At 38.5% G+C, this 64,969-nt stretch overlaps 1 protein-coding gene across 1 annotated transcript; it reads right to left on the bottom strand.

Annotated features, from left to right (window-relative positions):
• Positions 1-22,651: 22,651 nt before the first annotated feature.
• LOC110161214 (desmoglein-2.1-like) lies at positions 22,652-45,100 on the bottom strand. The gene is made up of 14 exons (XM_055164519.1): positions 45,012-45,100; positions 35,475-35,588; positions 34,247-34,402; positions 32,776-32,920; positions 30,806-30,963; positions 30,585-30,719; positions 30,329-30,514; positions 29,388-29,854; positions 28,836-28,978; positions 27,428-27,649; positions 25,446-25,688; positions 24,449-24,579; positions 24,064-24,339; positions 22,652-23,987 (listed from the first exon to the last, which is right to left on the bottom strand). Exons 1-14 carry the CDS (start codon positions 45,057-45,059, stop codon positions 22,929-22,931), a joined length of 3,483 nt encoding a protein of 1,160 aa, XP_055020494.1. The 5' UTR covers positions 45,060-45,100; the 3' UTR covers positions 22,652-22,928.
• Between the last annotated feature and the right edge of the window lie 19,869 nt (positions 45,101-64,969).

Here is a 64,969-nt window from a genome sequence, read left to right as displayed (position 1 = left end):
GCAACTTTATAGCAGAGGGTCCCCCACCAGCTTTTGTCTCTCTGAAGTGTACACAGTATGGCCTGAAACTTATCTCGCATTTATACAACTACAGATATTTTTATTGATTTTTACTTGTCAGTGACATCACGTAGGAAGAGGTCTGCATGTATGTCTATGTCAGTTACCAAGGTGACACAATGCAAACATTATGATATTTTTTTAGATTATCTGAAAACTAAAACAAAACAAAAAAAACAAAAAAAAAACCATACAAAATAGATTTTTCAGGAGCCTATGATCAAACTGAGTGAGCTTAGGTGTTGTGACTAACCAAAAAGGAGTGACTAAGTGTTGGCTAGTTTGTACTTGTAATGTTATTCGAGAGGGACTTGTTTAACAGCACTAAATCAGCTCACATGTGTCCCAACAAAGCCAGCTCTTTATTGTCTTTATTACCTGTATTTATTAAAGTCTGCAACGTATCAGTTTAATTAATGGCAAGTCAAATGAGAAACGTACGTTGTATTCATTGAACTCCTCCCGGTCCAGTGTGCGTGTCACCCGGATGTCTCCCGTTTGAGGGTTGACCACAAAGACGTTGAAGGGATACTGGGACGCCCCCTTGCCTTCCAGGGAGTAGTTGATGTTCCCCGTGCCATCTTCATAATCTGAAAAAATCTGCAGCATCACAGAATGTCACTGTCACATCCGTCTTGATCATGTTATGCTTGTGTGTCAGAAATGTGAGGGGCTCAGGGAGAGTCAGCACTGGACTCCTGCACGGTCCTTGCTAAGGCCATTCTCCTCTGATGGATCTCTTTGGCTGGAGAACTCTTGGTTGTTTCAGGTTTGTTCAAATGGAAATGTTTTCATGACGAGGCTGTATACATCTCTAAATCCTGTCTGTATTAGTCTCACTGTGAAATTATGGGATTTATATTTTGTGTGGAATTTTTGGAAAACAAATGTATTTAATTAATAAAATGTCATCTGTGGCTACACCATAAACTACAGCCTGCTTGAATCAAATCAGATACCTTCGTGCTGTTCAGCTAACAACTGAAAAATGTCCTTGGTGTGGTTACTACACAGGGTGTGAGACCTGTTCTTGTTGTGCATCCGTGCAGTGTGTGGTTCCACATCACTTACCTTAGCCACAATCTTCATCATTGTAATCTACGTTTTCTTCGAGTAATTTGGGAGGAGGGATCCACTCTCGCTTTTGTCGAACCCGAGCAGCAGTAGCAGCAGTAGCAGCAGTCTGAAGGCAAGAAACATAAAAACAGCTATAACCACATTCTGTAAGAGGGAAAGTTCTTCAGTCTGATGCTAAGATATCAGATCTTGAGCTAGGCTTGGCCAGCACCACCTTATCTGGAGGATTTAACCTGTTGTGCATGTTTTTAATTGATGGATTAAACCAGAGTGCCTGGAGGAATCTCAGCAACGAAATGTAAACTCAGCACAAAAAACTCGGGTGACCCAGGAAACAAACCACAGTCCTGTTGCTGTGTGCTAGACACTGAGCCACTAGGCCTCAGAACACAAGAAACATGAAGAGTGTTAACTGAACGTAATTAAAAATAGCACCTCAGTCTGGCAAGCATTTCATAAAAGCCAAAGATAATTTAATAAAGTGGGTGTTGTGACGTTAAGCATACACTGAGGAACTATGATCATGAAATCAATGGCTACTGAAAACTAATGTTTGAACATAAATGATCAAACATTTTATTCTATGCCACTTTAGAACACAAATCAAAATGTTTGTTGCAAAGTGCTTCACAGAATAAAAATCATACAAATCACAAAAAACAATAGAAACACTTGTTTGATGTTGTTTCGTGGTGTCACAGAAAATACTTTAGATTTAAAAGTGACCACAAAACTAGCTGACCAGATCTACAGGAAGAGAGTACCACAGTCTAGGAGCCCCCCCTTTAAAGAATAAAAAGTGTACTGCAATTAATCCGTAATGAAACAAAGGATTCATTATTTAAAATATTCTATAACTTTACCTGCTAAATCTGTGACTCTACATAGAAGGCCTACTTTCTGATCCTTTAGATCAGATTGGTAAGGCCAAAGACTTCAGTCAGTTTATCTTTTATGTTAACTTTCTACCTCAGAAAGACATTAAAAGCCAAATTCAAGACCTAAGGGTTGTTCGCTTCAACTTTACAGCTGTGCATTATCAGCGCAGCAACGGAAGTGAACTTTAAGTCTAATGATGTGACCAAGTGACTGCGTATAAATCGAGAACTAAAGTGGACCAAGAGTTGATCCCTGGGGAACACCACAAGCCCAAGCCTTCCCATGCTGAATTTACCCATTTCTCCCTGTTATTAGGTGGGTTTTCCCGCGGTTTCCAAATACATACACAACCTGTCAAATCCTCCCGCTACAGCAGTGATTGTTTGGCAATACCATTATTATGATATTGCTGTCAGAGGGAACATAGGGCCCAGATGCATATATTTAAGTTTTTATTATTTGATCCTTTCTTAACCCAGGGTAATCCTACTGAGATTTGGAATGCCCCAAGTTTTGTGATTACGGTTGGTGCATCCCTTACCTAAAGGAAAGATATGCAGCATTTTATTATACTGGTAGAAAAGATGAATTAGGGACAACAAAAAATGTCAGAAGTTTCTGTTGATTATTCAGTCAGAAACCTGAATGAGCTCCCCACTTTGCTGCCAGATAAAGATGACAGCGATGGTATCTCTTAATTATTATTGTGACTAATTCCTATTTTAAACCCGCAGGACTGCATATTACGTCTATGAGCTGCACTCCATTACACATTATTTGACAATGTGAATATATTTGGTTCATTTTGCTCGGGTTCCCCATGACGAACTCCCCTGAGGACACGCCACACCCTGCCCCTCCCTCCTGTCTCTGCCCGTCCCTCCTCTCCCTGGATTAGTTTTATACTCTGCGTCACTGTTCAGGCATGTCTCCAACCTGACATTCAACAGAAACAAGCGGCTTATGACTCATCCGGTGCAAACGGTAAACTGCTAAACACACAAAAAACACTGCCCCAGACGAGACTCAAATGATACTTTAGCTCACTAATATGAAATCATTTAGCAGTAGTAATCCAGCCTGTTAGAGCACAGAAAAGCCTCTAAACATCGTAATAAGTACAATTCTGTAATGTGTACATCTTTCAGTTTCACAATTCAACATTGCATATATCTTTTCATAGTGCAATTCAAAGTAGTTTTATGACAACTAACCGAAGCTAGAAAGCACAAAAGGCTTACCGTGCAGAGCAGTAAGGTGAGTATCTGTATGGAAACTGGAGCCATGTCTGTTTAGGTTATCCGGTGTGGTAGTCCAGGTGCTCTGCGGACTGGGTGTGAGTGAGTGAGTGAGTGAATGGCTTTTTAAATGGGAGGGCTTCGTCAACACACACCCATTCTGTATTATGATGGAGCCTTTGATTAGTTCCAATGTAATGATACGTTCTTTGACATCACAGAACTGGGAAAGTGACTGTAATTTATTAAGGCGTCAAAACAACAAAAGAATGGAACTACCGTGGAATTTGATGGGATAAGCTGTTTTCATTGGTAGAGGTTGTTAATTAAAAAATATTTAACCAGAATTTAATCAAATATAGAAGCAGCTTCACACGCAACAAATGGTATGTTTTTAGTGATAGCTAGTGATGGTGGTAATAGAAATGAGTAATATTGTTTTTTTGTTTCGTTTTTTTTTTATTTCATTTGTCACGGATGTTTTACACGTATGTCTTTGAACATTTCATTGTAACTCAGTAGTCACAAGTGAGTTACAATGAAAATGAGACCAGATAAATAAAATTGGTATTTTTAGTCATCATTGTTTTAGTTTTTCTGTCAAGAAAAATATTATGGCTCCATTTACACATACATGGGTATTCTTAAAAACTGAGACCAATTTTTTTACAGGAAAAGGGGAAATCGCCTCTGTAAACTAATCTTTCTGAAAACTCCGGCTAGAGTGGAGATTCTGGAAAACTACAGTTTGGCATTTTTGTGTAGAATGAATGAGATAAATAGAGTTTTAGGAGCTGACGTGCCAAAAGTGTAACTAATATTTCCCTTTTGCTCTGATGATGATGATGATGATGAAGCATTCAGAGCAGCAGTCGCGTTTCTTCCGGTGCAAACACTTTTCATGAGTTTGCATTTGCACACACAGCTGATATTTCATCTCCATGACCAGAGACAAATGAGGCTCAGAGTTCAGTGATTTTGCCACTTCTTTCACAGATCTGTGGAGAGGCGAGCCCGCTCAGAAATGTAAGATTTCCTAAGTCTTTCTGAGTAATACTTAAAACTGTCATGAAATAAATGCTACATGTTTGAGTCTAATCCAGGTGCCGCCCATAGACTTGGCGTAGTCATGACGGCGCTCGATGGCGTATTTATGCGGGTTGATGTAAACGATGCCGTGTGCACAATGTTACTTTGGAAAACAGAAGGAAGAAAATATCCGTTTCTCAATATACCCGGCTATGTGTAAACGCAGCCTGTCTCACAACTGATTCTTCCCATTCTATTGTGATATCGTTTACCAAAACACCACAACTTCCACTCAGAATTATCTATAAGAGTCTGTGCAGGTTTATTCTCCACTGTCCCTTCAGGACTCTTCACTGTTTGATGCACCACCAACTTCACTGTTTTTGTTTTATCTTTAAATGCATTCATCTCAGTTATAACAGTATTAAATCCATTCAGATCCTCCTACAGTTTACTCCACGCCAAAGATATTTATTGTTGTCCCAAGCGTCAAAAAACTAAACGGAAACAACAAATTTAAATATAAGGATCCTTTTGGTTGGCTGGAATCTTCCCTCAGCGATTCGCGTGTCAACTTCTCTTCCTGTTTAAAAAATGGTCGGTGCAATACTTACATAACCTGTGTCACTGTTTTTGATCATCTTGTTCATTACTTTTGTGGCTATACTGGAACTCTGTCTAAGTTTTTGTTCAAATTTTACTTATTGTGTATGACTGAGTGTGTGTATAGTTGTTTTTTTTCTTCTGAATTCATGTATCCTACCGTCTGTCTTCTGTTGTTGTGATTCTGAGGATTATGAAATTTGACTTTGACTCATTATTCAGTCATCTCAAGTAGTTTTTAAAGGTCCTATATTACGCAAAATGAAGTCTTCTGAGCTTTAAGCCATGTTAATAACAGCAAAAACATCCCCAGAGTTGTGTTTTGTTTCATTCACACGCTTGTCTCAAACGCTCAGAATAGTTACCTCAAACGTAATGACACTATTTGGCTTTTATGGAACTGGGAAAGTGACTATAATTTATGAAGGTGTCAGTCCCATAACAAAAGAAAATAAAATGGAAATACCTTTGAATGTATTTAACAGATAACGTTGTTTTCTTAGGTAGAGGTTGGGAATAAAAAAATATTTAACCAGAATTGAATCGCATGTAGAATCTGCTTCACACGCAACCTGTTATACAAGTTTTTAGTGATAGGAGACATTGGAGACTCCTGAGCAAGCAATGGTAACATCAATTATATAACAATATAATAAGAATATCAGTCTTTAATATATGAGGATTTTTAATTTGTCGCACAAAAATATATACTGCACATACATATATTTTTTGTTATGTGTCTTTTTAAAGGTCGGATATTACACAAAATTGTCTCTTGTGAGGTTTAAGTCATGTAAGAATGCTGTTACCTCCTCAAAAACAGACCTAGAGTGTTTTGTTTCACACATACTTGAGTAATCCTGCATTATTAGTCTGTCTACATCGTCAGAGCCCAAAATGCTCTGTTCCACCTCGTGATGTCATGTCACGAAGCTGTAGTTTTCAAGTTAAAGGGACAGGTAGGAATTTTGGATATACGGCCTCATTTCCTAGTGAGCCAGAGTTTTGGAGACACTTAAAAAAACAAAACACTCCATCCATTCCTTGTATTTGCAGAGGTCGCTGGTGCACAGTTATCCTGCCACTAAAAACAGTCTTACCCACTCCACAAAACACCCGAAACAAATCTGTTATTACACCAGACTGTCGATGTGAATGTCTGTGTTGATAGAATAATGTTTGAAATAAAACTAACCTTGCGTCACATGAATTATCGCATGTTGAAGTACTATTTTCTCATATATCAGTCCGTCGCTGCCAAGCTTTCTGTCAGGAAGTACAACTCGCTGCTGCTCAGACATAAATCCTTTTTATCCTAAATAATTTTTATCGACACAGACATTCACATCGACAGTCTGGTGTAATAATAGATTTGCTTCAGGTGTTTTGTGGAGTGGGTAAGACTGTTTTTAGTGGCAGGATAACTATGGCCATTGACATGCACTAGTCTAGCACCAGCGACCTCTGCAAATACAAGGACTGGATGGAATATTTTAAAAAGTGTCTCCACATGTGTCCAACACTCTGGATCACTAGGAAATGAGGTCCTATGTCCAAAATTCTGAACTGTCCCTTTAACAGCTCCTTTTACCCTTTGTTCAGTAGAGAGTGGCAATTACAAAGTGTTTTTTTGTTTGAGAGAAAAACTGAGCCGTGTGTGAATGAAATCAAACACAACTCCAGGTATGTTTGTGATGAGGAAATCAAAAAAATTGTGTAATATGAGCCTTTTAAATAATGTTACTAATGTGGAGAATGTTTCAACTCTGGTTATCCAGACTGGTTCTTTTGCAATCAAGAAATCATTTGACAATGAGTTGATGTTTGATGTAGCCTCAAGCAGTTATCACATTCACTGATAAGGATATTTACAACCCACTAATTGCTCACTGTTAGCTGACTGGAGCCAAACATTATACAATATTTCCTCATCATATGCAAAGCGTTCATCGGTACTTCACCGATTAGTTCATTCTTTATTCAGGTTTACACAAGTCTTATTCGAAAGTCATTCACTACAACTTTTTAATGATTTGCACCCTTACCTTTTTGAAATTTTTTACATCTACATTGGTAAACATGTTTTATTGGTCAAAACAGCAAATATTAGATTCTGGTATTGGTGAAAAAAAAGGAGTTTTTAAAGGTCCGATACTATGCAAAATTGACTCTTTTGAGCTTTAAGCCATGTTATAATGTTGTTACCTCATTAAAAACATACCTGAAGTTGTGTTTTGTTTTATTCACACGCTTATGTAATGTTGCATTATTAGTCTGTCTAAATCTCCAAAGCTCAAAATGCTCTGTTCCAACTTGTGATGTCATGAAGCAGTTGTTTTTTAAAGTTAACACTTACCCTTTTTCTTTTGTTCAGTAGAAATTTCAGGGTTGAAATTATCCAAATGAACGAGAGAGCCTAGTAATACAGAAATGTATTTTGTTTGAAAAAGGAACCAGAATGAAAAAAATTATATCTTTAACATATAGAAACCTGTCTGAAAACAGACAATATGCTTCATATTAAACATCAGCAGGTACTTGAGATGAATGTGACTATAACAAATAAGCAATGGGAACAAATGTTTATATTGTCACAAAGGGATTGGAAACCAAAACTGGAGAGAGTTTGATTGGAAAACAAAAATCTGATTTTTCAGAACCCTGTTAAAGACATTTATGATCGAGACTATCACCACCGACAAGTGCTGAAGAGAATGTGGTATGGTTGGAGACCACACCCAAGACGCAAAACTCTGGTCAGATCTGCTTACGTTGCCTATGCGTTCACGTCACATACACACAGTACACAGAAACTAACATGTTGGATCATTTCCATGTGTCGTTCAAGCTGCTCCTGCAGCTCTAATAAACTTACAGGACGCATTCCAACAAATGTACAGAATATGCAGATACTATTAGTAAACAGAGAAGGATCTGCAATCACCTCTGTCAAATTCTGGATGCACCAGTTAGTTGCAGTCGAGCCAGACGGATATGGACGAGACCTGGAAGAACTTTGTGGAAGGAGTAGCTTATGAAAATGTGCGCCATGAAAACTTCTGTATGTCCAAAGATGCCCTTGTTGCTTTAACGTACACTTATACCCAATCAAATTGCACACACTTTTGCGTCACCGTATGCACGCAGATTTCCTCCTGAAAACGCTCATCTAAACGTGAAATAAAAAGTGAAGACGTGATGCCACTTTTGTGTCTTCTGTTCAGACCGTCATCATATAAACATATCCTAAGAACATTTTGGGAAAGTAAAAAGGAGAAGATCGAAGACACAGAGCAGATATCCCAATGGACCATCTTTTACTTTTGCTTGACTTGTGTCCTAGAAACTCACACACTGAGGACCAACAGTACATATTACATGTACTTCTATTAGTGACAAGGAGAATAGTGACCCTGAATTGGCTTAAGCCAGTTCCACCTACCACTGTAGTAGAAGTATGAGCACATAAGTCCAGTGCTCAGGTCTCTGCACTGGCTCCTGTGCCTCAGAGAATAGAGTTTAAAGCAGCTCTGCTTGTGTATAAGTCTCTCCATGGCCGAGCACCAAAGTACATCTGTGACATGTTAGTGCCATATGAACCATCTCGCACTCTGAGGACCTCAGGGACCGGCCTCCTGCTGGTGCCCAGAGTCAGAACTAAACAAGGGAGTCAGCGTTTCAGGTTCATGCAGCTAAAACCTGGAACAGTCTGAACATGTGAGACAGACTCTTCTGTGACGCTGTTTAAATCCAGGCTCAAAACATTTCTGTTTAACTGTGCATATAACTGAAAGGTTTTCATTCCGCACTCTTCTCTCCAATTTATGTCTCTCTTTTTTTAATTTTAATCTTCATGATTATTTATGTTTTTTGATTTGTTTTTATTATGATTTTAATGTATTTCTTATTCTGTAAAGCACTTTGAATTACTTTGTGTACGAATTGTGCTATACAAATAAACTTGCCTTGCCTTGCCATTGTTCAAGGGACACAAAAATTAAAATATGTCTATCAGATGGAGTGTTTGACTGCCCAATTTTTTTATTTGTATGCCTCACTGTCACTGTATTTATTTACATAATAGGTATAGATACTGTATAGGTAAAAAATGTAGTGTAGTGTAATATGGGCCCTTTAAAAACATATTTCTTTAACATTGTCGTCTCAAAGCAAGGTCAGGGTTCTCCTTACAGACACAATGGGATCATGTAGGATTCATGGGTCAAACAGCCACTACTACTACTGAAATTCTCTGTAAGTTGGGCCAGACTATTGTCATGTGTCTCCTTCCTTCTTCCGGGCTCTCCCTTTTTCTCAGTCGCTTTCTTCAGAAATCATTGAGGCATTAAAGCACCACACCTGGTTATGGTTGAAGGTTTCGGTTTTCAGATAATGAGTCATACCTGATCACTTGCACCGTGTATTGACAACTATAACAAACAGCCCATTTGTTAGTGTCGCCGTCTTCTGTTTCACTTACATCCCGCCGCCTGCATTACAACAACGATGTACACAATATTAATCTGGAGCCAGACCTGTACTCAAATGACATTATTGTTTGCATTGTATTGTAAAATGTAAATGTAGGTTAAGTTTACAACTACCTCATGTACTTCTCTACTCAACTACTTCTCTATTTACTTTTTGAAATAATGTCTGTCTGTGCATTCTTTAGTACAGTGGCATGAATGACTAGATTTTATTTAGGTGGTTTTGAGTTCTGTTACTGACTCTTGGTCTGTTAAAACATTGTTTCTGGGTCACAAACCTGAGTTGGTTCGCAAGAGATTTTTTTGGGGGGGTTGCATTGTCACGATCTGCATGTAGGTCTACAATATACAGTTCTGACAAACGCTGAACTGTTAAGACATGTTTTGTATAATATCTAATCTTTTTGTAATTATTTTATTGACTATTTTGTTCCAATATTGCTGGTTCAATTGAATGTTGAAAAGGTAAAGAAATGGACGACGTTTAATGTCCAAATAGGCGACTTATGGATCGTTTTATTGTTGGTTCAATTACTGTTTTTCATTGTTTAAAACTTGAGTAATACTAATTGTTCAGAGACACGATCACTCCGTCAACAATAAAACATCCTCATTAATGTTCAACCACCTTTATTTTGTGATTTACGAATAATGTCTGTTGACTTGGGGTGCAAAGGTTTGTGACTTTTAAAAAATGAGTCCCCAGAAAAAAAAAAAAAAATTGGGAAACACCGTGTTAAAAGACATGTGAATCTCAGTAGGATTCTCCTGGTATAGGAAATTTAAAATAGTAAATTTGAAAATTGCAAGTAAAGTTTTTTTTTTTTTTTCTGTTTCCCTAAAGACTGATGTGAAATTTTTATTTCACAATATTAACTGACAATATATGGAATAAATACAATTCTCAAAAAAAGGTGTAGTTTTTAAAATCCCATTTAAAAATTTTTTTTTTTTACTTTTAGGGATTTTTATAGTCAGACCTGTATTTTTGTATCATAGCTTACTGCCTTCTATATCACCTTTCTAACCAGACTATGCCATCACTTTACATAGGCTCATGTACACCAGGGTACACAGCCACTACTTGCTTGCCAAGGACACAGCAACAACATTCATCAATCCTCTGAATCCGAATTGAAATGTCAAAAGCGTGAATCAAACCGCCAACCTTTGGATCAGAGGGTGAATACATTACCAACTGAATCACCCACTTATAATTATTACCTATTATTAACACCATGGAATAAAAATGGAAATAAACACTAAATGATATGACTTATTTCTCGATAATGTCTCGAGGCTCTGTGCGCTCTACATGAACACATTGTTCCGTCTGGTTTTGACCAAGAGCCAGAGCTGCACCTTTTAGAAGAATTTAATATCAACATGTTTTACAGTGTGAAGTGCAGATCCCAGCACTGGTGGGAAATTACCTGTATTTACAAGTTTATTTGTATTTCTCAGGAATTGTTTGTATGGTTAAAGATTTGGAGCTTTGGTTTATTTTGGCATGGTGTGAAACTGTGTCGAAGAGAAAAATGGCTAATTCAGAAACTAAATTCGTGACACTGAAGCTAGTGGTGCCAACTCTCGAACAAATCCACCAAGCACCAAGATGATTTGTACTCAGGGCCCCGAATTTTTTTCTGCGCTTCTGCAATCAGAGATGGGTAAAGATTTGATTAGTTTTCATTATTTGATCCCCGAAGGGCAATTCTAGTACAGTCAACACCTTGAAACATTCATGTAAGAACAGATCACGCAAGCAGAATCAGAAATATATTCAAATTCAACAGTAATATACAATTAAACAGAACAGTGAGTGTAAAGGCGAGGTTACTAAGAAGGCCGATGACTGTAGTAATAAAAAGTGTCTTTAATTAAATCTGTTGGTTTTACATGTGGGCACAACAAAAGCGTCTGCCGGAGGGACGGGCTGGAACTCTGAATGCAAATCTGCCATTATTTTCCAGGCTTTAGTCACAGACCGTCTTTTAAAAAGGTCCAAAATGTAATTGCACTGAATCACACTGATTTTTTCACACTCTTTGACAATATTATGTAATTGGTCATGATTTTTGAGGTTCAACAAATTAAAACCAACGAAGAAAAGAAAACGTTAAAACAGATTTGTCAGAGCAACTGTAGAACATGATGACATGATGGACATTAAAAAGTGCATTCAGGTTGATCTGCTTTGCTGTCCACACTGTCAACCTGAATGATTTAAAGGCAAACTTATTATCAGTCTGGATGCCCAAATACTTACAGTTCTGCACAATGTCTACAAGATCAGGGTCAGGGCAGGGGAAGCTTTCCTGAAAACAATGTACATTTAGTTTGTTTTTTAAGTATTTATATGCAAGACTCAATGAAACCTGATAGCACCTGACTGTGGTCTGTAGAGTCATCTTCAAATGTTATTATGTGATGATTCTTATGCTGGCTTTGGCAAAGATCGGTGTAAAAGGACAAACAAGAGGGGAGACAGGATACAGCCCCGAGGAACTCCAGTGGCCAGACTAGCCAGGCTGGCGTCACCTAGTGCCTCCGCTCAATTAAATTTCTCTCCAGGGACTAGGTCAGGAATCAAAATACACTAGATGTTCGCAAAAACAAGGAAGTGTGAGTTTGGACACCAACCAATCAGCGAAGAGCCATATATTCAGTGTTGTCAACGATTCCCGAGACTGAGAATTTAAACCCGGAACAAAGAGAATGTTTAGTGAATTTTATCAAGGGAAAAGACGTTATTGCCCTTCTTCCTGCGAGAATTGGCGCATTACATACGTCACGACCAAATAGCAGCGATTGGTTAAATGAAAAAAAAGTACCCACCTACCGTCGAGCGAACAAATCCTAATGCTGAGAGGTTAAATGGTTTCTACAAAGTGAAACCGGCTGATGAATCAGGCTAACATCAGAGAACATCTCATTTACTCTTTGGGATCTTTTTAAAAAAAAAATCTATGATCCGCAAGATCAAACCTGCATTAATAATACAAAAAAATCCCAAAGACATTACTCAAGAAGAATTACAAAGTAGTGGTCCAAGAAATTACTCAAGCTAGAGTAAAAAAGTATTTGGGAAAACTACAATTCAAGTAAAAGTAACTTTAAGAGTAACTGCCAGAACGTAACATCTGATATATAATTTACGGTTTATGTCATTTGAAGGACTAAACTAGAAGGAAAGACACAAAAATGAGAAAAACAAATTAATAACTGAAGGAGCGGTGCAAGAAACACAAATGCTCAAATCATTTCATATTGTCAACCATTAATCTTTTGTCACTGTAAACTTAGTCACAGTGGGACGAGTCATCAAATCGATTAATCAAGCTTAAGAGTACTGCCAATTCAATAAAAATATTACTCAGATGGGAGTCACAGTATGCTGTTAGAAAAATACTCTGAAAAGTACAGCTTCTTTACTCAGTTGCAATAAATGTAACTGAGTATTGCCCACCTGTTTACAAAAAAAAAAAAAAAAAAAAACGGTCATTGATTTAGCACACAATTAGGTTACACCCATCCTTTTAAAATGTTCTTTCCAAAGACATCTACTACTACTACTACTACTACTACTACTACTACTACTACTACAACTACTACTACCTGTTGGTTCAGTGTAATAAAAAAGTGTCTCTTAACTGTAAACACTTAAATTCAGTAATGACTAAATAAAAACAATGAAACCTAAACATATTTTATGACAATTTGAAGAGTATAGCAGACCAAGGGAACAAAGGAGTCTCTTGTTCTGAGCTACAGGAGTTTAGGAGCTCAGAATTGGACCTTTTTAGTATTAATTTATATTTAATGGGGAGGCCCATGTGAAGCTTCTTGCCCCAGGCCCCCAAATTTCTGTCGCCGGGCCTACGAATTTGTATTCATGTTTCAGAAACCCAGTCAAAGTTCAGTGAATCGCATGAATACAAGGAAAGAAACAATCACTCTATCTGCGCTAAATATTTCTAGTGTCTGATATGTAGTGTCATGGCTAATGGCGGAAAGGGCGTGTGCTTTTTGGCAGAACTGTGGTGTTAAAAAGTCAGAAGAGGACAGAGTTTTTTTTAAGACAAAGGGCTGTTATTCCCTATATCTATAAACGTGTATCATCATCAACAAGTCAAGAAGAAATCTGTTTTTTCATTACCTTTATAATGGATACAGCAAAATAAATAAATAAATAAAATACTTGGGAATACATTTGTAAATTGCACAAACCAGCTTCCAGTTTTGTCATTAGAGCTCGGGTTTAGCAGCAAGTAGCCTACGTGTCGCATTGAAGAGCCCATATTACCGCAATTTTCTGACCTATGTTATAATGTTTCCTCATCACAAACAGACCTGGAGTTTAGTTTTATTCACACGTTTAACGCACAACCCTTCATATTTCGTTCTTCGCTCAAACAGAAAACACTCTTTTCCACCCTGCGATGTCGTGTGGTAATACATGACATTTTTTAAACTCTGTACAGTGTTCTCTGGTTTATCGCGGGGGTTATGTTCTAAAAATAACCCGCGATAGGTGAAATCCGTGAAGTAGTCAACTTTATATTTTACAATTATTATTTGTTTTAAGGCTGTAAAACCCCTCACCACACACGTTATACACTTTTCTCAGACAGGACAGTGACAACCATTTTTGCATCCTTCTTAAAACTTATTGCTGCTGTCGTCCTTTTGTTATTTTTCTCCTTCTTTATGTAATGAACCGAAGATTAATTTATTCCGTAATGGAGCCCTACAGTGCAGAGTCTTGCATGGGTCAGTTTTTTGGAGACGCGCAGTACAGCACCACACCCGCCCGTTAACCCGAGATTATATCAAACTTTTGCACTGCCAACACCAAGGACTGAACCAAGACTAAACCAGAACTAACCCAGGACTAACCTAGGACTGATTCCAGGACTGAAGAGGAGGACTAAACCAGGACTAAACCAGAACTAAAACAGGACTCACTGTCAGAACGGGCTTGGAGGTGACTGCAGGAGAAAGGACCTCGCAAAGGGAAGAGCTGCAATTGCCCAGTCGTGCTTTGCGGGTTCTCTCTCTTAAGTCCAAGATTAGTCCTGGTTTAGTCCTGACCCACCCGTGTGTAATTACTACCGGCCCGTAATACACAATACACTTTCATACGCTGTTAAAAAAAGCATGTACTAAAAAAAATCCGCAAAACAGCGAGACCGCGAATGGTGAACCACGATGTAGCGAGGGACGACAGTACAGCTTTTGACCATGTAAGAATACTGTTCCCTCATTAAAACAGACCTGGAGTTGTATTTTGCCTCGTCCATGTTTGTTTCAATAATCATTTGTAAAAAAATAATCTGCCTTTGAGCCTCACAATTGCCAGGATTGTCATGTCACACAAATCATGCTCATCACCTTCAATAGAATCATTTGGTTAATCTCAGTCCTGGAGTCAACGCTGTTCACTTGAAAACAACCACTTTATGACATCACTAGGTGGAACAGAGCATTTTGAGCTTTGGAGACTAGACAGAATAATGACAAAGGATTACCCAGACATGTGTGAATGAAACAAAACACAACCCCAGGTATGTTTTTGAGGAGGCAGCAGCATTCTAACATGGCTTAAAGCTCACAAGAGTCAGTTTTGTGTAATATACTGAACACTTTGACATTTAATAGGCTACAAAGACACACACACAGACGCACACAGACGCACACACCTTAACCCCGTCTTCCTGTTAAAAATCATACACATAAACAAGGTCATTTCTCATATGTAATGGGAAATGAACGGTCATGTATTCATCTTGTTATTATGAAATTATTGTTAATCATGACATTACATTTAGTTTGTTTTCTAAGTATTTATATGCAAGACTCCATGAAATCTGATAGCACCTGACTGTGATCTGTAGAGTCATCTTCAAATATTATTATGTGATAATTCTTATGCTGACTTTGGCAAAGATCGGTGTAAAGGACAAACAAGAGAGGAAACAGGATACAGCCCTGAGGAACTCCGGTGAATGCAACATCAGACTAGCCAGGCCGGCGCCACCTAGTGCCTCCGCTCAATTTCATTTCTCTGCAGCGACAAGGTCAGGAATCAAAATACACTAGACCGTTTGCAAAATTACCGGAAGTGCGAGTTTGGGCACCAGCCAATCAGCAAAGAGACATACATTCTGTGTTGGCAACGATTCCCGAGTTCGAGGATTTAAAGCTGGAACAAAGAGAATGTTTGGTGAATTTCATCAAGGGGAAAGACGTTATCGCTCTTCTTCCTACGGGATTTGGGAAAAACTTAATATACCAGTTAGCCCCGTTTGAGGCTCATTACATACGTCACGACCAAATATCAGCGATTGGTTAAATGAAAAAAAGTACCCGCGTACCGTTGAACGAACAAATCCTAATGCTGCGAAGTCAGATGGTTTCTACAAATTGAAACCGGCTGATGAATCAGGCTAACATCAGAGAACATCTCATTTACTCTTTGGGATCTGTTTGTTAAAAAATCTGTCCTGCAGTAATAATACAAAAACATTCCCAAAATATTACTATGTATGCATGTGAGTTATGTCTGGCCATTTAACATTTTCAAGTGAGTAACATACAAATTTATGAAAAAAATTATTAAAGTTTGTGTCATGTGGGGCCCCCTCACTGGTTGTGAATGACTGGTGCCCCCTCGGACACCGTACTACTGGCCCACAAGGATGATCCGGCCTTGTACAAACTCATAAATCAGAAACTGGAGTGTCTTACTATGTTGAATCCTGAATCCAATAGAATAGGTTAATCCATAAAAAACAGCCACAGGAAAGGAGCTATTTAAAAAGCAATAAAGAATGCATTATTATTATTTAAAAAAAAAAACTCTCCTATTGATGCAGCATTTTTGTCCTGCCCGGGCTAGCATTACAAAAACAACAGATTAGTTTTTTTCTCTCTGAATTCATCTTTAAAGTGAGTTTTGCGATAAAATTTGTACAATCCACAATGACCCGTCTATATTCTCTTACGACTTGACATTAAAAACACTACTAGATATTGTAACCAGTGTTGGGAAGGTTACTTTTAAAATGTATTCCCCTACAGATTACAGATTACATACCCCAAAATGTAGTTTGTAACGTAATCCATTAAATTACTTAAAGTGAGGAAAGTAATCTGAATACTTTGGATTACTTGATTTGCTGTAGAGAAGCAAAGACGAGGAAATCTTCACATAAGATGTTTTATCTGCTAAAAGACAATAAAAAGGCCGAGTCTTTACTTAACCGTATTAAAAATATTATTGATAAGAGAGGAGGAGACACGTCCACACAGCATGGTTTAGTCCTGTTAAATCTGGTTTTAGACCTGGTTTAGTTTTGGTTTAGTCCTGGTTTAGACCTGGTTTAGACCTGGTTTAGTCTTGGTTTAGTCCAGGTTTAGTCCTGGTTTAGTCCTGGTTTAGACCTGGTTTAGTCCAGGTTTAGTCCTGGTTTAGTCTTGGTTTAGTCCTGGTTTAGACCTGGTTTAGACCTGGTTTAGTCCTGGTTTAGTCTTGGTTTAGTCCTGGTTTAGACCTGGTTTAGACCTGGTTTAGACCTGGTTTAGTCCAGGTTTAGTCCTGGTTTAGTCTTGGTTTAGTCCTCGTTTAGACCTGGTTTAGACCTAGTTTAGTCCTGGTTTAGACCTGGTTTAGTCTTGGTTTAGACCTGGTTTAGACCTGGTTTAGTCCTGGTTTAGTCTTGGTTTAGTCCTGGTTTAGACCTGGTTTAGTCCAGGTTTAGTCCTGGTTTAGTCCTGGTTTAGACCTGGTTTAGACCAAGTTTAGACCTGATTTTAGACCTGGTTTAGTCCAGGTTTAGACCTGGTTTAGTCCTGGTTTAGTCCTGGTTTTAGACCTGGTTTAGTATCCGGCAATGAGTGGAATTACTGAAAAAAAAAAAAAAAGGGAATAGCCCAAAATGTGAAAAAAGGAAAATCCTGTCATGTAATCTATTTATTTCAACAAAGTAACTGTAATCCAATTACCACTCACTGAAACAGTAACTGTAACCGAATACAGATACTCATAATTTGTACTCTGATTACGTAACTCCAGTACATGTAATCTGTTACTCCCCAACACTGCGAGAAACACATTCAGTTCTACTACCCAAAAATACCAACTATTTTCTTCAGGTGAGCTATTTTTACAAAACGAAAATGCCTGGGAGCTACTTTTTTTTAGTGATCGCAAGAAAATGAGTAAATGTAAGAGTCACGACACTGGATAGGAACAGACTGAGGCGTATTAAACATGAATCATTATCCATTCATTAGTGCAGAAAGTAAAGTTAAGCATGAAAATTACATGTTTACAGTTTTAATGGTCATTCTATTCATCAAATTTTAGTTATTCAGCACAAAACGTATAATTCATAAATTGAATGAAGGAGGTGGAAGTGCTTCTGTCAAGGCCTGAACGCCATTATGACACACGGACGCTTCCCCTCGACGTCATTTGAGCAGCACGCCGTCTATCAGATACCGAGCGAACACATGCGAAGCTCCAGGGACAGGTCTCTGAAACAAAACAGAGCGCAGTGGAAACCGGCGCAGCTCAGGGCGTGGCGTTCTCAGGAAGATTAAGACAACAACGCACATAGGCATGTTCCAACGCAGCAGCCTGTCCAACCAGTCCTGCCCCGGCCCTGCCTGCAGCCGACGCGACACGCCTGTGGCTCTGAACAGGAGTGAGTGGGTTGGTAAAGACATCATTTATAGTGACTGAATAAACTTGCCATTTTAGGATTTGTGAGTCAAGAGTCAAATGTCTATGAGCAACAGTTGTGCGGTAACAGATGTATGTTCCTGTTTTCACATTTTGGGCTATATCCCCCTTTTGTTGTTGTTGTTGTTGTTGTTTTTTTTTCTGGGTAATTCCACTCATTGTCAGAAACTAAACCGGGTCTAAACTAGATCTTTACCAGGCTTAAACCAGGACTAAAACCAGGTCTAAACTAGATCTAAAACAGGTCTAATTCCAGGTCTAAACTAGATCTAAACTAGATCTAAACCAGGACTAAACCAGAACTAAAACCAGGTCTAAATTAGATCTAAACTAGATCTAAACCAGGTCTAAAACAGGTCTAAACCAGGACTAAACTAGATCTAAACTAGATGTAAACCAGGTCAAAAACCAGGTCTAAACCAGGACTAAACCAGGACTAAAACCAGGTCTAAACTAGATCTAAACCAGGTCTAAACGAGGACTAAAACCAGGTCTAAACTAGATCTAAACCAGGACTAAGACAGAACTAAAACCAGGTCTAAACTAGATCTAAACCAGGTCTAAACCAGGTCTAAAACCAGGTCTAAACTAGATCTAAACCAGGTCTAAACTAGATCTAAACCAGGTCTAAACCAGGTCTAAAACCAGGTCTAAACTAGATCTAAACCAGGACTAAACCAGAACTAAAACCAGGTCTAAACTAGATCTAAACCAGGTCTAAACCAGGTCTAAACCAGATCTAAACCAGGTCTAAAACCAGGACTAAACCAGGACTAAATAATACTGCGTGGACGTGTCTTGTCTTATAATATTTTTTAATAGGGTTAAGTAAAGTCTGGGTTTTTTATTTTCTTTTATCAGACAAAACTTCTTAAGTTACGATATCCTGGTCTTTGCTTCTCTACAGCAAATCAAGTAATCCAAAGTATTCAGATTACGTTACTCACCTTAAATAACTTAATGGATTACGTTACAAACTACATTTTGGGGTATGTAATCTGTAATCTGTAGGGGAATACATTTTAAAAGTCACCTTCCCGACACTGCCAGTGTAAACATATTTACTGTTATAATTGTCTGGCACCGGTTTCACTCAGCACTTTTCCATTGTAGCTGACATTCCTCTCTCAGGTGCATCCTCTCATTGTTCGTTCCTCCCCTCAAACCCCAGCGGGACTGCCTCACGCTCTCTCTCTCTTTCTCTCTTTCTCTGTCTCTTCTACCTGACCTGCTCTCTTCTTTAATTTTCCCATTCTCTTGCAGGAGAATAAACCACACAAGACAACTGTTTGACCCAAGACCTCTTATTTCCTTCTCACCCAAATATTTCCACACTGATCTTGATGTCAGAAGTGGAAGTTTGATCGTCCAGGACCAGCGGTGCATGGACTTGATTGTTTTCTTTATGAAAATGACATTGGAAAAGGAGGAGCGGCTCCGTGCTGCTGGGCTACAGCTGCAGGAGCCAACAAACTCAAATTTACAATGTGACACGGTGCTGCAAACCCAAAAGAAACTACAAGTCAGTGCCATGTTTGCTAAGGGTTTATGTTAAGTCGTTTGTCTTTTTGAACCTGATGATCGATCGTCCCATTTTGCGGTGACTGTGAGTGTTTGTGTGTCTGCTCGTCCTGAGGGGAACTTAGGCGGGTTTAGGTTAATTGAATAACCTAGTAGCTACTGTGGGATTTTTTTATGTTTTATTCATGTTAGTTCACCATGCAATATAGAAGTCACTGAGTTCCTTGATGTGTATGTTTCTGAGACTGTGGAGTGTCAGTGGGGTTGGCATATGGTGTCATATGTACTGTTGCTGTACATGGGACAGATAAGGGATGTGTCTAAACCTTGAGCATATGCCAATCTATGATAAACACGTGTTGGGTCAAAATTGCTGTGTATGTTTCTGCTGAAAATGCTAACTCAACAAGTTATAAATGCACCTGCTTTCTGTGAATGGTCAGAACGGGGGACGTCGTCTAAGCGGCGTTGTCGAGGGACGACGACGCAAAGAGACGCCGTGTGGCTGAATCATGTAAAATCGACTTGAATCGGAGACCTGTACCTGCCTGAACCAATAAAGAGACATGTCTGAGAACTGTTTTAACTCTCCAAGACTCTTTTTTAAGATTCTCTGTTGAGGTTGCCTCCAGGAGAAGCTGACAGTGTGCACAAAGGTGATTATGGAGACATTTTGGTACTTGACTACAGTAATAACCCTGTATGTGTGAATGTGAATGGCTGAATGTACCAGTGTCTTGTTCATGGAACTAACAATTGCAACTAAATTTCATTATTTTCTAGACCAATGTAAATTAGAAAACAATGTACTGCATTTTAAATGTTTATGGATTTTGGTGTGTTAAATGTGAACGGGTATTCAACAGGTCAATTTAAGGATCATGTGGCTCCAGGACAATAGATTTGTATGGAAATTGAGCCTGGAAGTGACAAAAGGCAATTTGAGATTTCAGAAACCACGACGATGCAGAAGCAACTAACTGACTAAATGAGAACCAAATATACTGCAACTTTAGCACTGTCAGACAGGCATGTTTCACCTTTTACTGAGCTAAACTTTAGTCCTGTCTAATTCCTCTGCCTGACTATTGCATTCTAAGTAGATTCTACATAATAGGAACTTGAAATATTTTAACCCCTTTTTAACAATGTGTTCCCATTTTCCAAGTAATTATTCTTTTTACACATGAAAGCGAACAAAAATATCTGTAAAAAGCACTAATTCATGACCTCCTCCTGCACAGTCTTCTGTTGTTTCAATAAAAACTATGTGATATTCAATTTCTATATTTTTGACTCTTGTTTATTGATTGTATCTATTCACCACAAATTTCACACAGTTTTTATTTTTTATTCAGCTTGTGCAAATTAAAATATTCATTCTTCATTTTTATTTAAAGGTGCTGTACCTGACTATCTAACTTTTTTTGTTGTTGCTCAAATGCATGGGAAAATTGGGTACAGCTACTTTAAGTACAATTTTTAAGTATACTTTACATTTACATTTATCTGCACTTTCTACTCCACCACATTTTAGATCTGGACTGAAAAGTAAAAAGTATTTGTGAGACCTGCTGAAATGGCAAAGACTTTATTTTTTATGCATTTAATTTGAGTTAACGTCACAACTTTGAGCAACACAATACACAAAGTGGCTAGAAAAGTTAAGAAATCAACTCGATCTGTTTCATCCTTTAATTGTTTGAAAAATCTCTGCAAAATAAATTTTTAAACATGTACTTCAATACTTTTACTTAAGTCGATTTTTTCACTACTTTTGCTACTTTTACTTTTACTTAAACTCTTTTGTTTTACTTATGTAACAAAACTAAGTACTTCATCCGTACTCAGGTATTCAGACATACTAAAAATAAATTGTGATTGTGTAACCAGTTCTGAGAATCAAAAACACCAACACCAATCAAAAACACCATATAACAGAAAGATTTCTAATACAATCTGAAATCATACGTACAATAAGATCTCAGTGCCGCTTTTTACTGCACCTTTTACTCAAAATATCTATAAATATCACAAGATGTACTCCGCGGTGGAATGTAACAAAGTAAAAGTAGTAAAGTACAGTACTTAAGTAACAATATTAGGTATCTGTACTTTTCACTCTTACTTCAGTTCATTTAAGCACAGGTATATGTACTTTCTACTGCATTACATTTTTAACAGGACTGAAAAGTGAAAGAGTTTTTATTATATTTGGAGACCTGAGAGTTTACTTTGAACACATTCATAATTTGAACAAACAAAAATATACAAATGAAAACTGCAAAGGAAAAAAGAAACTGATTCAGTTGTTTCTGCTGAACAAAATTCAGCACAAATCTTTATCATTGTGAAATACTTTTACTTTCTACTCTTTAAGTATATTTCTAAATGGGTACTTTGATCATTTTACTTGAGAAGATTTTTTTTAAAGTAGATAATTTCATGTGATACGTTTATGGTTTGAAAAATCTACATTTACTACAGCACTAGTGTAGAAGAATATCTCTACAGGATGTGCAGCAGGTAATTTTCAATGCATAGAACGCTCTAACAACAGGCCACTAACTAAAACTAAACATGGATTAAAACTCATCAGCAATGGCGAGGCGATGACAAAAACATATGACATCAACCCTTGTCTCATCTAGTGGTGCTGCTGATGAGAGAAACCACCACTGAAACCTCCAGATCAAAAGGGGTCCGGCTCAGAGACTGAACTGTTGAACTGTTGCAGCCCATGAGGCGCCTGACAGGAGAAAATAAAAGCCCATCCAGTTTCAGTCAGCACTTTTCCGTTGATGACCTGTGACTGCACTGCACTGCACTGTCTGTATAAAACCCAGTGTGGGACAGACCCTCGCTCTCTCTCTCTCTCTTCTACCTGACCCACTCTCTTCTCTAATTTGCTCCTTCTCTTGCAAGAGAATAAACCACACAAAGGAAATTGTTTGACTCAAGACCTTATTTTGTTCTCACCCAAATATTTTCACAACACCAGTTACTTACAATGCATATTTTTATTAGTAAAAAAAAACTATTTACAATGACATCATGAATGAAACAACAATTAAAAACATATATTACATTAAACAAACAAACATTCTTTTCCTGTGCAGTGTAAAGGTAAAAAGTCAGTGCAAAACTTATAAGCAGTAAAGTCCATTGATAGTTAAGGCCCGCGCTTCCATCAGTGCTGTTAGCAAAGGGGAACATAAAGCTGCTGACATTCACAAGTGAACACGTTTGATCAGCGTACATCCACAGTCTTTACTTTAATCCTCACAGGTTTGTCTGAACGACCTTTCTGGTCTCCTGAATCACCACCCTCCTGGAGGTAGAGGGCGTGGTGTTTCCTGTGAGGTTTCCAGTGCTACTAGAGCTGCTCTTGTTGAGGGTCCTTAGGGACCCTGAGAGTCCAGTTGAAAGGCTGCTCTTGGCCCCAGGCTGCTGGCCCTGAGCTGAATTAGAGCCCACCACCAGGAGGGTCTGAGAGCCGGAGAGTCCTGTCTTCACCAGGTTCTGGTTGGTCTTCAGCACCTGTTTGGCACCTGACAGGCCCTTCCCATCCACCAGCACCATGGTCTGAGAGCCGGAGAGAGAGGCCCCTGGCCCGTGTGCATTCTCCACCAGCACCATACCAGGGACCTGAGTCTGCCCCACAGCCTGGCCCTGCATCACAGTCTGCCCCTGCATCACCAGGCCTTGGGCGGGGACGCTCTGGGGGCCGTTCACCAGCATCACATTCTGCACGTTGGTCCCAGGGGCCTCCCTGAGTAGCACCGTGTTCTGGACCGGATTCTGGACCATGTAGAGATTCGGCTGTAGAACTGGAGCCGTGGTGTAATAGAGCTGAGGCTGAGGCTGCTGCTGCAGGAGCAGCACCTGGCCCTGAGGAGCTTGAGGGGCCTGAGGGGCCGGGCCCCTGGACACCTCCTGGCTGACATCTTTGATTGTGACGGTCTGAGTGCTCTCAGAGCTCTCTTGCACCTTACTGCTGCTGCTGCTGCTGACCTCTGCTTTGGGAATGGAACGTGGTTTGGGCACAGGTTGTGGTAGGGGCCCCGGAGCCAACACACTGGAAACTGCTGTGTGAGAGTTGATGGAGGTGCTGATGGAGGTGGTAGGAGGAGCAGGGGCCCTCACTTCAGCCAGGGTCTTGCCTTCACAGATTTCAGCCAGAGTCTTAAACTTGAAGTCCAGGTCATTGAGGAAGTGCAGGTCGTTGTCCACAGCCAGATTGTCACAGGAGCCCAAGGAGCCAGCACAGGAGCCCTGGCCCTCATAGTCATACACCAGGAGATTTTCCTTCCCAGCCAGAGCATCAGAGGTCTGCGCCTTCTGTGGGACACAGAGACTCAGGTTAAAACACTTTCATGTCATAAATGTGTTCATAAACAGTGTTAGTGACACTCACCTGGTTGTAGTACTGTCCCAGGTAGTGGTAAGGTAGAGCCATGCCGTCAAAGATCCCACCCTCTCTCTCTCTGCTCATGTACTCAGACTGAAATCCACTGCCTCCCATCTGGTTCATGCTCCACGTGCCATCCATATGACTCATCTCCTTCCAGGTACCGTCCATCTGACTGGCTCCTTGGCCCTGGTAGAACTCATTAGTTGTCTGGGTCCAGCCCTTATACCCAGTGTGCGTATTTCCACCCACTTCTGATTGCATGTTGATCAGTGGAACCTCCTAAGACAACGGACAGACACTTGTTCATCTTGTGCATTGTTTAAGTATATTTATTTGATTCATTAAATAAATATGGTGATATGATGTAATCCATTAATTCTGCTCTTACCGTGTTCTCTCCTTGGCCCTCCGTGTGGTAGTTGATGAGATGAGATTTAGTATCAAATGGCATCTCTGCAAAAGCTCCTGACGATCCCATAATTCCTCCACAGAAGCAGAAAAGGGCCAAAAGAGGGATCACTGCAAAACAAAACAAACAAAAAAGATTTATAACATTTATTTGACACAGCAACCACTACTAAGCAATTATCTTAGCACTGATGTCAACTATCAACACTTGTCTACAGTTCTGTTATGATGTTATGATACTACAGACCGTCTCATTTCATACTGTATAGACTCATGGCACATAGAGTGAAGCTTTCAAACTGCTTCATGATATTCTTTTTTTTTTAGATATTTGAATGAATAATGCATAAAATTGTGTGACTTTGAGAATCTGCAAAAGCAAAAGACTAATGCAAAATACAAATTAAGTCTAAGACTTCTAATGGGATAATAAAACAGCAAAACATTGTCAGAAGAGTTTAAACAAAAAAAAATCTAAACAGAAAATGTTATGAACTAGGGATGTAAAAATAACCGAAATATCGTGATATCGTATCGTCAAAGTTCTCACAATAATATCGTGGACCATCACAATATATTGAATTACAAGTCTCTTTGCTTAAATTAAGAGTTCTGGTGCAGCAATAGCTAAAAAAAAAGAAAGACTACATAGGAACAACATAGACCATGCTCCATTTCAGTGCAGACTACAAGAAGAAATAACAGTTCTAAGCACTTTTAAGTCTTAGTTCTTTGGATTAAGTCTTGTCAAGACATTTTAAGAGGAAAAAGTAGCATATTAACAGTTTTGTTCAATAAATATCGTACAGTGAAATGTGTATTGTGAAAACCGAGAGATTTGGATATTGTTACATCCCTAATCGTGATCCTCCCCATGATATCGTACCGTGACAATATTGTATCGTAAGACTTGGATATCGTTACATCCCTAATTATGAACTAATAAAATGGAAAATTATATATCAAACTGTACTCACACAGAAGTAAAAGCAGTCCCAGGAACAGCAGTCCGATTCCAGCCGGACCAAACTCCACTTCTTTCTCTGGCTGACCTCTCCCTCCTCGTTTACCGCACTTGAAGCCGTCCTCACACGTGCACACTTGGACCTGGACTCTCTGTGGCTCGGGACAGGACTTCCCCTGCTGGTCAGTCACGATAAACTCCACCTGATACACGCCAGGCCAAAGGGACTCCTCTCTCCTCAGTATCCGGCCTGTGTCTGTTAAGAGCAGAAACATAAATCCAGGTTAATAATCAGATAACGTGCGACTCTAGCTTATTAACCATCTTACTCATTTTTTAGAACTGATTATTCACATTTCTCTTTGTTATTATAATATATTGTGATGTGTGAGCTACTGTGTTTAAGTCATTTCCCTTGTGGATCAATAAAGCTGGTCTAAATTTAAGAGTAATATGTGTATAGTACTAGAAATGCAATGAAAAAAATGTGGATGAGGATGCTTTGTCACTTTAAAAAAAAATAATGACATTGTAAATTTTCTGACTGTACCCATTTGTGATAATTCATACTTGAGCTTTACCAGTAGGGCTGGGTATCATTCAGAAGTTGCCGAAACGATACATATCTCGATACACAGACGACGATATGGTGCACGTTTGATTCGATATGATCTATTTCAAATCGATTTGATGCGGTTCAATAGAAAATAAAGTCTAAATCATGGCTGTGATACTAAAAGTCTTTGTTAAACCACTTCTTGTGCAAAGTTAGTATGAAACACAAAATTTTAAACTTCAAAACAGTGAAAATGTCAAATATGTCAAATAATAAGTTTCCTTCGTTTGAACAAACAACAAAACTGTAGCTGTAACAAAATAACTTAGTAAAATAAACCAAAAAATACTCTTGACGATATATCTATACAGCAGCCCACGATATCGATACTGCAACATCACATTAAATGCTTATTTTTGCACACCTTTAGTTTTAGTCAAGCCTTTTCATTTTGAGTGTGCATAATTGTACACATAACTCAACAATAGGGCTGAAGGATTTTGAAAATATCAAATTGTGATTTTTCAGACAAACACTGCAATTTGATTTGTGATTTTGTTTAATAATAGGATTCTGTTCAAAGTTCAGATTTGAAACACATCCAAAAGTAGTGACAAAAAGACTGAAATATGGACTGACAAAACTAATACTGATAATATTTGTAGATCTAAACTACAGGGTTAACCGTTTTATGGAGTATAAGACAGGGGGTTTTGTTGCTTGTCGAGGAAACGTCTCAAGTTCAAAAATTGCAGCCTTTGCGATTTGTCAGGTGCCTCCATTCGAATTGCGATTTTGTTTTGATTGATTCAGTCCAGCTTGACAACGCGATGTGTAAATTTTCTGGTGGATCTTATTGTTTTGTCTGAAATGTCCCAGTATCTCATTAAATCTTGCTTTTACTCAATAACATGGGTTTTTAATTACCTAAAAAATTCATTTTAAAAAATCTTAGTGTGAGTGGGCTCTTCTTTCCACAGATCTAATAAAAAAAAAGTAAAAAAGTAATGCCATACAACATTCCAGGCAATATTTCCATGGACCCTCCACCAGAAAAGTTACACAGTGCACACCTTTAAATATGAATAACTTAATTTTTTTCTTGTAGTGTAATACATTGTCCGAGTGTTAGCAGGCCTGTCGGCAAAAATATGGGAACCCGGCGCAAAAAGCCTCACACGGGCCCCCTTTTAATATACAGTAATAGGAAGAGGGTCCAATTCTGGGCTCCTACAACCCAGATCCTGAATCAACTTTGCCCTTTGTCCTATCTTCTCTACTGCTCTGAGTGTACGAATGTAAAAGGATTTTCTCCAAACCCTCCTTTTATTTTTAAGTTTACTGGAAATGAATGTGTAACAAATGCTCCCTTGCTCAAAATGTAAAAAATGATGCTAATTTTTTTTATTTTTTTTGTCTGTGTGTGATGTGTTCCTTACCGTTCAGATGCTGCACCTGCCACTTTCCCTGCGTGTTCTCCGGGACGATGGTGAAGTGGAATGGCGGTCCGTTGGGAAAGGCGTCCCGGTCTTGAGCGTTGATCAGGATGGCGTCATCGGTCAGGCACAGGGTCTGCGCGGTGCTGGTCAGAGTGGGACAGTGGTCGTTGAAGTCCTCCACCTGGATGGCGATGGTTCCAGTGGCTGTTTTAGCCGGCATGTCTGTTTGGAAGAAGAAAATGGGTTATGTATGTAAACAATGAAATTAAAACCTACTTTAATTACACTTTTTACAGTCTTAAAAACATGAAAAGCAGAAGTGGTTCATTTTAAACATAGACTGAATAAAGAGGTTGACGAAAGGAGTGTCCTTGTATTCAGCTCCAGTCAAATGAAGCTCACGAGGCTAGCAGTTATAGGAACAAATTTCCCAAAGCAGGATTAGGAATTTACAGACAAAATAGCGAAATAAAACACAACGATTTTACATTTCATGACCAAAATGACGACGTTCACTGCAGCAGTTACAAAGACAGGGGTGACAATTTTTCTAGCCTGCTACCGTGATTCATCATCCGGTTTCACTTTGTGGAAACCGTCTGACCTCGCAGCATTATGATTCGTTCACTCGACGGTAGGTGGGTACTTTTTTATTTAACCAATCACTGCTATTTGACGTATGTAATGAGCCGCTAATGGAGTTAACTGGTATATTCAGCTTTTCCCAAATCCCGTAGGAAGAAGGGCAATAACGTTTTTCCCCTTGATAAAATTCACCAAACATTCCCTTTGTTCCAACTTTAAATCCTCGATCTCGGGAATTGTTACCAACACAGAATATATGGCTCTTTGCCGACTGGCTGGTGCCCGAACTCGCACTTTCAGGGTTCTTGCAAATCGTCTAGTGTATTCCAATTCCTGACCTAGTCATTGGAGAGAAATTAAATTGAGCGGAGGCACTCGGTGGCACCAGCCTGGCTGAATTAGTTTGCCCTCACGGTTACTTCGTATTCAGAACGTGGCGGCTTGTGCGTTAACTAGCTCCAAAGTTTTTTCTAGCACTGCAACAAGTTCATAAGCGCTTTTCACAACAAAAGCCGGAGTGGAGTTTTGCTGCCGCGATAATGTTAACAACAACTAGCATGCTAACAGCGCACTAGTTTGTGGACAATAAAAACGCTTTATAATAAGATTCAGACAGTCACAGCCGTCTTGTTTTGACACGAAGCGCTTCTTTTGTTGTGTACTGCAGCAAAAGAAAGGTTACTTCAGCACATGAAAAGATTGATAGAGCCCCTTTAAGAGATTTAGACTGAGTATTTTCCATATCGTCAATGAAAATGCACAAACTTAACGTATATAACTATAAGAATATATGAAGGCATATCCGTGAATATATAGTAAGTACCATCAGAAATGCACAGGATTTCAGCGTAGTATGTTCCATTGACCAGCAGGGTTGACTCTCTATCAGGAAGTTTGTTGAGTTTGATCTCAGCCGTCTCTGAATCGATGACGAGCCAGTTCCCGGTGTCTGTGCCTTTGACGTACCTAAAGATCACATGTGTTATTACAAAAGCAAATTTCCTGTTACCTCCTATTATATTATATTATATTATAATGACTTTAGGCCTGCCATGATAATTACTATATTAAGTTATCATTCACTAGATGAAAACAGGAACAATATATTTTGGTGCAAAATTTTCATCGTGTGTACAGTTTCTCAGCTCATGCCTTTTTAACGACACTACCTATTAAAGTAAGTAAGAAGTAAGTAAGTAAGTAAATACTGGGATTATGCTGAGATTATTGAGATTATCGCTTCACTGTTATTGTGTCAAAAGGCATAAAGTAGTTTCAGTATCATTATCGCAGTATATCTATGTATTAATATTAGAACATCGGGCTTCAAAATGTCTTACTGTGACAGGCCTAAATTACTTGTACTAGTGCATACCTGACATTCTTGGCTGGTTTGCCCGTATCCTGGTCTATGGCCGGGTAGTGACCGATGGTGTCCATTACTTTGATGGTGGTGTCTCCCTCTGAAATGGGGATGGCTTTGACTTTGGGTTCGAAGCGTGGTCCCTCTGGCTCGTTCTCCACGGCTACTTTCACTGTGTACATGTTATAAATCTGCTCCAACCCACTAAAACTGCTGGCTCCAGTGGCTCCATTGTCTACAGTGCCTCCAGTGCCTCCAGTGCCCTCAGTGCCTCCAGTGCCTCCAATGCCCCCAGTGCCTCCAGTGCCTCCAATGCCCCCAGTGCCTCCAGTGCCTCCATCAATGCCAGCTGTCCCAGTAGACGTTAATTCTCCACCTACATCAATGTTTGTGAATCCCACTGAGTCGTCGAACAAAGGAGCTTTGTTTTTTAAAATTACACCAAGATCAAGGTTTTTTATGTCTTCATAGTCAACAGCCTGCAGGGTAAAAAAAAACAAACAAAAACATTAAATAAAGTTTGTTCTTCTGCTCAAAAACAACAAAAAAATCATGCAAATTCTTCCAGTTTTAAATTATGGTATGCAATTGCTGCTGCGCTTGCGACACGGCCCCAGAGAAGTGCAAGAAAATGGATGGATGGGTATGCATTTTCATAAATAATAGTATGGCATTTCAGCAATTAAGTAGACAACAGGTCTCAGAAAAGTAAAAAAGACAAGATATACCACAAAAAATGTAAATATATGTTGTCTCTTCTGTTGAAATAGTACACGCAAATAGAACTTTATAATTCTAAGATGACAATTATTTTAGTTTTAACCAATTCAAAAGTACCAAACCATCATTTTGTTTAAAATGTTTTCTATTTAGGCCATATGTTTGTAACTTTACCACAGCATCTATACAACACTGTTTCATCAGGCTCCATATTTTTGCTGCATTAGCCGTACCTTTTCGAGAAACAGAATTCCTTCATTGGTCTTTGGGTCGGTCTTGATGCTGAAGTACCCAGCCTCGTTTCCTCTGGCTATTATATACTCTGTCTCCCAGTTTGCCGTTTTCACCAAATCCCGATCCTCTGCTTTGAATCTCATCACCTCCACTCCATATGTGTTCTCCTTAATTTTGGCCGAAAACTGTCAAGACAAAATAAATATGTTAAATCATATTAAACGCATTAGAAAAATAGAATGAAAAATAAAATACCTCAGATTGCGACAGAGTAGGTAGGTTGTCATTGACGTCTTTGATATTAATTGTAATCGTGCCAGTTCCGGTATTGCCTCTTGGGTCGCCATTTCGATCTACAGCTTTCACTGTCAGGACGTAACGATCCGTGGTCTAAAAGAAACATACGCGTTTGTGAAATGCTGTCACTAAGAAAGCAGAGGATGCAGATGGAGCAGAGGATGCGTGTAATATTTTACCTCTCTGTCAAGGTCGTTCTTCACATAGATTGTCCCGTCTGACTTCATGTAGAACGTATCGTCTGCTGGCTCCTGTCTCACGAGGCTGTAGCTCATCTGAGAGTTTGGGTTTCCTGGTTCGTCCAGATCTGTGGCTTTCACGGTTATCACACTAGTGCCTGCAAACAAGACAATGAAGGCACATGTAGTTAGAGTTGTTCTCTTTAACTTCTACATATTAGCGCTTTTCATCAACTCTCTTTGCGTCTATGTTATTAGGTTCTTCTTTCAGACCAAGAGTTTGTTTTCATACCTGACAGTTTGCAGTCTGACTTCCTCACGACAGTATCCCAGGTGTGTGTTTTTTACTCTCACACACCTGGGATACTGTCCTGAGGAAGTCAGACTACAGATGGCGCTGTCGTCCTGCCTCCACTGGTAGGAAGACAGCGCCAAAACCTGTATAAATCAGCTGACCGGAAATGTCACAGTAACATCACATGACCACTCTGAAGAAGACCTCTAGTGAGCAGTCGAAACTGTCAGGTATGAAAACAAACTCTTGGTCTGAAAAAAGAACCTAATAACATAAATTATCAGAAGACCAAATAAATCTCATTGGTCTCTTTGTGTCTCTTCACCATCACCCGCCCCTCGCCCTTTCATTTCTTGGTTTACCTAGTGATAATCCAGAACTGTACTGATAACCAACTTTAAAGGTCCTACATTACGCAAAATTCACTCTTGTGAGCTTTAAGCCAGGTTAGGTTTTTATTTATTTGATCTCCATTAGACTCCAGAATACTTTTATCACCTCAAAATGTATTATTATTATCCCCGTAGGGAAACACGTCCTCTGCTTTTGACCCACCCTTCAGTGTGTCACTGGAGCTACTCTGATTAAAACTGTTTAAACAATCTTACGCCATCTGCTGGTGTTTCTACCAGGGTGCACAAAAAACATGCCTTAAAATCACAACTCTAGACACTAAAATTTCATATAGTTTCTTTAAAACTTCCATGTGGTCATATAATAGTTTTGATATAGATCTAGACCATCCTAAATTATTCAGGAAAGGTCTAATGCTGTCCTCTTTTTGTACTTATTTTTACTATTTCAAAAGGATAGTTTTGATATAAGGCATTGATTAGTATAGGACTTTTTTTTACAATTCTACTCTGCACATTAATATAAAATACATAAATAAAGTCTTAAAACGTGCTTAAAAATGCACAGTATAAAGGTAAACAGTGGCAGTAGGAGACCATCACCTGTCGGACAGCGCCATCTGCTGGTGCTTCTTACAGGCTACACAAACAACAGGCCTTAAAATCACAACTCGAGTGTTACTTAGACACTAAAATTTCATATGGTTTCTTTAAAACTCCCATGTGGTCATATACTAGTTTTGATATAGACCCAAACCATCCTAAACTATTCAGGAAAAGGTCTAATGCTGTCCTCTTTTTGCACTTTTTTACTATATCAAAAGGATAGTTTTGATATAGGGTATCGATTAGTACCACTTTTTTTTTTTTTTTTCAGTTCTACCATGCACATAAGTTTAAATACATAAATAAAGTCTTAAAACGTCCTTAATAATGCACAATATAAAGGTAAACAGTTGCAGTAAAAGACCATCACCTGTTGGACTGCGCCATCTGCTGGTGATTCTTAGAGGCTACACAAACAATAGGTCTTAAAATTACAGCACTAGTTACTTTGACACTAAAATGTCATATAGTTCCTTTAATAATACTAGTTTTAATATAGATCCAGCCCATCCTACACTATTCAGGAAAGGTTTAATGCTGTCCTATTTCTGTAATTTTTTACTTGTTCAAATGATAGCTCTTGTTGATTTTGATTTTTACTGTTTTTTTTTTACATTTCCACCATGCATATTAATTTAAATGACACGCACAAAGTCTTAATGCTTCCTTAATAATGCACAATATAAATGTAAACAGTAGCAGTAGGAGACCCTCACCTGCCGGACTGCGCTCGTACACCGCTCCAGGTTTCATGTCTCTTGGGAAAACGGGAGAGTTGTCGTTCTCGTCCACTACTTTGACCCGGATGTCAATTTTGTTTTCCGCTTTGCTCCCATTAATAAAAGTAGCAATCCCAGAGAGCTGGAAACACAAACCACAAACATATAATGAACACGATGAGCATCATTAAGAAGTTACATAGAATACTTTTTTTTACTACTTCTTATACTTTAACTTTAAGTATAAATATCAGTGTAGGGACTGAAAATTACATTTATTTCCTTAAAACACAGTGAATTTATTACACAAGAGTTCCAACTGTGTTATGTAACTGTTGTTTATCTTTCAAACCACTAGTGAACAGTTTTGTATGAATAAAAGTTCATTATGAGGCCAAAATCAGCCAGTAAATAGTCTTATTACTACCAAGATATTTTTATGACTTATTTTATATTTTCTTTTAACTTGTACATATACATTTATAGAATTATGCCTTACTGACTGCTGTCTCTTGCTATATTTTTTGCAACTTATTTATAATTTATTAGTACTATTCATATTTTTTACCCTTTTTATATTATAATATATTGTGATGTGTGAGCTGCTGGGTCCAAATAATTTCCCTTGCGGACAATAAAGTTTATCTAACATAAATTATCTAGCAATAAAGTTTATCTAAGGCTATGTTCAGACTGTAGGGCTTAATGCACAATTCGGATTTTTTTTGTGAAATCCGTTTTTTGTTTTTTTTGCGAGATCGTTTTCATTTCCAGTTAAATGCGACTTGTATGTGATCTCCAGTGTGAACTTTAAATGCCCCAAAATTGTCTCGCATGCATATTGGAGGACACGACAACGTCACACACAGCGAGCGTGCTCAGTGTTTACGGAAGTCGCCTAAACACTGGGCTTGTCTTCCAAAATACGGTCCAGTTCTTGGTAAAATGGACAGGTTACACGTTCACAGCCATGTCGTTTGTTGAGTCTTTAGTCTCTTTGTATTTGTCTCGTAGGCTCTTTATTTTTTGTTGATATTGGAGCCAGAACCATCTGTAGCCGTGCTTGGACATTTCTTTGGCAATCATTTCAAAAAACGCCCGGTTCCGATAAGACCCCTCCAATTTGACCTGAATACAGTGATCCCCCCAAATATTAATTAACTCGCTAATCTCGCTTTCCCTCCATTGACGAGACTCCGAGCCTGACATGTAGATGGGATGAATGTCGCATGTCAAAAGACCGGATATGTATCGGTTTTAGGAGCACATATCCAAGTGGCCTGAGTTGCATTTGAAAATATTGGATCTGTGTTGTTCAGACTATCATTAAAAGATCAAATCCAGGTCGCATAGGGGCGAAAACAATCAGATTTGGCTCACTTCAGGCTGCAGTCTGAACGTAGCCTTAGTCTAAGTCTAAATAAAGGCTCATCAGTGCATCCCTATACTTATTTTTAATATTCCTTACATTGTAGGTGTCTATGTACTCTCTGTCCAGGATTCTTGTTACTCTGATGAACCCGGTTCTGGAATCGACGACGAAAACATTGTACGGGTCCTGGTCTGCTCCTCTTCCCTTCAGAGTGTAAATGATGTCCTTGTGTTCTTCAAAATCTGAGCGGATCTGAAACATCATGAAGAGGGTTATGAGTAAAATAAATACCTTTACATTTAGAATATTGGGGTTAACACAATAATGGCGTACCTGTAATCAAGTTTTATATTATGCTATTTCCTACTCTTCTCATCAAAAATGTGTGTAGAGTTTTGTTTTGTTTCATTCACACATGTGTAACGTACAAATCCTGCAAATTTTAACTCCTTACACCTTCAGTAGAGTCATCTGGATTATTTCTGCCCTAAAATTACCCCTCACTACAGAAGAAAATGCAAAAAAAAGTAGCTGTGAACTTGAAAAGTGAAGCTTCATGACATCATAAGGTGGAACAGAGCAATTTGAGCTTTGAAGATGTAGACAGACTAATAATAGAGGATTACTCAGACATGTGTGAATGAAACAAAACTCCAGGTCTGTTTTTGATGAGGTAACTACATTCCAACATGGATTATCACTCACAAGAGCAACCTTTACAAAATACAGGACCATTAAACAGGAGTGGTTTAGTCCGGGTTTAGTCCTAGATTAGACCTGGTTTAATCCTAGATCAGTACTAGTTTAGTCCTGTTTTAGTCCTGCTTTAGTCCTGGTTTAATCCTGTTTTAGTCCTGGTTAAGTTTTGTTTTAATCCTGTTTTAGTCCTGATTTAGTCCTGATTTAGTCTAGGTTTAGTCCTGGTTCAGTCCTGGTTTAGACCTGGTTTAGTTCTGCTTTAGTCCTGGTTTAGTCCTGGTTTAGTCCTGTTTTAGTCCTGGTTTAGTTCTGGTTTAGTCCTGGCTTAATCCTGTTTTAGTCCTGGTTAAGACCTGGTTTAGTCCTGTTTTGGCCTGGTTTAGTCCTGTTTTAGTCCTGGTTTAGTCCTGGCTTAATCCTGTTTTAGTCCTGGATCAGTCCTGGTTCAGTCCTGGTTTACGTCACGAATTGTGTACCCTCACCCTCAAAAATCCCCGTTACACCACTGCCTTTAAAGATGCACTACGTAACTTTTCTGGTCTAGAGTATATTCTGATCGTGATTATATTAGTTGCATTTTTGCACTATTTAAGAATGAATTCAGAAAAATGCCATGTCTTCTCACTTTTGCGATGAACTCCTTTTTTGTGTAGTCCTCGTTTTCTTTCAAAGGTCTTGGAGGAAGGATCCACTCTCTTCTTTTTCTCACCAGGGATTTACAAAAAGCAACAGAACCAACCTGAAAACACACATCAAAAAGAAATTAGTAGAGCATCTGTAAGTCTAGTAAGTATGTGAATCCTATGTTTATGATTCTCTAATTTTGACTCAATTTTGTCAAGATACATTATAGTTTTACACCAATCAAGAAGCAATTTGTGAAGAAAAGTTGGAAAATAAGTTGAAAATAACAGGAAATTGAGTTCAAAATACTGATCACATCACACTAGCGAGACTTCTATCCCAAAGGTCAGCAAATTTTACAAGTAAGAAATACAATTTTTCTGATACTTTAAACATGAATTCAACAAATTAAAGGTGTTTTCTTATATTTATATTTGTCAGATAATCATTTCTGTGTACATTAGAGGAGTTTTACTAGGAAACAGTTGGAATTCTCTGTGTGTAAGTAAAATTTTAAACCTCAAAAATGGTAAAATTGGGAAAACAAGTGTGAATATTCTTGCAAAAATCTGAAATATATTGATCTTAACTGTGTTTTAGTAAAATAAGTAGTCCAACCTGACATATTAACAGGCACAATAATAAACACAACAGCATAAAGTGAGTGAGGAATAACTTTGGACCACTGCAAACATTTTTTTAAGAGTAAAAATCAGGTACAATGCCTTTCTTTATCAAATCATAATAATTAATAGTTAACAAATTATCTTTTAAATTCACTTTATAGCTTTCTGGACATCGCATACATTCTAAAACGTGTATTTGCTCGTTTATTTGGCCACGTATCTCGAGTTGCCGACTGAAAACTCCATATCATTCGTCGCACGCACATGAACAAACTTGAGTTAATTTTATGGCGTCGTTTTATTGAGAATTGGCAGGAGATTTGATAAATAATGGCACTGCCTTCGGGCCCCCCTTCAAGGTTGAGCATGACGCCTTTTATTGTTCTATATTGTCTAGTTTGCAGGGTTTTTTTGTAGTCTAACTAATATTACTGATGAGATTCAAGTTGGTTATTAATTTATTGTAATTAATCATAGTCATAATCATAACTATAGCATGTGGTATTCAATAAAACGCTTGAATTTGTTGCTTATCGTCTTTAAAATATGTGATTCCCGGTTGAGACTTGACTTTTATCCGAGCTATCCATACTTTAAAACAAAGGTGGAAGACAGGTCAGATTTCTGTGGTGTAATTTGCTGTTTAAAGGTGCACTGTGTAACTTTTCTGATGGAGATGTAATTGCTTTGTCTGGAATGTTTAGCAGTACAGCATTAAACCTTTCTATCTTCACGGAGACCAAAACTGACCAAGTTACAGGTCAGAAAGGCTGGGTAAAAATTAAAGCTTAATAAAGACAAACCCAAGACCAACCTGAGTTTCATGTTGGCCTTTTTGTCCATTTTATTTCCAAAAATAGAACATGTCTCTAAAATAAAATCTTTGTTATTTTCTTGCGATACAGATTATTGCGTCAGTCAATGTTGCGATATCGATATTTTTTGTCCAGTTTTGTCTTAATATCAAGTATTAATTAACTTTTCATTTGCATTTGTTGTAAATTATAGATTTGTTGGTTTATTATTTTACTGTATTTTGGCAAAACTGGGCTGTTTTACCTCTGAACAGGCCCGTCGACAGAATTTTGGGGGCCCTGGGCACGAAGTCTCACATGGGCCCCCCTCGAATATTAATTAAAAAGAAGAGGGTCCAATTCTGGGGCCCGGTGTGAGATAGTATTTTGACCCCCATAGTATAGTGACATACCGCTATAGTAAAGTGACCCCCCCCTCATAGGATTTTGACTCCCCTTACTTTTGTCTTTAGTAGTTACTTATATGATCATTATTTCTCATGTAATTTACTTTTATTATATACTGCTACATGTTCACTTTCTTTTAAGGTATTTTAAGGAATGTTTTGATGGATAATGACTTTGTATTTAGTGTAAATTTTGTGTAACGTTATTGTTAAAACTTTGCATATACATAGCAATCTTGTCACTTTTTATATTGTATTTTACATTGTTACGGTTTTTAGTTTACTATGTTCAGATAATCCTTAATCATAATGTCAATTTAGGCAATGGTTTGTAAGAATAACGACCTTGAATTTAGTAATATAGAATTTTGACCTCCTTTATATATAATAGATCATTGTCAATATTTACCTAACATTACTTCTTACTTTACATTATAATAACTATAATAAACATATTGGGGGGTTAAATATGTCAGTATGTTTTAATTTGCAGATATAGTATTAATATTCAAAGTTTTTCTATAGAATTCAAGTTCTTTATTAATAAAATATAGACTTTCATAATGGGGTCAATATTCTATGGGGGGTCAACACACTATAATAGGATTCTCACCTCACCACGGGGTCAAAATGTTGTACCACACCGGGAGAACACACCCCTTTGCCCTCTGAACTTGGCTAAAAGTTGCAACGTAAATTTCCCAAGAATGTTTAAGACGAAGTTTAATTACTGCATAATCGACTGATCCTGTACGTGACTTGAAATGTTCTCAGGTCGTCGGTAATGATAGTCTTTGTGTGAGCAGGCTCTGTCTCTGCACAAGGTGAAGTATGCATCCAAGTATGTGCACAATGTTTACGTAAGATGTTTTGATTGAATAATAAAAGCCCAATAAGGGTGTGTGCATTAACTGATTTTACTATTAAATAATAGCGCATTGTCAATTTGTGGATTAGGCTTTTAATTGAAAAACTTTTGAGGAACAATATCTGATTTCAATATGGCAACATTAAGAGACCAAATTCTGTAAATCTTGAATTATTATTATTTTCTATCGATTTATTCCCTCAGATTACGACAAACCACAAACAAAATGCAAATATATTAGAAGAACAGTCTAAGATGTCTTATTTTTTCCATTATTACTCCACAATTCCTAGAAAACAAAACTTCCCAGCTATATTGTAACACATAATCACAATTTTTTTACTCAAAAACAACAAAATATTAAAAAAGCCTGTTCAAAATTTTTTGCTGCGGAAGTTAAAAACAAGATTTAGACTTTTTTTTTCTAAGTATTTGAGCATAATGTGTCTTTCCCCGGCACAGATACATAGTACAAGCAGCTCTTGAGGTCAAAATAAGTCTGCTGTGTACTGTCTTCATCCAATTATAAAGTGTGTTATTGTCCGAGTATCAGGAAGTGCTCTGTTAGCATTCTAGCAGTTGCTTAGTGTGACAACAAAACTTCATTCTGGTCTCTGAAAGCTGCGAAAAGTGCTTATAAACTCATCACGGCGAATAATTACAAGGCTCTGAATGCATACGGTAAGCGAGTTCTCTTTTTCATGTTTTTAAGACGGTAAAAATCAGGTACATCGCCTTGAAACAAAATTAAAAATTACCCCGTTTTCTCTTCCAAACCCTAATAATTAACAGTTAACAAATTATCTTTTTAATTCACTTTTTAGCTTTCTCATTGCATACATTCGAAAACGTGTATTTGCTCGCTTCTGTGGCCGCGTATCTCGAGGTGCCGACGGAAAACTCTATATCATTCGCCGCACGCACATGAACAAACTTGAGTTAATTTTATGGTGTCGTTTTATAGAGAACTGGCAGGAGATTTGATAAATAATGGCACTACCTTCGGGGCTTCCTTTCAAGGTTGGACATTTTAGCGAAGTCTTTTATTGCTCTATATTGCCTGGTTTGTTTTTTCTGTCATCTAACCAATATTACAGATAAGATTCATGTCAATTATTCATTTATTTTAATTAATCATAGTCATAATCATAACCATAGTATGTGGTATTTGAATTTGTTGCTTTATCGTCTTTAAAATATGTGATTCCCAGTTGAGACTCGACTTCTATCCGGACTCTATCCATAGTTTAAAACAGAGGTGGAAGAACAGGTCAGCATTCTGTGGTGGATTTACTGTTTAAAGGTGCATTGTGTAACTTTTCTGATGGGGGGTCTGTCAAATGCTTTTCTCCATGGAGATGTTATTTCATTAGAACTCAGCTCACAGTCAGAATGTTGTTTTCCTTGGTATTTTTGAGCTCTAAAACCACCTGTAATTAAATAAATGTAAGGTAGAGCTGTTTAATGCCATACTGTGGAACATTCCAGGCAGAGCACCGACATATCCATAGAAACAAACAGGTGACGGACCCACAACCTAAAAGTTACATAGCGCACCTTTATCTGTCAGACTGCAGATTTCTTAGATTAGTTTGCGGTTAGTATCTCTGTAATTACTAGGTAATTTCCGAAACAAAAACTGGTATAACGTTTTTGTTAGGCCGAGCCCGACTGGGCGTAGGGCCTATTGCTTCCGCTCAGCGGAGCGAATGGGAAGGGACGTGCGCATGTCCGAATGTGACAAGACGACATGCAACTATGTCCACGGTCGCCCCCGGCACGAACAGCTGTATCCCAGTAACCCACGCCCAAGGCCTGGCTCATATTTACTACTGCTAAAATGAATGGAAGTCAATGGAAGGCGATGGGTGACCTCGACGAGATGGCGAATGACGAGCGCGTCAGTGCCCGTCACTCACCAATGACCCCACGGTGACGTGGGGAAGGTCGAGAGCTTTCAAAAAACGTATAATATGTTGTTCTAAAGTTTTCGGATATATTGTTTTTGCTCGAATTATTATTAGGCCCGAGCCCCGACTGGGCGTAGGGCCTATTGCTTCCGCTCAGCGGAGCGAATGGGGAGCGACGTGCGCATGTCCGAATGTGACAAGACGACATGCAACTATGTCCACGGTCGCCCCCGGCACGAACAGCAGTATCCCAGTAACCCACACCCAAGGCCTGGCTCATATTTACTACTGCTAAAATGAATGGAAGTCAATGGGAGGTCAGGGGGTGACCCCAGCGAGATGGTCCAGACGCGCCCGTCACTCACCAATGACCCCACGGTGACGTGGGGAAGGTCGAGAGCTTTCAAAAAACGTATAATATGTTGTTCTAATGTTTTCGGATATATTGTTTTTGCTCGAATTATTATTATTTTTTTTTTTATTTTTATTTCTTCTGCTCTTTGAGCTCTAATTTGACCCCCTAAACACGTTCAAAAACTCACCAAACTTGGCAACATATTCAGAAGTGGCGAAAAATTCGATAAAATATAGGTTTCGTGCACGGGCATAAAAAAATGGCGACACAGCGCCACCTGGAAAATGCAAAAATTTCGCGCCTATGGGAGATGTCCCGGTCAACTTTGTCGTAGAGCCACGAAATTCGGTACACACATTCGTCATGTCAAGACAAACAAAAAATATTATTATGGCCACGCCCCCTGACACACCAGAAGGCGGCCATCTTGGATTGAAATTTGAGTCCACGTTTTCGCTGACGTTGCATTTGAACGAACTCCTCTGAAGGTGCTTCACCCACAGGCCTGAAAATCACCGTACATCATCTAGACAAGTGGAACATCTAAAGTTAGCTGATTTTTTTTGATAACTGTCACGGTTTACGTGCGGCGAGGCCGCAAAATTTGGTCAAAATTTCACCTAATTTCAAGGTGACATTATTTGCTCCTGTTCGCACAGACTTAGTCCGATTGTGCTGAAATTTGAATCACTAATGTGTGATCTCAGTCTGAATATAATACACTATAAAACATATGAAAAAACACTATAGCGCCCCCTACCATAGACATGAAACATCAACATTGTTGGATCTGCACCAAATTTGGGAATTAAATTCTATTAATGACTAGAAGAAAAAACATATATTGCTGACATGGGAATTTGTTCAAGGTTGGCCAGTAGGGGGTGCAAAGAACATCTAAAGGCGTACTGTGTCATTTTGCCATTTGCAGGCACAGAGTTTGCGGACACAGCGTTTACGGTATGGTGTTGGCGCGGGCACAGTATTTGCGGGCACGGCGTTCGCGGGCGCGGCGTCCGTGGGCACGGCGTTCGCGGGCGCGGCGGGCGAGGGCCGTTCGACGCCGCTTGCGGCTTTAATTATTATTATTATTTTTTTTTTTTTTATTTCTTCTGCTCTTTGAGCTCTAATTTGACCCCCTAAACACGTTCAAAAACTCACCAAACTTGGCAACATATTCAGAAGTGGCGAAAAATTCGATAAAATATAGGTTTCGTGCACGGGCATAAAAAAATGGCGACAGAGCGCCACCTGGAAAACGCAAAAATTTCGCGCCTATGGGAGATGTCCCGGTCAACTTTGTCGTAGAGCCACGAAATTCGGTACACACATTCATCATGTCAAGACAAACAAAAAATATTATTATGGCCACGCCCCCTGACACACCAGAAGGCGGCCATTTTGGATTGAAATTTGAGTCCGCGTTTTCGCTGACGTTGCGTTTGAACGAACTCCTCTGAAGGCGCTTCACCCACAGGGCTGAAAATCACCGTACATCATCTAGACAAGTGGAACATCTAAAGTTAGCTGATTTTTTTTGATAACTGTCACGGTTTACGTGCGGCGAAGCTGCAAAATTTGGTCAAAATTTCACCTAATTTCAAGGTGACATTATTTGCTCCTGTTCGCACAGACTTAGTCCGATTGTGCTGAAATTTGAATCACTAATGTGTGATCTCAGTCTGAATATAATACACTATAAAACATATGAAAAGTGAACACTATAGCGCCCCCTACCATAGACATGAAATGTCAACATTGTCGGATCTGCACCAAATTTGGCAATTAAATTCTATATATGATTACGAGTAAAAAAGTATATTATGGCCATGTTAAAATTTTCACTGTTGGCCAGCAGGGGCGCAAAGACTCAACAATTTTGCGCCTATGGGAGACGTCCCGGTCAACTTTGTCGTAGAGCCATGAAATTCGGTACACACATTCATCATGTGAAGACAAACAAAAAATTTTATTATGGCCACGCCCCCTGACAAACCAGAAGGCGGCCATCTTGGATTGAAATTTCAGTCCGCATTTTCTCTGACATTGCATTTGAACGAACTCCTCTGAAGGCACTTCACCCACAGGGCTGAAAATCACCGTACATCATCTAGAGAAGTGGAACATCTAAAGTTAGCTGATTTTTTTTGATAACTGTCACGGTTTACGCGCGGCGAAGCCACAAATTTCGATCAAAATTTTGCCTAATTTCAAGGTGACATTATTTGCTCCTGTTCGCACAGACTTAGTCCGATTGTGCTGAAATTTGAATCACTAATGTGTGATCTCAGTCTGAATATAATACACTATAAAACATATGAAAAGTGAACACTATAGCGCCCCCTACCATAGACATGAAAAGTCAACATTGTCGGATCTGCACCAAATTTGGGAATTACATTTTATGCATGATTACGAGTAAAAAAGTATATTATGGACATGGGGAATTTTTCACTGTTGGCCAGCAGGGGCGCAAACACTCTAAAATTTGGCGTCTATGGGAGACGTCCCAGGTCAACTTTGTCGTAGAGCCACGAAATTCGGTACACACATTCGTCATGTCAAGACAAACAAAAAAATGTATTATGGCCACGCAACCTGATAAACCAGAAGGCGGCCATCTTGGATTGAAGTTTCAGTCCACATTTTCTTTCACATTGCGTTTGAACGAACTCCTCTGAAGGCGCTTCACCCACAGGGCTGAAAATCACCGTACATCATCTAGACAAGTGGAACATCTAAAGTTAGCTGATTTTTTTGATAACTGTCACGGTTTACGTGCGGCGAAGCTGCAAAATTTGGTCAAAGTTTTGGCGAATTTCAAGGTGACATTATTTGCTCCTGTTCGCACATACTTAGTCCGATCGTGTTGAAATTTGAATCACTAATGTCTGATCTCAGTCTTAATATAATACACTATAAAACATATGAAAAAACACTATAGCGCCCCCTACCATAGACATGAAACTTCAACAATGTCGGATCTGCACCAAATTTGGGAATTAAATTCTATTAATGACTAGAAGAAAAAACATATATTGCTGACATGGGAATTTGTTCAAGGTTGGCCAGTAGGAAGTGCAAGGAACATCTAAAGGCGCACTATGTCATTTTGCCATTTGCAGGCACAGAGTTTGCGGACACGGCGTTTACGGTATGGTGTTGGCGGGGCACACTATTTGCGGGCACGGCGTTCGCGGGCGCGGCGTTCGCGGGCGCGGCAGGCGAGGGCCGTTCGACGCCGCTTGCGGCTTTAATTTTGTTTTGTTTTTCTATCAGGACAAAAGAACTAAGATGAAATCAAATCACAAAGGCAGTATGACGTATTTTAAAGGACTTAAACTTTCAGGCTCAATGTTAATACTAGAAACTGATATATTGGACCCATATTTGCACTTTGTTCTAAAAAAACCCCAAACTTATTTTAACACTTAAAAGGTGCACTATGTAACTTTCTGGTTAGGGATCTGTCACCTGCTTGTTTCTCCGGATATGCCACTGCCCTGCCTTACATTTATTAAATTACAGGTGTTTTTATAGCTCAAAAAAACAAGCATTCTGTCTGTGAGCGGGGTCGTCTCTCCACAGATTTGACCTGTAACTTGGGCTGGTTTGATTTCCTTGAAGACACAAAGGTTTTATACCATACTGTGAAAGATTCCAGACAAATCAATAACATTTGACCAGACCCCCCACCAGAAAAGTTGCGCAATACACCTTTAAGTAAGATGATGGCACAAAATGTAGCCTAGTCTTTTTACAAGTGGGTTAAGAGGTTCATCTCATCTACTACAGTAACAGACTGTAATTTAGGCCAAAAGTATAGAAATACTATCAGTAGAAGTAGCCTACCTACACAGTATCAATAAATAACAATTAATAGCCCAACAGTGTTCCATTTCATACAGCCAACTCGGAACACAAAAATATACCCAAATATTTCCATGTTTACTTTTGATATACTATTTTTGCATTCGACTACTATTACACTGTACTACTACTACTACTACTACTACTACTACTACTACTTCTACTCAATTTGTTGACATTCTAGTTTAGCGTGTGTGAAATATAGGGCATTGGAAATTACGGAAAACTATACAGTAAAGCTTGTTTATAATGTTAAAATTAGTAGTGGAAAATGATCACGTAGTCTGGTTACTCTTACTTTCCCTTATGGCTCTGTTTACATCTAATTAATTAAAATAAATGAATAATTGATATGATATTGCTATAGAAAAAAAAAAAAGGTATTAGCCAAACATACTAAAGGCTACTAAAATACACGTAGCCTATTTTCGTTACAGTTTGTTTTTTGTTTTTTTACACAAAACCTGTATTAAATGTGGCTAGAGTAAAAAAAAAAAAAAAATCTATATATATATATATATTATCTAGCAAATCTTCCTTTCACTTTAGCTTTGTTTACGACAAATTGATCGCAATCGGTGAATAATTTAATTGTCCGTAACTGAAGATCCTACCAATATGTAACCAAACAATATAGGAATAAAGCGCATGGCACATATTAGCTAAACGTAAGCAGTTGATTCAAATAAATAAAAAAATGACACTTACGATCGTTATCAGTAGCAGGACAAAGTGAGGTGAAAAAATGCGAACCATCGTTGAAAAATAAAAAAAAAAATTAAAAAAATCTTATAGTCCGTGTAAAGTGATACGGTCCTTTTGTGTTTCCGGACTGAACTAAGCTCTGGACACACACGGGCCCCTTTTATAAAGAGGAGAGAAAGGCTCGCGCGCGTCACGTATCTCTACGTACACCTGCACAGCGCGCCCCTCCCTTCTTTCCCTCGCGACGTAACTTACGCAGCCTGAGGGCACGAGACAGAAAATACGAGAAAGGAGGAAGTACAGCTCGCGATCAAAGGTCTTTTTGTCAGTGTGATAGTGACAGTATTTTTATTTATTTTATTTTATTTATTTATTTATTTTTTTATGTTATATGCTCAAAAATGTTAATTATTTCCACAAAAACATACCTAAAGTTGAGTGTGTTTTTTTTTTGTGTGGGTTTTTTTGTATTCATACATGTTCAACACACAAAACCAGCATATTTAAGATGAGTTAAAACATTTCTACTAGCTACAAAACTAAATGTAAAAGGTGACTACTTGAAAACTATCACTACGTGACATCAGAAGATGGGACAGAGCCTTTTGAGATTTGGAGAGGTAAACAGTATAATGCAGAATTATTCAAACATGTGTGAATGAAACAAAACACAACTCCAGGTATGTTTTTGAGGAGATAACAACATTATCACGACCACCATGTTCCTGTTGTTATTACAGTTGTTAATACAGTTTTAGTGCGTATGAGGTTTTGCTGATTCTCAATGTTTTACTTAATTTGGTGGGATAATATCTGCTGTGAATATAAATTATGGTTTTACAACAATATAGAGCAATTTGTGAAGAAAAGTTGAAAAAGAGAGTCCCATATTGATGCCATCATACTAAGGAGAATTGTATGCAAAAGTTTAACATAATTTACACACAGGAAACCCCCTTTTTCAACACAAAAAAGGTGTTTTTTTTATATTATTATGGTTAAATTCAAAGACTGTATAAAGAAATGGACTAAGCAAGTGTGTCGTCACCCATAGGGTTCGGCTCCAGGTTTCATATTAGGAACAGTTTTTTTTAACAGACAAAATAGTGAAAAAGATAAAACAAAGAACAAACAACAAAACACCAGAATCATGTAGAGCGAGTTAATACAAACATTTTAAGACCAAAAGGACAAGGTTCGTTTCAGCAGTCAGAGAGAGAGGGGCGACAGTATTCCAGTATAAGTCAATGGGAACCAGAGTCATAAATAGGGAGTGCGTATGGGGGCACTTCTAGCTCCTTCTGACCCTGCCTCCCATTGACTTACATTAGAATATTGAAGCGCCTCTCTCTCTGATTACTGTAGTGAGTCTCTTAAAATGTTTGTATTAACCTGTCTTGGTGTTTTATTTCGCTGTTTTGTCCGTTAAAAAATTCCAGTACTATGGAACTCCAAATTGCTTCTGCCTCATAAGCGTCTTTGGACCGGAGCCGAAAGCTATGGGTGGTGTCACACTCCCTCAGGCGACTTCTTTATTAATTCTTTGCAGATGTCATGATTTCCAAACACATATTAAATCTTGAAACCTATAACATGGGCAAACTGGAAAAAAATCTTAAACATTATTATGTTAAGTGGGTTTAGGGTTAGAGTTAGGGTGCACGGTTTGTCCTAATAAATCTCACAAATTTGCAAGTAAGACAGTGTGCGGGATTTTTCTCTATGTTTTTGTGCTGCTCCCTCTCCTCCAACGCACCCATCTCTAGTAATTGATGTGCAAAGTGACATCCTTTTACATCCTTTTAAGTGTGTTTAAGTAAAATAAATATCTAACTTGTCACATTATGTTCTTTAAATAACTGGCACTACAGTTGCCTATGTGATCGTGTAGTGACAGTGATGATGGCATTATTTTGGAAAAGAAGGTGCAGGCCTACTTTTTTCTGCGCCTTTAACTTTGTATTTGTTGTTGTGACTCACAATTCAGTACTCAGCCACATCTGGTGAAACACTCACTTGTAAATACTCATTTCAGGGTTTCCACGGTCATGGAAATTGAGGAAAATGTCATTTGTCAGGCCTGGAAAAGTCATAGAATTTTGTAAATTTACTGAAAGTTTTGGAAAAGTCATGGAATTTTAGTATCTCTTTCACACAACTACAGTGTTCTGTTAAGTTATCATTAGGCTGTTCTCATTATTTCCAAACGTATGCGACTTTTGTTTAAAAGAGACGACAATAAATGCACATGACAGTATTTTGAATGTTAAAAACTATAATAACAAACCATAAGGTGAGTGGAAAGGGTTAACATTTCATATTTAGTCTTAAAAGTATGATCAAAGTAAAGTCATGGAAAATTCACTTTAGATCATGAAAAAGTCATGGAAATCTTTGAAATTTTGTCCATGAAAAAGTGTGGAAACCCTGTCTACCAAATTGCACAAAAAACACCACGTCTTTATCAAAGTCACTACATAATAGATAAATAGTTTCCAAAGTTTACTCTAATACTACTTTTTACTCTCATAGTCACTTCAGAACTTCTGCTTATTTACTTATTAGAGTTTTCTTTTAACTCCTGTACCTGTACTTTTGTCATCAGCACAAAACCGTGGTTAAAGTGGGATCATGTCTGGACAAGTGTGAACACAGCAGACAAAAAATGGAAAACACTTGAAGGCTTTTGAAGGCTAAAGCTATAATAACTGTGGTATTAAAGTATAATCCACTTGTATTCATGACTAACATCTTGAATATAAAACCAACACTAAGGGATTACAATAATAAATGCTTTTAAGAGGTCATTAAGAGGAGATTAGAAGAGTGAATAAGTAGAACTGAAATGAAATTGATAAGCCTAATAAAGTGTAATAAATTAGTGTAGTTGAGCTAACATATAAAACAGATTTATGTTTGATGAGCTCTTTAAAGGTCCTTATTACACAAAATTGACTCCTGTGAGCTTCAAGCCATGTAATGTAATACTGGTACGTCCTCAAAAACAAACCGGGAGTTGTGTTTTGTTTCATTCACACATGTTTGAGTAATCCCGCTCAAACTCAAAAGGCTCTGTTCCACCTTGTGATGTCATGAATCAGTAGTTTTCAAGTTAACAGCTCCTCTTACCTTTGGTTCAGTAGACATTGGCAATTCCAAGGCTGAAATCATCCAAATGATTCTAGTGAAGGTGTATAGAGTTTAAAAGCACAGTGGACCACTTCTTATATTGCCACATGACATCACAAGTTGGAACAGAGTGTTTTCATTTTGCGAGAAGAACTAAGCAGGGTTTGTGTGTTAAACATGTGTGAATGAAACAAAACACAACTCCAGGTTTGTTTGTGAGGAGGAAACATTATGACGTGAATCAAAAAATAGTGTACAACAGGCCCTTTAAAACTGTTGGATGAGACAATATTTTGAACTCTTTTTCACACATGCAATGATTGTGTGTGAAAATGGCACAACTCTACTCCAAACATTCTACTGCCGGTGTGTTTGTGTGACGCCAGATGCACAGACAAAAAGACAAAGACACCAAGATGAGAAGTGACCATAGACTGTACAAAGAAGTGGACTAAGTGAGTGTAATGTCACCCAAACTGTTCTGCTCAAGTCAATGAAGCTTGTGGTGCTCGAGGTATATTATGAACAAAATAGTGGAAAAAATACACAAGATCATGTAGAGCGGGTTAATGTGAAGATTTTAAGACCAAAATGACGAGGCTCACAGCAGCAGTTACAGAGAGAGGGGCGACAATATTCCAAAATAATATAGATATACAGATACGGATATAAGGAAGTGTCCACCAGCATCTGACCAGAACTGAAGAAGCAGCTTAGATGAGCTGCGAAACGTCTTCAGCCAAACTAATTTTGTCCAGTCGTCAAATTGAATTTTCTCCTCACCATGGATTCTACCTGGACGACTGAGGGATTCTTCACACATTCCAAAATAGGTCAATGGAAGCAGGGTTGGTAGGAGCCGGAAGCGCCCGTATGCAAACTTCCTATTTGGAACGCGGCGGCTACTGCGTTAGTCATGTCCATTTACATACGCAGTCTAAGGAAGTGACAGATAACGACACTGGAGTTGATAATGCGTTTGATGCTGACATCTACTGAAGACGGCATGATTTACATAATTAATTGTCTTGTTTTTTGATAAAGCATGTTTTTCCCTGTCCCAAGACAAATTTCTCCCACGAGAGACAATAAAGGATTATCTTATCTTTATTTATTTAGGGCTTGCTAGACTGTGTACATTTGAGTATTTATTTATTCAAGTTTAATGGGTTATTGAACGTTGTAACCGATTTATTTCTGTCGCACCACCATGACAAATAACAACAACAACAACAACAAAAGATGATATTTTATTTTTTGTAAGCCTACTCTGAAACCAGCTGAAAGTCTGAGAGTCAGGGCCAAAGATATGGTGTGTTTTTATTGTTTATTACCGCTGGGTATTCATTCGCAGAAACCTGGATATACAGTATCTGTGTAATCCCTCAGTGATCCAGATATATTCCATCGTGGTTCATGGGCTTATGTTAGTCTATGTGCTCAGGAAATGTTCATGTCTTTCCTGCCAATGTTCCTTTGCGACAGTAGCTCAGTTGGTCGAGTGCTCATCTTCTGATCTGAGGGTTGACGGTTTAAATCCTGCTCTCCACATAAACAGTGTGTATGAAAGTATGTGTGAATGGGTGAGTTTATGTAAAGTGTTTGAGTGCCTTGAAGCTGGAAACGCTCTGTATAAAAACGCGACCATTACCATAACCGTACTTTAGTATAGATACAGTATCTGCTCAAATGTTTATCTAGTTTTGAAACCAGTTTTAGTATCTGATTTTGATACTTTTGACAACCCTAAAGCCCCATAGACCTGAATGATACTCGAGTTACTGCGATGTGCTTTAAGTATATGATAAATACGAATGTAACTGAAACTTGTTTACACATAAGTAATGCAGATGTGATGAAAGAGATGGAGCTACACCCTCAGATAATATTTAGTCTTACCTGTCCTACGCCTCTCCTATCAAAATGATTTAATAGCGTTTTATTTTTATAGTTACTTTGATGTTTTGTCATTATAATCATTAGTCCTAACTGACCACTCCTTTGGTTAATTGCTCTTCTGGTCTAAAGTTTGGGTACACCTTCTCACTCAATGTCATTTTCTTCGTTTACGACTTTCTACATTTTAGATGCATACGGAAAATATCAAATATATGGTGCAAGATATAGCAAATATAAGAGTGATATAAATGCTTTGTGTTGCATTTTTTTGTATGAAAAGAGTTCTATAAATATAAAGTTTCATTGATTGAGCAAAGAAAAACAAGGGAAATAATTCAACTAATTTATATTGTATCTAAAATTATGATATTTTAGATTCAAATGCCTCAAAGTAGCCACTCTTTGCTTTGTTGGCAGCAATGGAAGCCCTTTTTTTACACTTCCCAACATACATTACTAGTCAAAAGTTTGGACACAAATTATCAATCAGTGTATTTTTCTTTATGTTTTCTATTTTATACATTTTAGATACATACGGAAGACCTCAAATATATAATTCAAGATATATGGAATGGTGTAATAAAGTAAGTTATAAGTAAAATATTCCTTTTTTTAATATTCAAATCCTCAAAGTAGCCACCCTTTGCTTTGTTTATGGTAAATGGTCACTTTTTTCTGTAGTGCTTTTCAACCTCCAAGGCACTCAAAGCACTTTACAACAACAACAACCAGTGTACACAGACATTGGGGGTGAGGTGGGTTAAGTGTCTTGCCCAAGGACACAACGACAGCGTTCATCTGTGGGAGCTGGCCAACCTGTGGGTCAGCGCATCTGACCTTTCAACCTATGATGTTTATGTCGAGAGTGGGATTTGAAGTCTCCGAAAATGGTTTTCACGTCATCGAAATGTCAATTGTCCACAGAAGTGATCAAAGCAAAGGGTGTTGGTTTTGATTACACTCCATTTGTGTGCAGTTTTGACGCTTTCGATGAGAACCTACAGTAGGAAAACCCACGAAAGTAAATAAAAACATGGATAAAAGCGCGTGACTCAACTTTTGGAAAGGCATCTAACACGGAAAAGGAACAACATATGACAAATAGGTAACTGAGAATAATAATGCGCAATCCTTTTATTAATCATATTATAAAGAACTTCATTAAAGGATAGATAAATAAAAAGGAAGTAGCATTACAGAGAAGTCTTCACAAACAAAGGCAGGATTACAACGCTATGATCTATGCAAATATCTGTTAATGAGTGATCTTCCCTCAGGGTAAAGAAGAGCATTCGAGTCAAGTACAGGGCCTCACAAAGATACAAGACTACGAAAAGAGCAGCGCATAGTGACAGAGGAATGTTCTTAACCAAAGGTGGAAATATACTTAACTCAAGTTTTCTTTATTTGAGCATACAGAGATTAAAGCAGCTTCATTCAGAGTCACTACACAACAAGTACACTAGAAAAAAAAGTACTGTATGTGTTTAGGGTACACCACCAGTCAAAAGTTCGGACATACGCTTTTATTTATGTTTTTTTATTTGCGACCATGATTATTTACATTGTCGATTCTCACTGAAGGCATCATGGTGGATTTTTTAAAAAGCCATTCGCCACCCTTTGCTTTGACCACAGCTTTGTACTTTCGGCATTCCTTGACCTTGTTAGTTGTGAAGAGAAAACGAGACTTCATCATAAAGATCACCTAGCTTTGTAAACCAAGCAAAAGGTGGATGCTTCGAGGAGCAGGGAGCAGTTTTCCCAGTTTGTTTCATTGTACAGTGCCATGAAATATCCAGAAAGTAAATTCACAAAAGTTCAATCAGAGTTGACTTAGTTGGAACTGTAACAGGTGAGATGATTTGTGCTGACTATAAAATCTATAAAGTCTATAAAATCACACAGGCACACTCCGTCACTTCTCAAGTTTTTGTTGAAAATCAAACTCCTAAACAGGCTCCTGAAAAATTGTTGTCAATTTATAATTTTTTTTCTTGAGTCTTGAGTCCATCTTAAAACTTTTTTGTCTCTGTTTTGTAATGTGTGCATTATGTAACCATGACAACCGCTAAACATTCCACCACATGCATACATGCTGAACGCCCCCAGCGTCGTGTCACTGCAAACTGTCAACTGAATTACGAAATGCTGTGAAGTAATCTGAAACCTGGCAAATGTTTCTTTAACTACTGGTATCCAAGTACAAAGGCCTGTGGAGTTGTGGTCAGATGGTAAACCTATTCAACCATTTAAGCGGAACATAAATAAACCAAAAAAGTTTGACTAAGTGATGAGGTGGAATTCTGCAGAAAGGTGTGGGAATAGGGAGTGTCCGTACATTGCAACATACGTCAGTAAACAGACAAGATTGACTACGACATTGTGTTCTGGTTTCATTTAAATTCTTATCTCTACATCTGTGTTTGTTGTTTACGATGACAGAAAATGGTCTTGATCAAACGGAAATAGTCTGTCTATAATGATGATATAGTTTTAGGGGTTTCAAGCTTAAATTCAACAGGCCCCATGAAAATAATTATTAATATCTCAAATAAGCACATTTGATGTCATAAAATGTTGAATATGCCGCTTAATCTGGGGGTAACAGTCACTCAGTGGTAAAAGACGTGGTCCCCCAACCTTAAGGTTGAAGGCTTTGATGCTCTGCTAATGTAATACAATTATGATTATTTCCAGCGAAAATTTGGTGAACTTGGTGACTCAGGTGTGTTTAGACAGTAAACCTACTTAACCATTTAGGTGGAAGTTAAACAAAGCTGAATTAACCAAATACACAGGCAATTATGATGACGCGATGATGTCAGTCTGCCCCAGGGCAACGGAGGTTATAATAATATCTTACCACACTGATAGTGGAGCATAAGAATAATGACTACCGTGAAGCACTTCGAAAGGCTTTAACAACCTGTAAAGCACATTACAAGTGTAATGCTGAGTTTACGCTGTGGCGTCAAAAATGCACCAAATGCCTCTAGTTGGATGCCTCTCAAATTTTTCAGTTCGGTGTCCGACACCCGTGGCGTTGACACTCAAATGTGCCTCATGAAATCTCGAGATGAGCTGAGTGAACACTCAAAACGTGCTGTGGAAACATTGGACCTGCCAGTATTAGGCATTTTATATATTATTATATTTTGTCTGATCTTGGAGGTTAAACTGGACTGGTCCTGGTTAGTGCAGGTGCCGTGGAACAGCAGAGGCTCTAGTGCATATTGTTGTTGCGTCCTTATACAGCACTTTTCCACCTTCAAGGCAGTCAAAGCACTTTACATCAAGGAACCACTCACCCATTCACACACATTTATACACTAGTGTGCGGAGGCACCAGGGGTGAGGTGGACTAAGTGTCTTGCCCATGGACACAATGCCTACATTCATCTGTGGGAGGTGGAATCAAACTGCCAACCCTGTGGATCAGTGGATTTGACTTCTCAACCAGTGATGTTGAAATCAACCTTCAGATCAGTGGACAAACACCCTACTAACTGTTGCTCTTTATGCAAGACACTTCACCCACCATGCAACTGCAATATTATTACCTCCGCCAAGGAGGTTATGTTTTTGCCGGCGTTTGTTTGTTTGTTTGTTTGTTTGTTTGTTTGTCTGTTAGCAACATAACTCAAAAAGTTATGAACCGATTTTGATTCAATTTTCAGGATTCGTTGGAAATGTGAAAAGGAAGAACTGATTTCATTTTGGGGGTGATCCGGAAGAAATCCTGGATTCTGGATCACTTTGAAATTTTAGTTAACATTGTGGTAAATGGGGCCAAAAATTTTGTTTCTCAATATCTCGGTTAATTATTGACCAAACCCCATGAAATTTGACTCAGGGATGGACAATGGGATCCTCTTTCATATTCCAAAGGCTGATCCGGATCTGATCCAGAAGACTGATTTTATTGCAATTTATATAAAAAATGGGGGTAGTCCTGCTCTCTGAGTGCTTTTCTAGTGCTTTTCTAGTTATTATTAAAATTTTTATGTACAAAACTACATTTTATTTTGAGAATTTCAACAATATTTCTCTTATCAAATATACCACAATGCCAATCACTTCTGGTCATGTTAGTATTTGAAAATGCTCTCCTTACACCACTAAATAAAATAAATAAATGAATAATAAATAAATAAATAAATTAATTAATTAATGGAAATATATATATAATAAATCTAAAAATAAGAGGGAAAGTACAATAGAATGTACCCAGAAACCCATTCTAATACAAATGATTCTAGTGAAAGTGGGATCTCCATCTCCCCACTGGAGGCTTGTGTTTCCGGTGAACTTTGGGGATGACGTCTCCAGGTCCTTGATCAGACCGGTTCGTCTGGAATACTGTGCTTTAGATACAGCCAAAACAAACAGCAGCTGCACATTACCTGGAATGACACACCCACTGCCAAAAAGTCACACTTTGTGTTTGCTTCAAATTTCCACTGAACCAGATGAGAAAAAAAACAAACAAACAAAAAAAACAAACATCTGTGTTTCTATATTCTAATCTTGTTTCCATGGATATGCCATTCCCTGGAATATTCCACAGTGAGACATTAAACAGCTCTACCTTACATTTATTCATTTACAGGTGGTTTCATAGCTCAAAAACACATAGAAAAACAGACATTCTGACTGTGAGCAGGGTTGCCTCTCCACAGATCTGACCTGTAACTTGTTTTGGTTTAGTTTCCATGAAGATAGAAAGGTTTAATGCCATACAGTGAAACATTCCAGACTAAGTAATACCATCTTCAGTTGAAGGGCCCACCACCGGAACAATTACACAGTGCACTTTTAAAAATCCAACACCATTTGCCATATTCTCAACATTTTCCTTCATGATCCAGTCCAGTCTAAGGATTTTAAAGAGGCTATTATGCAAAATCTACTTTTCAGAGGCTTCTGTTATGTTACCATCAAAAACATGCCTGAAGTGGTTTTGTATGTTATCCCTGCATGTTTCAGTCATTGAGCGATCTCTCCTGAGCACTAACTGAACCTTCCTTATGATTAGCTGTGAGATTTATCCAGTGCTCAGCCCAGTTTAGTTTAGTTTATAAAACTTTATTCATCCCAGAGGGGCAATGGGGCAATTCTGTTTGGAGTCACAGACTACAGCATTAAAAAACACACGCATACATTTCACACAAGTCAGGTGCTCGTACAATTATGAGCAGAGCTGAGCATTGGTGCAAATGTGACATAAGGTGCAAAGGCCAGATACAAAAGAGAACAACAACATTAGAACAATAAACAATAGGACAGAGACACTTGGCTCTGCCTATTTCACCTCTGTGTTTAGGAGCCGAATCGCAGAGAGAATGAAGGAATTAGCAAATGTTTTCCTACCAGGGACAAGCTAGTGCCTCCCAAACGGCATCAGGGAGAACCTCTTTTTTTCAAATATGATCTGAGCTGCCAACGATACATTTGATCTTCTGGAGCACCTGCCTGCGCCATAAAGAGGTGAGGTTGGGCATCTACACACCTATTATCTCTGAGCACATTTTTACATTGTTGTTCAGACTGTTTTTGACTTTGACAAACCATAAAACCAACTGGTAAAAGAAAAGGTTAAAAGACTCTCAATAAAAGAATGATAAACACAGTATTGGTTTAGAGACATTAAAAGAGTTGAGTTGCTGCAGCAGATGGATTCTCTGTTGAACTGTTTTTGCAATATAATCTGTGTTTTTGTCAGACCTTATCTCTGAATCAAAAGTATCAAATCAAAAGTATTTGTAGGAGTCCACAATGTTCACATTTCCTCCATTTATGACACTGGCCTCATGATCTGAAGGCTTTTTCCTGAAGTCAATATATCTATATAATAGATATAATATAATATCTTTGTTTTTTGACACACTCAAATCCAAGTGACTGGCTTTGCACGATTTGACAAAATTGGAGAGGGCACTACCATGGTCTGTTTCTGTGCGCTGCATCAGAGACAGCAGTTCTGTCATCTGAAAATCTGAGGAGGTAGCTGCCCTCCTGACTGCTCCTACAGGGGGTCAGTTAAAATGCCAGGTTGCATCTTATTAGAAGTGGACGAAAAATCAACAAATAAAATTCTCGCATAGGACTTTGGCTTCTCCAGGTGTTCATAAAGTTTATCTGAGGTAAAACTCTTCCAAAAATACTACCGTACTCTGTAGCATTCTCAAAACATTTGAGGTACAAACAGCTTTTTCCTCTTGTGTTCGTTTGTTTCCACTTAAAGAATACATTTGAAACAGAAATAAAATCCAGATAATTTACTTATTCAAATATTAGAAAGCAATATTTGTACAAGGAGTCTGTGTTGATATTCCCATGCAGAGAGTCAATGTTTACATTGACATTACATTGAGTTTTATACGTAAACTATAGTGGGAGGCTACCATGTTTAGACTTAGTGCCTCTTCGTTGATACCTGGACCAGCCAAGCCTCTAGGCATTTTGACACGCCCAATCAGAATGTTATCTGGGGCAACAAGTCGTGGCATCATTCCAATCAGTAGTTTCTGTCCTATTTAGTTAGTTTGCTATTAGATAAATTGGAATATCATGCATTTGTCATGACATACATCTATGTGTGTCACAGCTGTGATCAGAGCTTTTATTTTCACATGACCTCGTTTCAAGAATGAACTTTAGCAGTGGTTATACAAAATAGTTACGCCTAGTTATTTATCCTAACAGTAACATGATAATCTAAACATGTTATGTGTTAGAAACCAATACACCATACAAGTGTAATACCCCCTCTTTACGTAATTTATGGATTTTTGTTGATTAGGCTTTTTTATTTAATTTTGAAGATCATCTTCAGTGGAGGGAATGCTGCCTTGTCTTCGTGGAAATGAAGATGGAAATGCCATAATATGTAGAACATTTCAGACAAAGCAAGACAATCTCCGGGAGTCAACCCCTCACCAGAAAAGCAAATATTTTCCTTCTGTAATTACTGGGAAAATCCAGACGGACACTGGCAGTCCAGTACAGCATCAAACTTCAGAGAGGTGAGAGAAATGTTGTTTTGTTTAAAATGAGTGACCAATCAGCTTTTTTGTTTCATCCATCCATCCATTTTCGTCCGCTTATCCGGGGCCGGGTCGCAGGGGCAGCAGCCTAAGCAGGCTTGTTTCATGTCACTAAAAAGCTAATCTGATTGTCTGAATATTGTCTGACTTTATTTTTTTAAAGAGAGAGGCAAATATTTACTGTTATTTCATTCAAAAATGATTCGTAGAACAGTGGGAGACCGACTGCATGTTCACTTTGACCCCAGAAAGAACACTGTTTACTACTGGGAAGACTAATGGAGATCCAATAAATAATGACAAGTAGATATTCCACTGATTATGTGGAGGAAAAAACAAAGCAAAATGTTAATCTTATTGGATGTTATTGCCAGTTGAGGCCTGTTGTCACTCACCTGTTTGTGATTTAATGTTTCTGTCAGTTAAAAAGATAAAAAGATAAAAATGTGCCAAATGTTGTAACACTGCTTTATTATTAGATGGAGCGTGGGAACCTTCAGTACATAACAGTAAATATAATGCTCAAAAAGATTAAAGGAACACTTTGAAAACACATCTGACCTCAATGTGAAAAAAAAGTTAGATATACAAATATGGACGAGCCATTGCCTTAGGAACAAAAGGATGCCACATCTTCTTAATTTTATAGATACCCTGAAAATCAAAATGAAATGATGTTGTTTCAAGTGTGTTCATTTTGCCCAAATCGAATTTCTGTAACTCAAAATGCTTCTCAGTCTCTTGAGTGGCCCCGACATGCTTGTATGCATCTTTGACAATGTCATGGCCTGCTCCTAATGAGACAGTGGTCTCAGATGGTGTCTTGTGGGATGCCCTCACAGGGCATTGTCGTGCATCAGGAGGAACACAGGACCTACTGCAGCAGCACAGGGTCTGACAGTGGTTCAAGGATTTCATTCTAATATCTAATGGCAGTCAGACTGCTGTATTCTAGCCAGTAGAGATCTGTGTGTTGCTCCAAGGATATGCCTCCCCAGACCATCACTGACCCACCACCGAACTGCTCATGCTGAATGATGTTGCAGGCGGCATAGCATGTCTTCTCCGTGCTCTTTCACGTCTATCACAGGTGCTCATGGTGAACCTGCTGTCATCTGTGAAAAGCACAGGACATCAGTAGTGAACTCACCAATTCTGGTGTGGTCTAGCAAATGCAGTGGAGCTCCACGGTGCTGGGTGATGAGCACAGGGCTCACTCCAGGATGTGGTGCCCTCAACCCGCCCTCATGAAGTCTGTTTCTGATTGTTCAAACCAGTGCCCTGCTGGAGAACATTCTGTAGTTTACTATCAGTCCTCAGCCTGTTTCTCCTTGAACAAAGGAGCAGATACTGGTCCTGCTGATGGGTTGAGGACCTTCTATAGCCCTGTTCAGCTCTCTGAGAGTAACTGTCTCCTGAAATGTCCTCTATTATTCTGGAGATTATGCTGGAGACACATTAATTGTCCTTGTAACGGCACGTCCGGTTGTGCCATCCTGGAGAAGTTGGACAATCTGCAATTTCTACGGTTAAGGAATGTCCTTATACTCCCAGTAGTGATAATCACTCTAGCCAAAAGCAGTACTAGTGGAAAACCAGCTAGAAAGACCAAGAGGGAGAAACCTGAATTAACCTCCACATGCAAAACCAGTCCTGTTTTGATGCGGTCTCATTGTTGCTGCTCTAGTCCACCTGTTGTTCATTTCCATTAAAAGAGATGCTTCCTTTTGATCTAAAGACATGGCCCTGTCCATAGTTGTAAAGATACCCCACTGTTTTCACAATGGGGTCTGATGTGTTTTTAAAGTGTTCCTTAATTTTTTTGAGCAGTATATATCAATGAACTGTGAAGCCCAAAAAACTAAAATAATAACAGGCAATGCAATAATCTCCATGGAAACAAGCCGATGGATAATCCTGCCCCAGAAAACACTGTACACCTTTAAAGGGTCAAAATTCTAATGTTGTTTACTCATCGCAAACAAATACGGAGTTGTGTTTTGTTTCATTCAAATGTTTAACACACAAACCCTGCATATTTAGGCTGAGTTCTTCTCTCAAACTGAAATCACTCAGCCATGTTCCACCTTGTGATGTCATGCGGTGATACAGAAAGTGCTTCACTGTGTTTTTTAACTCCATACACCATCACTAGAATCATTTGGATGATTTCAGCGCTGGGATTTCTCTACTGAACTAAAGGTACATTTTAGCTGTTAACCACTACATGACATCACAAGGTGGAACAGAGCATTTTGAGCTTTGAAGATGTAGACAAACAAATAATAAAGGGTTGCGCAAACAAAACACAACTCCAGGTATGTTTTTGATGAGGTAACAACATTCTAATGTGGCTTAAAGCACACAAGAATCCAGTTTGTGTAACATAGAACCTGTATTTACAATTCCAATTCCATACAGTAATTACACACCTCTGACCACAGTCCTTTCTTACAGAAACTCCACGCACGGTCACATCACATTAGAGCTAATGAGGAGGACATTTCTTGCCGTGTCCCTGTTGGTTTGTCCCTGTCCCAGTACAGGGCTGTCCTGGTTGTCCCGGTGTGGTTTTCTGAAACAGGAGTGCAGTAATGAAAGAGTGTAAGCTGAGAGGAGAGGTCACACAGACAAAGAGCACATTGTACAGACCCCAGCAAACACCCAACAAACCGCATTGACAACTGGGCTGATTTTCAACATGGAGGCGATCTGACAGTGCTTTCAAACCTGTCCTGGTTTATTCTGGTTTAATCCTGATTTTATCCTGGTGTAGACTTGATTTGGTCCTGTTCTAGTCCTGATTTAGTCCTATGGGAAAGTTAGTGTCATTATCACAGTTTGTTTGGGTGTAAACTAGGGATGGGCATTCGATGAAATTTTCTTAATCGATCGTCGGAAGAATTAACGATCGATTATCGATTAATCATTAACGTTTTTATATTAAAATTATCATCATTATTATTACTATCTGCACTACTACTCTGCATAAATAAATTCAACTTTACGACATATAAACCGTAACAACTCTACAGCCACATCAGCCTGTTTGAGATGTGTTTAATTCAGTTTTGCGCAACTCTCACAGAAACGAAACTTAAAACCACATGGCTAATTTGCATAAACTAAGCGAAGATAAAAATACAGCTCTTGTGCGCTGATGCGGTCAACTTTGACATGACTCAGGTGAATACAGGTTAGTGTGACCATATTTGCGTTTGTCAAAACCAGGACACCGTACGGGGGGTGGGAGGTGGGAACTCGTCATCGACATTGCGCGACTCTCATCTGGCAAAACTTTTTCCCACTGGACACTGGAAATATATGTGCTGCTTTGTACACTGTGCACATGGACTCACACTTGTCCCGAACGCAACGGAAAGCGTGGAATTTCTTGTACAAGGCATTGTTAAATACACATTTGTGCTTTGGCCCTTGCAGACTGACCGACTGTTTGTGTCTCGCTCCTTCTGAGTGCAGAGAGACACATGTACGGACCCCTGTTTGGTCACGCTACACACAGCAACCTACATTCGGTTTGTCGATTAAAATGAACGTAATCGATGAAATTCTTAATCATCAATCATGCCCATCCATACTATAAACTCTCTAAGTCCACAAAGAGCAGAAACTGTGATTTTTGTGTAAACCTTCTGGTGAATTTAAACAAACCTGTTCTGCAAAATGGACTTTTAACCACACTATAGTTGTTTCGCCTCACTGAGTTGTATTTGTGATTCATGCATGTTTCAGTAATCTTTAATCACTGAGTAGAACTTGCTCTTCAGATTACTACAGTTAATAACATATCAAGGTTTAAAAAAGAAGTGAAGAACTATTTTATAGCCCTTCGCAATCAGTAATCAGTAATGAATTTTATTAAGAAATGATTTTAAAATAATTTTAATCTTTGTGTAACTGTTTTGTTTGTAAGTGTCTTATTTGTTGTTGTTCTGTGTTACACGTGGACCCCAGGAAGAGTAGCTGGTGTCACGGACATCAGCTAATGGGATCCAAATAAAATCAAATGAATCAAACCAAAAAAATCACTTATTTTGAAGACGCTACATTGCAGATGACTGACATCAACACACGCCCACTGCTCTGTACTTACTTCATTTCAGATTTGGCAAGCTATGTCTTGGAATTGTGATAACGTTTACGGCAACATCAGCTCACACTGGAAACCACCGTTTGATAATGGGGAAAACAGCAGATTTGTTTCTTTAATTAAGTGTTTTTAGATGAATATTGTGATTTAAAATGTTAAATTAAATGAATATGTAATGATCCATGGGTGTCTTAGATTAGAATTATATAGACTCAAACGTAAAATGTGTTCTTTAATACAGATCAGGTAACAGAAACTCAACATATAAAACCATGTTGAGTTTCTGTTACCTGATCTGTAATAAAGAACACATAAAGGACACAGGAATATGGGTTTAATTTGAGCATTTCTAATTTTGGGCCTGCATCATAATGGGAAGATATTTAACTTTATGTTCGACCAGACTTCCCTGATTGTTTTGTGCAATTTGATGTTTTTAAACAGCTTTATGCAAAACCCTGGAGCAGGTTACAGTCACCAAAATACCATTATAGTGGACAGGACTAGAGTTCCATTGGACCTGGGAGTTTCCAGAGTGTAACAGATATGATCACTGAACAGCTCCATAGTTCAGGTTTTGTCTCATTTTTGAAGCTGTGTGTGTGAAGAGTGATCGCACCCTAAGACTGTCACATTTGAGCGATGTGAAAGCATGATTTAGTTAAGAAAAAATGTTCTAACACAATTCAACAAACAAAAAAATAATAAATCAATTTCACAAGTCTATTCAAAGATTATCGGCATGTGACGTCAATGCAACATTGCAGCGTATCCAGTAAAGAGTGAGTCAATAAAACGACAGAATGAGTACAGTCACAGCTATAGGGGACCAGGCATGTAGAATTTACTTGTCATGACTGTGTGAAAGTGACTATAAAGCTAAAATGTTCCTCATGAAGCCAAGTATTTCTGTGCAGAATTTGCATGTTCTCCGTGTGTGTGTGTGTGGGTTTCCAATGGAGACAATTAAATGCACCTTAAACGTCCTATATTATGCAAAACTGACTCTTGTGAGATTTAAGGCATGTTGTAATGGTAACTGAAATATCGTAATATCGTATCGTCAAAGTTCTCACAGTAATATCGTGGACCATCACAATATATCAAATTACAAGTCTCTTTGCTTAAATTAAGAATTATGGAGCAGCAATAGCTAAAAAAAGAGGGAACTACATAGACCATGATCCTTTGCTCCATTTCAGTGCAGACTACAAGAAGAAATAACAGTTCTAAACACTTTTAAGTCTTAGTTCTTTTAATTAAGTCTTGTCAAGGCATTTTAAGAGGAAAAAATTGCATATTAACAGTTTTGTTTGCCTCCACAAAATATCGCAATAAATATCGGACCGTGAGATGTATATCGTGAAAATATCGTACAGAGACATTTGGATATTGTTACATTCCTAATCATGAGCCTTCCCACCATATCGTGAGCTTTCCCACGATATCACAATAAATATCGTACCATGAGGTTCATACGGTGATGATATCGTATCGTGAGACTTGGATATCGTTACACCCCTAGTTGCTACCTCATCAAAAACATACCTGGAGTTGTGTTTTGCTTTATTCACACATGTTTGCATGCGTTATTAGTAAGTCTACATCTCCAAACCTCAAAATGCTTTGTTCCACCTTATGATGTAATGTAGTGGTAGTTTTCACAGCTACCTTTCACCTTTGGTACAGTAGAGATTGGCAATTCCAGGTCTGAAATCATCAAAATAATTCTAGTGAAGGTTCATGGAGTTTAAGAGAAGAGCTCAGCCTAAATATGGAGGGCTTGTGCGTTAAACATGTGTGAATGAAACAAAACACAGCTCCAGGTCTGTTTGTGAGAAGGAAACAACATTATAATAATCAAGATCAGAATATAGTGTAATGTGAACCCTTTAAACTTATTCACAGGTTTTCTAATTATACATTTATGACGACAATGGGGAACAAATGGGCCCCTTGCTCTTGCGTCTTCACCTCTGCGACAAACACAGGCTAAACGGGGTTCATTTAGAGCTTTTTATACTGTTTAGTTTGTGTAGTAATAAAACTAATATGGCATTTTTGTTTAATTGTATTCCCAATTTGAACAGTCTATGGTTGGTCAAGATTGAATGTGCTTTGAAAATGGGGCAAAAATCTTGGGGTTGCACTGCGGGGTGCACTGGCCATACGAGGGGAGGCTAGCGCCCCCTTAAGCCCCCCCACTGGCACCGCCCCTGATGCAAAATGCTACTACACAACTGTTTATTCAACTATTTCGTACATCTATTATTTTTCCTGCAGTTTGATCTGGTTATGTAAATATGGGCCTATGTAAAAAAAGCATCTGCAAATGTTGTATATACAGCAGAGTAAATAGACTGTAAAGTTATGATTCTGATTCTACAGAATGATTTGAGATTTTGTTTTTATTTTCACTTGTTTGTTTACACAGGGCTTGCCAGACTGACTTTTAAAACAAGCCAAAATCACACACTTTCACTTTACAAACAGGTTATGGTTTCATGATTTATGACGTGATTGACGGACGGATCAGTCAGAGAAACGTCTGGCCTGGATGTGTCAATACAATCGGCGGCTTTTGAGTAAAAAGAGGGGAACTGGTTTCTACAGAATCAGCAAGAAAAATACCAATGTCTTTAACTCTTTATTTCTCTTAGGTAAAAAAAGTTACTGATACTTTGCAGTGACATCACATTGAGGCTGTTCTGCATGTATTTCTATGGTGGAAAGTTCATCAGTTACCATGGTTACGCAATGCATGCATTACCTATAACTAATCCTACCAAAAAGATGATCTGAAAATACATGAAAAAAATACAAAATGATCAGTACGAGCATTTTGGTCTTTGATTTTCAACAAAAACAATGAGAGTGATTACCTGAAAAACTACCTGTTTCCGTGGAAGGGCAGGGCGTTTCTAACACACTCTGTGTAATCAACATGCTTGGTGAGTTTTTTTGATGGCATTTCCTTATCTTGTTTGAGGACAATGCACACATTATGTACTTTATTTTATGAGAGGAGGATTTTTATAGACAGATTATTGGTTTATGTGCGTGCAGGAAGCGCCAGTGTGATGTTGTCATGACGTTAAAACAGTCAGGGCCGTTGTGAGCCATTTGGATGCCCTAAGCACAAATGGTTTGTGGTAGTTTACTTTACTCACAACTACAAATTTGCGGATCTTAATGATTGTGGTAAAGTAACAGTGACTTTGAGGGTGAAAAAAGCACATTACTTGTCAATTAGACGAAGGTCAACTTGAATGAGACAAGTAACTTCAGTAGTGACGTATTATTACCAAGAGTCCAGATCTGTTTCCCAGTCTGTTGCGGTGGTCTTTATGCAACATATCTGTTTTTCCTACAGCTTCCACTCAATCCCTGATCATCCCAGGGCCATTTCTATAAATGGTACTCCCTCTGTTTATTCAGTCTGTGCTCGATCTGTACACCTGATTTGTTTCTTCCAGCATATTTGAGACCAAAGTGCGGGGCCTTGGCAGCCTGACTCATCAGCCGGTTTCACTTTGTGGAAACCGTCTGACCTTGCAGCATTAAGATTCATTCATTTGACTTTTTTTGTTTAAACAATCTCTGCTACTTGGTCGATTTAATGCGCTGCCAACGGGGATAACTGGTATATTAAACTTTTCCCAAATTCCATAGGAAGAAGGGCAATAACATCTTTAAATCCTCCATCTCAGGAATTGTTGCCACCACAGAATGTATGGCCCTTCGCTGATTGGCTGGTGCGCTGTCTACAACTC

The sequence above is a fragment of the Boleophthalmus pectinirostris genome, unplaced genomic scaffold (assembly GCF_026225935.1).
Source record: "Boleophthalmus pectinirostris isolate CB_2022bp ecotype Guang Dong unplaced genomic scaffold, ASM2622593v1 HiC_scaffold_7, whole genome shotgun sequence".
Taxonomy (NCBI): Eukaryota; Metazoa; Chordata; class Actinopteri; order Gobiiformes; family Gobiidae; genus Boleophthalmus; species Boleophthalmus pectinirostris.
The sequence above is the reverse complement of the archived record's forward strand: the minus strand, read 5'-3'. Positions and strand labels throughout refer to the sequence as shown.

Coding starts and splice junctions, on each gene's coding strand:
- LOC110161214 (XM_055164519.1), bottom strand. CDS start 45,059: ATGGTTCGCATTTTTTCACCTCACTTTGTCCTGCTACTGATAACGATC. Junction 24,340..24,448: donor AGGGCCAAGGAGAGAACACG/GTAAGAGCAGAA, acceptor CCGTTGTCTTAG/GAGGTTCCACTGATCAACAT. Junction 23,988..24,063: donor TGGGACAGTACTACAACCAG/GTGAGTGTCACT, acceptor TGTGTCCCACAG/AAGGCGCAGACCTCTGATGC.